This window comes from Lutra lutra, chromosome 14 (assembly GCF_902655055.1).
Source record: "Lutra lutra chromosome 14, mLutLut1.2, whole genome shotgun sequence".
Taxonomy (NCBI): domain Eukaryota; kingdom Metazoa; phylum Chordata; class Mammalia; order Carnivora; family Mustelidae; genus Lutra; species Lutra lutra.
Window position 1 is genome coordinate 50,978,931 of NC_062291.1, and position 60,948 is coordinate 51,039,878.

The window sequence follows — 60,948 nt, forward strand, 5'->3', positions numbered from 1 at the left end:
AGTACAATACGAAACTAGGAAATTGACAGTGCTTATTCAAATTTTACTAGTTTTACCTGCACTCATGTGTATGTGCGCGTGTGTGAGTATGTGAATGTGAATAGTTCTGTGCAGTTTTTATCACAGAGTTGGTTCATGTAACTGGCCCTGTGCTTAAGATCCAGAACAATTATGTCACCTCAAGACTCTCTTGGGCTGTCCTTTACTGACCTCCACCTCCCTCTCTCCCTCTCCTCTACTCCTAACTCTCAGCAGCCACTGATTTAATTTCCATCCTTACCATTTCATCATTTGAAAAATGTTATATAAACGAAATCATACAGTATGTTGCCTTTCGAGATTGGATCAGTGTTACTTTTCTTACTCAACATGATGCACTTGAGATTTACCTGAGCTGTTGAACTTATCAGTACGCTGTTCCATTTTATTGCTACTTCCTGGTGTGGATGTACCACAGTTTGTTTAACCACTCACCCACTGAAGGACATTTCCCCCCACCCAGTTTTTAGCAATTGGGAATAATGCTGCTATAAACATTTGTGATCAGATTTCAGAGTGAACATAAGTTTTCATTTCTCTGTGACAGATGTCCAAGAGTGTGATTGCTGGGTTGTGTGGTGAGTGTATATTTAGTTTTATAGGAAACTACCAAATTATTTCCCAGAATGGTTGTACCAGTTTACATTCCCACCAGCAATGTATTCATGATCTAGTTTCTCTGTATCCTTGCCAGCATTTGGTGTTGTCACTATTTTTTATTTTCATCATTCTGATAGGTGTGTAGTAATATCTGATTGTGGTTTCAATTTGCATTTCCCTAGTGGCTAATGATATTTAACATCATTTCATGAGCTTATTTGCCAACGTGTATCTTCTTGGTGAAATGTACGTTCATGTCTTTTGCTCATTCACTGACTGGATCTTTTAAAAAATTGGGTTGTTTCTCTCCTCATTGAGTTATAAGAGTTCTTTATATATTCCAGATTCAAGTCCTTTGTCAGATATATATTTTTGCAAACATTTTCTCCATGTTTATAGCTTCCCTTTCCATTTTCATAGCAGCGTCTTGTGTCTTCTGAAGAACAAAAGTTTTAATTTTGGTGAACTCTACTGGTTTTTGTTTTGTTATGGATGATGCCATTTGTATTTTATTTAAGCAGTCCTTGCCACACCAAAGGTCACTAAGATTTTCTCTTTTGTTTTCTTCCAGAAGTTTGTGCTAATTACACATAGTTATCTTCAGTGTTCAATTGCTGAGATGACCTACAGGACTCATACAGTTTAGACTCATACTTATTATGGGAATTGCTGTCCCGGCAGAAGGAGGATATGCACGCCAGGGGTCTGAGATCCCAGGGGTAGCCTTCTTTGAACTTCTACCATTCAGTTACTCAGGACACACTTTTATTTTGGGTCTCAAACAATTTGTGTACTGTGTGTGCGAAGCCCCTCAGTATTGGAAGCCTACATCTGCTTGTGGTAGGGTCTTATATTGAGCTGGTCCTAGAGGCACATAACAGCTATGTGACCAGCCTTAACTTCTGACATCCCCCAGGCCTCATTAAGACTGGGTACAATAACAAATTCAGTGATTACTGAACAGTGTTGACAGGTTGGTGGTCCTGCTCTGAAACAACTCTATTATCCATGGGCTTTTTAAAAAAAAGTATTTTATTTGTTTATTCATGAGAGACAGAGAGAGAGAGAAGCAGAGGCAGAGAGAGAAACAGGCTCCCCATGGAGCAGGAATCCTGATGTGGGGCTCGATCCCAGGACCCTGGGATCATGACCTGAGCTGAAGGCAGATGCTTAACCCACTGAAGCTACCCAGGTGCTCCATTACCCGTGGTTTAGAACATCATTTATCTTTAGTTAATATTGTCCACAGTGTTGGCCAAGGGTCAATACCTTGAGATGATTGTGCAGTTAACCCAGATCTGCTGAAGCTGACCTGTGCTATACAAATATTATAGTTTTAGATTGTACATTTGGGTTTATGATCCATTTTGAGTTAATCTAGTTGATTTATATGTGTTGACCTTGTGCCTTCTAACCTGTTAAGCTGGTCAGTGAAGATCTTAGGGGCCTAGTGGTTTGCAGCATGCTTAGATATTCTCTCCAAAGTGAAAAGGCAAATGATTATATCTCATACTTGCCTCCATTAAGAATGAAGCACAATGTTGAGTAGGCTTCTTTGGGTCTGAGGTTGGTGGATTCCATGGGTGGGAATGTTGCTGTGGCCTGTTTACTGAATGACATGGTGGGCTGTTGGTGTAGACTGGATAGGGCTCTGGAGTGAGTCAGGCTGTGCCACGGGCAGCCCTGCCCCATGCACCACATAGTCTGGTGGACTCACTGTATTTGTATTACCTGCATTAGGAAAAGATGCTCTCTGGCACTTATGGCAAGCCCCCGAGAGAATCACAATGTTGATGTTGACCCTTAGGGTTCTGGATCAAGGCCATCTCATCTGTAATTGAGAATGATATATGTAACATCTGAAAAACCCAACCCAACCCAACTGCCCCTAGTGTGCTTTTGGAGCTTGATGAAGACAGAGCCCATCAAGACAGTTCAAATGACTCTACAGCCAGAGGTGCCCATCTTGAGTTGGGGGTCTGCCAGACCCACCAAGGGATCAGGTCAGTGGGCCCACTGCTACCATATTACATAGTAATATGGTGTTCACCCCACGTAGGGCACATGGCTGACAGGCCAGGTGACACAAGTCAGCTGCACAAGCAGGTGGTCCAGACCCCATGTGATCCACGAATGTTGCATTAGGGCCTCTCAGCTTATACCTGGGGCTGTGTGGAGGGTCTCTTGTGAAGAGCTTATGCAGGAGGGGGGAAAGGGGTCAAACGTGAGCCATGAATAGGTAGGTTGAGCTAAGCTAAAAATGCTGCTTATATGACAGCCTCATAGGAGATGGCTGTGAAAAACGGGTGGGGGAACCCTCCTGATGGGCAGGAATTCAGACAGTGCAACTGGTCCTTCACTTTGTGTGGAAAGAAGTGGACTGAGCTTGGAATATATATGAGCTCAGGGCAGTGACTAATGGCTTGGCTAGTTAAGCGTGAATCTAGAAGGAGAAAGATTGCAGGATGTGGTTGACAGAAAATTGCACCCCCATCCTCCAAGGATATGCTCATGTTCTATTCCTAGAACCTTTGGGAAAAGGGTCTTTGCATATGTAATTCATTTAAGTATTTTGAGATAAGAGCAGCTGGGTTATCTGGGTGCATCCTAAATGCCATCACAATTATCCTTATACTAGCAGCAGAGGGAGAGGAGACACACAGAAGAGACCATGTTGGGGCCATCCAGGTGGCTCAGTCATTAAGCGCCTGCCCTCAGCTCAGGTCATGGTCCCAGAGTCCTGGGACTGAGCCCTGCATTGGGCTTCCTGCTCAGCAGGGAGACTGCTTCTCTCCTGCCCACCCTACGCCGCTCATTCTTATGTGTGTGCTCTCTCTCTCTCAAATAAATAAATAAAATCTTTGGAGAAAAAAAGAAGAAGAGAAGTCCATGTGGTGGTGGAAGCAGAGATTGGAGTGATGTAGCCCCAAGCCATGAACACTAGTGCACCGTGAGCTGGACAAGGCAAGGAGCCAGTTCTCTGCTAGAGCCTCTGGAGGGAGCACAGCCTGCTGAGGATACACCGATTGTAGTCTTCTGGCCCCCAGAATTTTGAGAAAATAAGTTTCTGTTTTCTTTTCTTTTCTTTTTTTTTTAAAGATTTTATTTATTTATTTGACAGACAGAAATCACAAGTAGGCAGAGAGGCAGGCAGAGAGAAAGAGGAGGAAGCAGGCTCCCTGCCGAGCAGAGAGCCCGATGTGGGGCTCGATCCCAGGACTCTGGGATCATGACCTGAGCCGAAGGCAGAAGCTTTAACCCACTGAGCCACCCAGGCGCCCCAAGTTTCTGTTTTCTTAAGTCATGAATTCGCTATGGTGGTCCTAGGAAACTGCCAGACAAGGTGAGGACTGGTGGAACTGGGCATGTAAAGGTCCAAGTGTCGCATATGCCCATGGAGGAAGCATTTACTAGGCCTGTATACAGCATGGCTTGCCCACTGGCATCAGCCAGGATGGGCACCATGGGCACATGAACAAGGCAGCCATGGTGGCAGGGGTGAGGTGGGCGTGGATCCCACAGCCCAGTCTCCCCCTCACCAAGGCTGGTCTGAATACCACTGTGGCCCACTGTCCAACCTGACAGCAGTAGGGACCAACATTGAATGAGCAATGTCGCGTTATCCTCCTAGGAGACAAACCAAATACATGGTAGCGAGTTGATTACCCTGGATCCTTCTGCTCTGGGTTGTCTTCCGCTCAGTGGTGACCTTGAGTGGAGCTGACACATATTGTGAGTGTGAGTTTGCCGTGCTTCACTCTCTGAGTTCATGCAGAGTGTTTCATCCCTCAGTGTGGGATTCTGCAGAACATCGCATTGAACCAAGGAAGCTCCTTGGCAGCAAAGTGGGCATGTGACTCTGGGCTGTCCTGGTTCTGGTGTATGATACCTGTCCCCTCTCCCCAGAGCTGCTGTCCTGACAGAGGCCTGGAATGGCCTTTTGATGAGGCAGCCGAGGCACCAGCTAAGAGACTAACCCTGTAAGGATAGGGCACCATCCTCCTTAGTCCTTCCCATTATGTGAGGCTCTGCCCCCTCACATTGCCTCTCAGCAATCCCCTTAGAGAGTTGAAAGTTTCTGTCTCCCCAGCTCTAGGCCTCATAAGCCTAGAGGTCCTGGTTGCAGAGGGATGTGACTTCATCAGCAAACGTGAAGCCATGAAGGTCCCCTACTAACCTGGGATTCTTTGTGTCAAGAGGTCAGCAGGTAAGCAGAGGAGACACTATCCAGGGAGACTGAGTCCCCAGAAGAGATGGAGCCAACCTGAGCCCACAGGCCAGAGCCAGAGCCTATTTCTCTCTTCCTCCGTCTCCCAGCTAACCATTTAGCCCTTTCCTCCTTCTGGGTGTCCACATCCTGTGTGGTTTGATCTCCTCAAAGGAAAGACCACCCCTTTCTTTGCTGGCTTCTTCCTTCTGGTCCAGCCTGTCCTCCTATCCATCTATGAGCATCCCTTCTCTTTGTATTTTATATCAACCTACCCGAGTCCTTCTCATCCTTTCCAGGCCCTCCCCTTCCTAGTGAAAGTGGGAGGGCAAGAGAGACCACTCTGGAGAGAGATTGCCTCGTGGGTTTGAATTCTGCTCCAACAGTATCTGTGTCCTTGGGTAATAAGTGCTTTGGAGTCTGGTTTTCCCCACCTACTCACAATACTACTCATATCACAGGGTTTGCAGGGTTTGAAGGAAGGTTAAGAAAGCTTGGGGTGGTCCATTAGGAGTAATCAGTGTTAGCTGTTTTCATGGGTGCTCTTTGAGGGGATGAACCTTCTTTTTAATCTCTGAGGGGATGACTATTCTCTGGCCATGAATGGGGACAAAGGCACACCTTTGTCCTATGCTGTCTCTCTCCTGGCCCTTCGGTTCATCCTACTGGCAGGCCGTCTGCCCGTGAGCTGAGTTCCCAGGTACCCCTGAGGAGGGGGAACCTGGGACCAGTGCTCTGGGCTCCCACCAGCCTAGCACCAGGGAACACGGAGCCCCAGCTCCAACTCTTGCTGTGAGGGTGAAATCAGAATGAGTTTCTTTTGGTTACCATGGTGGCCTGACCAGCTATCCTGAAGCTCACTGGCTTAAAACAACATCCATGATCTCATGGGTAAGGAGGGCAGGCAGAGCTCAGGCAGCTACTCCTGCTTAGTGAGTGTGCCTGGGGTTGCTTGCTGGTGTTCACTGGTAGCTGGAGTGATTGGGGGCCCCACGATGGCTTCATTCACATGCCTGGTGCTTGTGAGAGATGCACAAAAGCTGGCTCAGCAGGTTCTTCTTCTTTTTTAAAAAAAGATTTTATTTATTTGTCAGAGGGAGAGAGATCACAAGCAGAGGGAGCAGCAGACAGAGGGAGAGGGAGAAGCAGTCTCCCCGCAGAGCAAGTAGCCTGACGTGGGACTTGATCCAGGACCCTGGGATCATGATCTGAGCTGAAGGTAGATGCTTAACCAGCTGAGCCACTCAGGTACTCTCAGCAGATTTTTTATGCAGTTTCAGAATTTCTCAACATGATCTCTTCAGATGGATAGTGGGAATTCTTTTCTTTAATATTTTATTTATTTATTTGACAGAGAGATAGAGAACACAAGTAAGCAGAACCACAGGCAGAGGGAGAGGGAGAAGCAAGCTCTCCACTGAGCAGGGAGCCCAATGCGGGGCTTGATCCCAGGACCCTGGAATCATGACCCAAGCCGAAGGCAGACGCCTAACCAACTGAGCCACCCAGGCGCCCCAGATAGTGGGAATTCTTTTTTTTTTTTTTTTTTTTAAAGATTTTATTTATTTATTTGACAGACAGAAATCACAAGTAGGCAGAGAGGCAGGCAGAGAGAAAGAGGAGGAAGCAGGCTCCCTGCCGAGCAGAGAGCCCGATGTGGGGCTCGATCCCAGGACTCTGGGATCATGACCTGAGCCGAAGGCAGAAGCTTTAACCCACTGAGCCACCCAGGCGCCCCAAGTTTCTGTTTTCTTAAGTCATGAATTCGCTATGGTGGTCCTAGGAAACTGCCAGACAAGGTGAGGACTGGTGGAACTGGGCATGTAAAGGTCCAAGTGTCGCATATGCCCATGGAGGAAGCATTTACTAGGCCTGTATACAGCATGGCTTGCCCACTGGCATCAGCCAGGATGGGCACCATGGGCACATGAACAAGGCAGCCATGGTGGCAGGGGTGAGGTGGGCGTGGATCCCACAGCCCAGTCTCCCCCTCACCAAGGCTGGTCTGAATACCACTGTGGCCCACTGTCCAACCTGACAGCAGTAGGGACCAACATTGAATGAGCAATGTCGCGTTATCCTCCTAGGAGACAAACCAAATACATGGTAGCGAGTTGATTACCCTGGATCCTTCTGCTCTGGGTTGTCTTCCGCTCAGTGGTGACCTTGAGTGGAGCTGACACATATTGTGAGTGTGAGTTTGCCGTGCTTCACTCTCTGAGTTCATGCAGAGTGTTTCATCCCTCAGTGTGGGATTCTGCAGAACATCGCATTGAACCAAGGAAGCTCCTTGGCAGCAAAGTGGGCATGTGACTCTGGGCTGTCCTGGTTCTGGTGTATGATACCTGTCCCCTCTCCCCAGAGCTGCTGTCCTGACAGAGGCCTGGAATGGCCTTTTGATGAGGCAGCCGAGGCACCAGCTAAGAGACTAACCCTGTAAGGATAGGGCACCATCCTCCTTAGTCCTTCCCATTATGTGAGGCTCTGCCCCCTCACATTGCCTCTCAGCAATCCCCTTAGAGAGTTGAAAGTTTCTGTCTCCCCAGCTCTAGGCCTCATAAGCCTAGAGGTCCTGGTTGCAGAGGGATGTGACTTCATCAGCAAACGTGAAGCCATGAAGGTCCCCTACTAACCTGGGATTCTTTGTGTCAAGAGGTCAGCAGGTAAGCAGAGGAGACACTATCCAGGGAGACTGAGTCCCCAGAAGAGATGGAGCCAACCTGAGCCCACAGGCCAGAGCCAGAGCCTATTTCTCTCTTCCTCCGTCTCCCAGCTAACCATTTAGCCCTTTCCTCCTTCTGGGTGTCCACATCCTGTGTGGTTTGATCTCCTCAAAGGAAAGACCACCCCTTTCTTTGCTGGCTTCTTCCTTCTGGTCCAGCCTGTCCTCCTATCCATCTATGAGCATCCCTTCTCTTTGTATTTTATATCAACCTACCCGAGTCCTTCTCATCCTTTCCAGGCCCTCCCCTTCCTAGTGAAAGTGGGAGGGCAAGAGAGACCACTCTGGAGAGAGATTGCCTCGTGGGTTTGAATTCTGCTCCAACAGTATCTGTGTCCTTGGGTAATAAGTGCTTTGGGGTCTGGTTTTCCCCACCTACTCACAATACTACTCATATCACAGGGTTTGCAGGGTTTGAAGGAAGGTTAAGAAAGCTTGGGGTGGTCCATTAGGAGTAATCAGTGTTAGCTGTTTTCATGGGTGCTCTTTGAGGGGATGAACCTTCTTTTTAATCTCTGAGGGGATGACTATTCTCTGGCCATGAATGGGGACAAAGGCACACCTTTGTCCTATGCTGTCTCTCTCCTGGCCCTTCGGTTCATCCTACTGGCAGGCCGTCTGCCCGTGAGCTGAGTTCCCAGGTACCCCTGAGGAGGGGGAACCTGGGACCAGTGCTCTGGGCTCCCACCAGCCTAGCACCAGGGAACACGGAGCCCCAGCTCCAACTCTTGCTGTGAGGGTGAAATCAGAATGAGTTTCTTTTGGTTACCATGGTGGCCTGACCAGCTATCCTGAAGCTCACTGGCTTAAAACAACATCCATGATCTCATGGGTAAGGAGGGCAGGCAGAGCTCAGGCAGCTACTCCTGCTTAGTGAGTGTGCCTGGGGTTGCTTGCTGGTGTTCACTGGTAGCTGGAGTGATTGGGGGCCCCACGATGGCTTCATTCACATGCCTGGTGCTTGTGAGAGATGCACAAAAGCTGGCTCAGCAGGTTCTTCTTCTTTTTTAAAAAAAGATTTTATTTATTTGTCAGAGGGAGAGAGATCACAAGCAGAGGGAGCAGCAGACAGAGGGAGAGGGAGAAGCAGTCTCCCCGCAGAGCAAGTAGCCTGACGTGGGACTTGATCCAGGACCCTGGGATCATGATCTGAGCTGAAGGTAGATGCTTAACCAGCTGAGCCACTCAGGTACTCTCAGCAGATTTTTTATGCAGTTTCAGAATTTCTCAACATGATCTCTTCAGATGGATAGTGGGAATTCTTTTCTTTAATATTTTATTTATTTATTTGACAGAGAGATAGAGAACACAAGTAAGCAGAACCACAGGCAGAGGGAGAGGGAGAAGCAAGCTCTCCACTGAGCAGGGAGCCCAATGCGGGGCTTGATCCCAGGACCCTGGAATCATGACCCAAGCCGAAGGCAGACGCCTAACCAACTGAGCCACCCAGGCGCCCCAGATAGTGGGAATTCTTTTTTTTTTTTTTTTTTTAAAGATTTTATTTATTTATTTGACAGACAGAAATCACAAGTAGGCAGAGAGGCAGGCAGAGAGAAAGAGGAGGAAGCAGGCTCCCTGCCGAGCAGAGAGCCCGATGTGGGGCTCGATCCCAGGACTCTGGGATCATGACCTGAGCCGAAGGCAGAAGCTTTAACCCACTGAGCCACCCAGGCGCCCCAAGTTTCTGTTTTCTTAAGTCATGAATTCGCTATGGTGGTCCTAGGAAACTGCCAGACAAGGTGAGGACTGGTGGAACTGGGCATGTAAAGGTCCAAGTGTCGCATATGCCCATGGAGGAAGCATTTACTAGGCCTGTATACAGCATGGCTTGCCCACTGGCATCAGCCAGGATGGGCACCATGGGCACATGAACAAGGCAGCCATGGTGGCAGGGGTGAGGTGGGCGTGGATCCCACAGCCCAGTCTCCCCCTCACCAAGGCTGGTCTGAATACCACTGTGGCCCACTGTCCAACCTGACAGCAGTAGGGACCAACATTGAATGAGCAATGTCGCGTTATCCTCCTAGGAGACAAACCAAATACATGGTAGCGAGTTGATTACCCTGGATCCTTCTGCTCTGGGTTGTCTTCCGCTCAGTGGTGACCTTGAGTGGAGCTGACACATATTGTGAGTGTGAGTTTGCCGTGCTTCACTCTCTGAGTTCATGCAGAGTGTTTCATCCCTCAGTGTGGGATTCTGCAGAACATCGCATTGAACCAAGGAAGCTCCTTGGCAGCAAAGTGGGCATGTGACTCTGGGCTGTCCTGGTTCTGGTGTATGATACCTGTCCCCTCTCCCCAGAGCTGCTGTCCTGACAGAGGCCTGGAATGGCCTTTTGATGAGGCAGCCGAGGCACCAGCTAAGAGACTAACCCTGTAAGGATAGGGCACCATCCTCCTTAGTCCTTCCCATTATGTGAGGCTCTGCCCCCTCACATTGCCTCTCAGCAATCCCCTTAGAGAGTTGAAAGTTTCTGTCTCCCCAGCTCTAGGCCTCATAAGCCTAGAGGTCCTGGTTGCAGAGGGATGTGACTTCATCAGCAAACGTGAAGCCATGAAGGTCCCCTACTAACCTGGGATTCTTTGTGTCAAGAGGTCAGCAGGTAAGCAGAGGAGACACTATCCAGGGAGACTGAGTCCCCAGAAGAGATGGAGCCAACCTGAGCCCACAGGCCAGAGCCAGAGCCTATTTCTCTCTTCCTCCGTCTCCCAGCTAACCATTTAGCCCTTTCCTCCTTCTGGGTGTCCACATCCTGTGTGGTTTGATCTCCTCAAAGGAAAGACCACCCCTTTCTTTGCTGGCTTCTTCCTTCTGGTCCAGCCTGTCCTCCTATCCATCTATGAGCATCCCTTCTCTTTGTATTTTATATCAACCTACCCGAGTCCTTCTCATCCTTTCCAGGCCCTCCCCTTCCTAGTGAAAGTGGGAGGGCAAGAGAGACCACTCTGGAGAGAGATTGCCTCGTGGGTTTGAATTCTGCTCCAACAGTATCTGTGTCCTTGGGTAATAAGTGCTTTGGGGTCTGGTTTTCCCCACCTACTCACAATACTACTCATATCACAGGGTTTGCAGGGTTTGAAGGAAGGTTAAGAAAGCTTGGGGTGGTCCATTAGGAGTAATCAGTGTTAGCTGTTTTCATGGGTGCTCTTTGAGGGGATGAACCTTCTTTTTAATCTCTGAGGGGATGACTATTCTCTGGCCATGAATGGGGACAAAGGCACACCTTTGTCCTATGCTGTCTCTCTCCTGGCCCTTCGGTTCATCCTACTGGCAGGCCGTCTGCCCGTGAGCTGAGTTCCCAGGTACCCCTGAGGAGGGGGAACCTGGGACCAGTGCTCTGGGCTCCCACCAGCCTAGCACCAGGGAACACGGAGCCCCAGCTCCAACTCTTGCTGTGAGGGTGAAATCAGAATGAGTTTCTTTTGGTTACCATGGTGGCCTGACCAGCTATCCTGAAGCTCACTGGCTTAAAACAACATCCATGATCTCATGGGTAAGGAGGGCAGGCAGAGCTCAGGCAGCTACTCCTGCTTAGTGAGTGTGCCTGGGGTTGCTTGCTGGTGTTCACTGGTAGCTGGAGTGATTGGGGGCCCCACGATGGCTTCATTCACATGCCTGGTGCTTGTGAGAGATGCACAAAAGCTGGCTCAGCAGGTTCTTCTTCTTTTTTAAAAAAAGATTTTATTTATTTGTCAGAGGGAGAGAGATCACAAGCAGAGGGAGCAGCAGACAGAGGGAGAGGGAGAAGCAGTCTCCCCGCAGAGCAAGTAGCCTGACGTGGGACTTGATCCAGGACCCTGGGATCATGATCTGAGCTGAAGGTAGATGCTTAACCAGCTGAGCCACTCAGGTACTCTCAGCAGATTTTTTATGCAGTTTCAGAATTTCTCAACATGATCTCTTCAGATGGATAGTGGGAATTCTTTTCTTTAATATTTTATTTATTTATTTGACAGAGAGATAGAGAACACAAGTAAGCAGAACCACAGGCAGAGGGAGAGGGAGAAGCAAGCTCTCCACTGAGCAGGGAGCCCAATGCGGGGCTTGATCCCAGGACCCTGGAATCATGACCCAAGCCGAAGGCAGACGCCTAACCAACTGAGCCACCCAGGCGCCCCAGATAGTGGGAATTCTTTTTTTTTTTTTTTTTTAAAGATTTTATTTATTTATTTGACAGACAGAAATCACAAGTAGGCAGAGAGGCAGGCAGAGAGAAAGAGGAGGAAGCAGGCTCCCTGCCGAGCAGAGAGCCCGATGTGGGGCTCGATCCCAGGACTCTGGGATCATGACCTGAGCCGAAGGCAGAAGCTTTAACCCACTGAGCCACCCAGGCGCCCCAAGTTTCTGTTTTCTTAAGTCATGAATTCGCTATGGTGGTCCTAGGAAACTGCCAGACAAGGTGAGGACTGGTGGAACTGGGCATGTAAAGGTCCAAGTGTCGCATATGCCCATGGAGGAAGCATTTACTAGGCCTGTATACAGCATGGCTTGCCCACTGGCATCAGCCAGGATGGGCACCATGGGCACATGAACAAGGCAGCCATGGTGGCAGGGGTGAGGTGGGCGTGGATCCCACAGCCCAGTCTCCCCCTCACCAAGGCTGGTCTGAATACCACTGTGGCCCACTGTCCAACCTGACAGCAGTAGGGACCAACATTGAATGAGCAATGTCGCGTTATCCTCCTAGGAGACAAACCAAATACATGGTAGCGAGTTGATTACCCTGGATCCTTCTGCTCTGGGTTGTCTTCCGCTCAGTGGTGACCTTGAGTGGAGCTGACACATATTGTGAGTGTGAGTTTGCCGTGCTTCACTCTCTGAGTTCATGCAGAGTGTTTCATCCCTCAGTGTGGGATTCTGCAGAACATCGCATTGAACCAAGGAAGCTCCTTGGCAGCAAAGTGGGCATGTGACTCTGGGCTGTCCTGGTTCTGGTGTATGATACCTGTCCCCTCTCCCCAGAGCTGCTGTCCTGACAGAGGCCTGGAATGGCCTTTTGATGAGGCAGCCGAGGCACCAGCTAAGAGACTAACCCTGTAAGGATAGGGCACCATCCTCCTTAGTCCTTCCCATTATGTGAGGCTCTGCCCCCTCACATTGCCTCTCAGCAATCCCCTTAGAGAGTTGAAAGTTTCTGTCTCCCCAGCTCTAGGCCTCATAAGCCTAGAGGTCCTGGTTGCAGAGGGATGTGACTTCATCAGCAAACGTGAAGCCATGAAGGTCCCCTACTAACCTGGGATTCTTTGTGTCAAGAGGTCAGCAGGTAAGCAGAGGAGACACTATCCAGGGAGACTGAGTCCCCAGAAGAGATGGAGCCAACCTGAGCCCACAGGCCAGAGCCAGAGCCTATTTCTCTCTTCCTCCGTCTCCCAGCTAACCATTTAGCCCTTTCCTCCTTCTGGGTGTCCACATCCTGTGTGGTTTGATCTCCTCAAAGGAAAGACCACCCCTTTCTTTGCTGGCTTCTTCCTTCTGGTCCAGCCTGTCCTCCTATCCATCTATGAGCATCCCTTCTCTTTGTATTTTATATCAACCTACCCGAGTCCTTCTCATCCTTTCCAGGCCCTCCCCTTCCTAGTGAAAGTGGGAGGGCAAGAGAGACCACTCTGGAGAGAGATTGCCTCGTGGGTTTGAATTCTGCTCCAACAGTATCTGTGTCCTTGGGTAATAAGTGCTTTGGGGTCTGGTTTTCCCCACCTACTCACAATACTACTCATATCACAGGGTTTGCAGGGTTTGAAGGAAGGTTAAGAAAGCTTGGGGTGGTCCATTAGGAGTAATCAGTGTTAGCTGTTTTCATGGGTGCTCTTTGAGGGGATGAACCTTCTTTTTAATCTCTGAGGGGATGACTATTCTCTGGCCATGAATGGGGACAAAGGCACACCTTTGTCCTATGCTGTCTCTCTCCTGGCCCTTCGGTTCATCCTACTGGCAGGCCGTCTGCCCGTGAGCTGAGTTCCCAGGTACCCCTGAGGAGGGGGAACCTGGGACCAGTGCTCTGGGCTCCCACCAGCCTAGCACCAGGGAACACGGAGCCCCAGCTCCAACTCTTGCTGTGAGGGTGAAATCAGAATGAGTTTCTTTTGGTTACCATGGTGGCCTGACCAGCTATCCTGAAGCTCACTGGCTTAAAACAACATCCATGATCTCATGGGTAAGGAGGGCAGGCAGAGCTCAGGCAGCTACTCCTGCTTAGTGAGTGTGCCTGGGGTTGCTTGCTGGTGTTCACTGGTAGCTGGAGTGATTGGGGGCCCCACGATGGCTTCATTCACATGCCTGGTGCTTGTGAGAGATGCACAAAAGCTGGCTCAGCAGGTTCTTCTTCTTTTTTAAAAAAAGATTTTATTTATTTGTCAGAGGGAGAGAGATCACAAGCAGAGGGAGCAGCAGACAGAGGGAGAGGGAGAAGCAGTCTCCCCGCAGAGCAAGTAGCCTGACGTGGGACTTGATCCAGGACCCTGGGATCATGATCTGAGCTGAAGGTAGATGCTTAACCAGCTGAGCCACTCAGGTACTCTCAGCAGATTTTTTATGCAGTTTCAGAATTTCTCAACATGATCTCTTCAGATGGATAGTGGGAATTCTTTTCTTTAATATTTTATTTATTTATTTGACAGAGAGATAGAGAACACAAGTAAGCAGAACCACAGGCAGAGGGAGAGGGAGAAGCAAGCTCTCCACTGAGCAGGGAGCCCAATGCGGGGCTTGATCCCAGGACCCTGGAATCATGACCCAAGCCGAAGGCAGACGCCTAACCAACTGAGCCACCCAGGCGCCCCAGATAGTGGGAATTCTTTTTTTTTTTTTTTTTAAAGATTTTATTTATTTATTTGACAGACAGAAATCACAAGTAGGCAGAGAGGCAGGCAGAGAGAAAGAGGAGGAAGCAGGCTCCCTGCCGAGCAGAGAGCCCGATGTGGGGCTCGATCCCAGGACTCTGGGATCATGACCTGAGCCGAAGGCAGAAGCTTTAACCCACTGAGCCACCCAGGCGCCCCAAGTTTCTGTTTTCTTAAGTCATGAATTCGCTATGGTGGTCCTAGGAAACTGCCAGACAAGGTGAGGACTGGTGGAACTGGGCATGTAAAGGTCCAAGTGTCGCATATGCCCATGGAGGAAGCATTTACTAGGCCTGTATACAGCATGGCTTGCCCACTGGCATCAGCCAGGATGGGCACCATGGGCACATGAACAAGGCAGCCATGGTGGCAGGGGTGAGGTGGGCGTGGATCCCACAGCCCAGTCTCCCCCTCACCAAGGCTGGTCTGAATACCACTGTGGCCCACTGTCCAACCTGACAGCAGTAGGGACCAACATTGAATGAGCAATGTCGCGTTATCCTCCTAGGAGACAAACCAAATACATGGTAGCGAGTTGATTACCCTGGATCCTTCTGCTCTGGGTTGTCTTCCGCTCAGTGGTGACCTTGAGTGGAGCTGACACATATTGTGAGTGTGAGTTTGCCGTGCTTCACTCTCTGAGTTCATGCAGAGTGTTTCATCCCTCAGTGTGGGATTCTGCAGAACATCGCATTGAACCAAGGAAGCTCCTTGGCAGCAAAGTGGGCATGTGACTCTGGGCTGTCCTGGTTCTGGTGTATGATACCTGTCCCCTCTCCCCAGAGCTGCTGTCCTGACAGAGGCCTGGAATGGCCTTTTGATGAGGCAGCCGAGGCACCAGCTAAGAGACTAACCCTGTAAGGATAGGGCACCATCCTCCTTAGTCCTTCCCATTATGTGAGGCTCTGCCCCCTCACATTGCCTCTCAGCAATCCCCTTAGAGAGTTGAAAGTTTCTGTCTCCCCAGCTCTAGGCCTCATAAGCCTAGAGGTCCTGGTTGCAGAGGGATGTGACTTCATCAGCAAACGTGAAGCCATGAAGGTCCCCTACTAACCTGGGATTCTTTGTGTCAAGAGGTCAGCAGGTAAGCAGAGGAGACACTATCCAGGGAGACTGAGTCCCCAGAAGAGATGGAGCCAACCTGAGCCCACAGGCCAGAGCCAGAGCCTATTTCTCTCTTCCTCCGTCTCCCAGCTAACCATTTAGCCCTTTCCTCCTTCTGGGTGTCCACATCCTGTGTGGTTTGATCTCCTCAAAGGAAAGACCACCCCTTTCTTTGCTGGCTTCTTCCTTCTGGTCCAGCCTGTCCTCCTATCCATCTATGAGCATCCCTTCTCTTTGTATTTTATATCAACCTACCCGAGTCCTTCTCATCCTTTCCAGGCCCTCCCCTTCCTAGTGAAAGTGGGAGGGCAAGAGAGACCACTCTGGAGAGAGATTGCCTCGTGGGTTTGAATTCTGCTCCAACAGTATCTGTGTCCTTGGGTAATAAGTGCTTTGGGGTCTGGTTTTCCCCACCTACTCACAATACTACTCATATCACAGGGTTTGCAGGGTTTGAAGGAAGGTTAAGAAAGCTTGGGGTGGTCCATTAGGAGTAATCAGTGTTAGCTGTTTTCATGGGTGCTCTTTGAGGGGATGAACCTTCTTTTTAATCTCTGAGGGGATGACTATTCTCTGGCCATGAATGGGGACAAAGGCACACCTTTGTCCTATGCTGTCTCTCTCCTGGCCCTTCGGTTCATCCTACTGGCAGGCCGTCTGCCCGTGAGCTGAGTTCCCAGGTACCCCTGAGGAGGGGGAACCTGGGACCAGTGCTCTGGGCTCCCACCAGCCTAGCACCAGGGAACACGGAGCCCCAGCTCCAACTCTTGCTGTGAGGGTGAAATCAGAATGAGTTTCTTTTGGTTACCATGGTGGCCTGACCAGCTATCCTGAAGCTCACTGGCTTAAAACAACATCCATGATCTCATGGGTAAGGAGGGCAGGCAGAGCTCAGGCAGCTACTCCTGCTTAGTGAGTGTGCCTGGGGTTGCTTGCTGGTGTTCACTGGTAGCTGGAGTGATTGGGGGCCCCACGATGGCTTCATTCACATGCCTGGTGCTTGTGAGAGATGCACAAAAGCTGGCTCAGCAGGTTCTTCTTCTTTTTTAAAAAAAGATTTTATTTATTTGTCAGAGGGAGAGAGATCACAAGCAGAGGGAGCAGCAGACAGAGGGAGAGGGAGAAGCAGTCTCCCCGCAGAGCAAGTAGCCTGACGTGGGACTTGATCCAGGACCCTGGGATCATGATCTGAGCTGAAGGTAGATGCTTAACCAGCTGAGCCACTCAGGTACTCTCAGCAGATTTTTTATGCAGTTTCAGAATTTCTCAACATGATCTCTTCAGATGGATAGTGGGAATTCTTTTCTTTAATATTTTATTTATTTATTTGACAGAGAGATAGAGAACACAAGTAAGCAGAACCACAGGCAGAGGGAGAGGGAGAAGCAAGCTCTCCACTGAGCAGGGAGCCCAATGCGGGGCTTGATCCCAGGACCCTGGAATCATGACCCAAGCCGAAGGCAGACGCCTAACCAACTGAGCCACCCAGGCGCCCCAGATAGTGGGAATTCTTTTTTTTTTTTTTTTTAAAGATTTTATTTATTTATTTGACAGAGAGAGATCACAAGTAGACGGAGAGGCAGGCAGAGAGAGAGAGAGAGAGGGAAGCAGGCTTCTTGCTGAGCAGAGAGCCCGATGCGGGCCTCGATCCCAGGACCCTGGGATCATGACCTGAGCCGAAGGCAGCGGCGTAACCCGCTGAGCCACCCAGGCGCCCGATAGTGGGAATTCTTAAATGGCAGCTGAGAACCCCAAAGCTGAGTATTCCAAGAGACATAAAATCCTGAGCCCAAAGCTGGCCCAGTACTATTTCCTTTGTTTTCTATTGGTCAAAGCAGTTAAAGAGCCTGCCCAGATTTAAGGGCAGAAGACAAAGACCCTAACTTTCTATAGGGGAAGTTCCAAAGAATTCGTGACTGTCCTTCATATGCCACAACAGACCAGCCAATGACTGATGAGTTGGGAGGGGAGGAGACCACCACACCAAGCAGATGTTACAGGGCAGGTGGAGGTTCTGCCAAGGTGGGGCTTCCTTCAGGATCAAGAGCCTTAGTGTCCAGCTAAGGTTATTTCATGGCAAGTCTCTGTGCTTGTTTTCCTTCTATAAAATAAGAGTTGATGATATCCAGCCTGTCCAGAAATGTCTAGCATCCCACACATTTCACCTTGATTGTGGCTGTGAGTTTTCCTGCCTCATGAGACCATAGTCATGGGAAGCAACATGTCCTGGGGCAGGAACTGCCCCTTGGGGCACCTGGGTGGCTCAGTTGGTTAAGCAACTGCCTTTGGCTCAGGTCATGATCCTTGAGTCCTGGGATTGAGTCCCACATCGGGTTCCCTGCTCGGTGGGGAGTCTGCTTCTTCTCCCTCTGACCTCTCCCCTCTCATGCTTGCTCTCTCTCATTCTTTCTCTCTCTCTCAAATAAATTAATAAAATCTTAAAAAAAAAACTGCCACTCTTCTGAACATTTGCCATCCACCTTTCTAAAGTCAACCTGTGCCCAGACACAGGGATAAGATATGGTGTCATACAAAGCAGCCTCATTAAGCAGTATTCCTCAAGTATAGTATGGTACTATTTATGTAAATTATTTTATAAAACACAGTGTATCTGTATCAGTCAGAGTTCATGTCATCACAGCCAATATATATTTTTTTAAGATTTTATTATCTGACAGAGAGAGAGCATAAGCAGGGGGAGCGGCAGGCAGAGGGAAAGGGAGAAGCAGGCTCCCTGCTGAGCAGAGAGCCCAACTTGGGGCTTGATCCCAGATCCCTGAGATCATGATCTGAGCCAAAGGCAGATGCTGGTATTTATAATGACCTTCTTCATTACCCATTCTGTATTCCCTTTGCCTTTAGCAAGCATCTCAGCTGGTTGTGATTATTTACCTGGTAGGATGACCCAAATCTTCATTCCTTGAGCGGTCTGGGCCATTAGAAGTCGTGCCTGACTTGGCTGGTTAGTTTTCCATAGATTTTAATCACAGGGCATGGCAGTATAAGAGACTCCCTAAGGGATCTTTTCCTTACCTCCTTTGTGTAGGAGCAGCCCAATTTGCCCTTGGTAATCAGGATCGATCACCCTACATAACACAATAACTTCCTTATTCGCTTGTTGGTTCAGAGGCATGAAAAGCCCGAAATAGTCAGGTGGCATCTCAACTTCTAGTCCAGTGGAGTCATTACTGTGCCTCCAGGGGCAAGCTTGCCTCCCTTTGGAGCTCGGGCTTCTAGATCAGTGGAGCCTGAGGCAGTGGGGGTGGGAAGCAAAATTTTTGCTAGTGGATCATGAGGAATAATAGTGAGTGGATCCACTTCCATTTCTGCTTCTTTTTTTTTTTTAAGATTTTATTTATTTATTTGACAGAGATCACAAGTAGGCAGAGAGGCAGGCAGAGAGAGAGAGAGGGAAGCAGGCTCCCTACTGAGCAGAGAGCCCGATGCGGGACTCCATCCCAGGACCCTGAGATCATGACCTGAGCCGAAGGCAGCGGCTTAACCCACTGAGCCACCCAGGCGCCCCATTTCTACTTCTTGATTCCCGGACCCATGAGTCCTGCCTCTGGGGAAAATAGCACCATATATTGGATGCTGGTCTTTGCATCCTGCAGGACATTCTGACAGTCCCTCAAGGTATTTCTACCTAACTGGCACCAAAACCGAGTCTTTGAAAGGCCCTTTCACCATTATGTCAAGACAATTGCCTTAGGATGATGGGAAGCATGGTGAGATCAATGGATTCCATGTACACAGGCCCATTTCTTCACTCTGTTTGCTATGAAGTGAGTTCTTTCACCAGAAGTGGTGCTGTGTAGAACACAAGATGGTAGATAAGGCATTCTGTAAGTCCACAGATGGTAGTTTTGGCAGAAGCATTGTGGGCAGGAAAAGGGAGTCCATATCCAGAGTAAGCTTTTATTTCCATAAGACCAAAGTGCTTGCTGTCACTTCCAGGGTGGAAGCTGTCCAACAGAATCATTTTGGGAATGGCGCCATATTGGGGACTTAGTCTCTGCTGCTGGCAAGTAAGGCAGTGGCTACAGCCAGGTTGGCCTTGGTGAATGATCCCTGTTGCCGAACCCATGCATAAGCTCCATCCCTGTGATCAGAGCCACTTTGTTCTGATGATAAGCCCATCGGGTGATGAGTGGGGTGGCTGGGAAAAGGGGCTGAGTAGTAACCACGGGATGGGTCATTCTATCCACTTGATTATTACAAGCCTCCTCTGCTGAGGCCACCCTTTGGTGAGCATTCACACAGGACACAAATCATGTTTCTTAGCCCAGGGAGGTCTATTCACACACCTCTTCCTCCAAATTCACCATCCCCAATTTTCCAATTATGTTCTTTCCAAATCCTTGATCATCTAACCAAACACTGCCTACAACCCATGAATAGGCAGAGACTCATGCATCTCTCCTTCCAGGAAAAATAAACAACTAGGTGTATTGTTATTCTCTAGGATCAGTCTGTCCTCTGCATAGGTGAGTTGGGCGGGGATGTGGAGGAGGTCACCAGCCCTGCATCCTTCAAGTCCTTGATGGTGGCACTAATCTTTGCAAACCTTCCAAGAATTACTGTTTTCCTAGGCAGAGGCAGTTCTAGTGGCTTCCACTTGGCCTTTCTTGCTGTAATAGCCCTCACTCCACAGGTCGGGGAACTGGTGAGAACTCTGCCAGTTGCTGAGCTTGTCTCTTCCAATTCTGGAACTGGGCAAGTAACCAGAGGGTGGCATCAGGGGTCCACTGTGCCTGCTGTGAGATGAACCAGATGAGATGAAACAGAGCCAAAACTCCATGGATCACCTGTGCTCCATAAGCCTCTGCTCTGAATGGTGGGTTTCCAGCTATCAGTTCAGAGTCAGTGTCCAATAATTTCTGAAGGTATAATTTCTTGTCTTTCTCCAGTGCATAGCAGTGACCCTGGCAAGTAGCTGTTGGTCCCTTTGGGGAAGGCTAAGAGAAAGATTAACAATATAAGTTTTTGGCAGTTTAGCAGGGTCCTTCCTCAAGGGGATATGGCCTCCCCTTTATTTAAGAAGTTCTGGGTCTGTAAAATGACTTAAGACTGGGAATCGCATGAAGTCTGTGACTCCATTTTTATGATTCAAGTTCATATGATTCAGTTCACCTGACCTAGAATTCTTCTACTAATCCAGATCAAATAGGAGTTTAGTATACTGCTCATCTATTTGTCTTCTAGGGATGCCATGATCAATTAGCCAACATCATAGGTCTCTGTGAGTCAGACTATTCTGATTATTGCATTGACCCTGTTTTCAAAACATTAACCAACTTGCCTATTGGTGATTGAAGGCCATCACTTGGATCCTGCCACCTCATGACCCAATTATCCCCATTGCTTTTGGGGATCCCGATTCAGTGGCAACAGTTCTTACTGGACCTTTTGACCTACAGTATAGAGAAGAGTGACCAGATTGTTCAAGGATGCTGGGGGCCCCTCACAAATTTTTCTTACAGTCATGGTGAAAAATGTCTCTTCTGGATCCTTCTGGGATGGGTGAACAGGTCCTGCATCAAAAGTGCACTCTTTTTTTTTTTTTTTAAAGATTTTATTTATTTATTTGACAGAGATCACAAGTAGGCAGAGAGGCAGGCAGAGAGAGAGGGGGAAGCAGGCTCCTGGCTGAGCAGAGAGCCCAATGCGGTGCTCCATCCCAGGACCCTGGGATCATGACCTGAGCCAAAGGCAGATGCTTTAGCCCACTGAGCCACCCAGGTGCCCCCATAAGTGCACTTAAAAAAAAAAATTTTATTTATATATTTGACAGACAGAGATCACAAGCAGGCAGAGAGGCAGGCAGAGAGAGAGGCGGAAGCAGGCTCCCTGCTGAGCAGAGAGCCCGATGCGGGGCTGGATCCCAGGACCCTGAGATCATGACCTAAGCCAAGGCAGATGCTTAATGACTGAGCCACCCAGAAGCCTCAAGAATGGACTTTAGTCTCAACACCATGAATCAACAGAGAAACAGCAAATTATCATAACCTGTAAGGTCTTTAAGTAACTCCGATTTCACTAATTGAGAAATATTGAAAGTTTCTGGCCTGCCAGGGGAACCTGAGGGGTGCCTGCCCCCAGTAACCGTACCTTGCCACTAGTGCAGGGCTGTGGAAATTATCGTAAATAACAGAGGGCACCAGTTTTTGTGCCGAGTGACTCAGTCAGTGAATACATCTCTGGTTCCTATCTTGCATTTGCCTGTTCAGTCAAGAATAACTGTAGAACATGCTGACCCCTCGGAGCTTCCCATCTCCCCAGGAGCCCCTGAGGCTGGGGGCCACCCTTAGCTTCAGCCTACAGGAGCCCGCATCAAAGGGAAAACAGAATCTGAGGCATTCCTTGCCATGGTGGTATAATTTATTTTCTTTCCTGTGATTCTCAGCTTTGCCCTTCATCTCTCAGACAGAAGCAAGGGGACAAGAATAAATTTGTAATCCAGACTGATAACTGGGTTAGCATAAAGAGCTAGAGTCTTGGAGCTCACAGGAATGCTCAGTCCCATGTGGAAAGATCTGAGCCCTGGAGACTGCGTCTAACTCGTTACTGTGCTATTAACTGGCCATGGGGTGTGGAAGTTCCTTTAACTTTTGTGCTTCCCAACTAATGTGATAATCACAGAACCTATCTCACCAGGCTGGAGTTATTCTATGTAGAGAATTCAGGTCAGTCCATGAGAAGCTTAGTGAGGGCTCAGTAAGTGTGGCTTGTCATTATACCTACTAGCTGTTGAAATGCTGAAATCAAATAATTTCTCCATGCTTCGATAATCCCTCTCTAGCCCACAGCACTGTCTTGATGGCCAAATGAAAGTTATTTGCTGTCCCCCCATCACAACCCAGTCTCCTGTAGAAAGAATTCCCTAGAAGAAAATGGCTCCCAAAATTATATGTTCAGAATCCCTCCAGATAACCAGATCCAGGTTTCAGGTGTTCAGGCAGGGGGACCACTAGCACCTCTGTGAAGGAGTAAAAAAAAGCACAGGGCTCTGCTCAGCTCTGAGCCCCTGAGGACACCTCATGGGCAGCCTTGCCATCTTGCCTGAGCCCCTTTGGGCTTCATTCCAAGTATCCTGGGGTGCGTCATGGGCTCCAGTTCCACTGTGGGGCCATGGTCTTCACTTCCTTCATTTGTTGTCTGTCGTCCTAGGTTATCCTTTGGGATCCATTCTTTGGGTTTTATAGAGGAAGTTTCTTTGGGGAGTATGGGGGCTCAGGAGTGGCCAGGGGGAGGCTATTTTTTATGCAATGTGGACATTAGTGGTGTTGCCTGGCAACAATGTTTTTTAGGTTTTTGTCCCTACTCTTTATCTTCTTCATCCCAGTAGTAAGGGACATATGCCTCCTTATTTTTAAAAAATTTTAATTTAATTTTTTTTTGAAGATTTTATTTGAGAGAGAGAGAGAGGATGAGAGAGGGGCAGGTCAGAGGAAGAAACAGACTCCCTGCTCAGCAGGGAGCCTGATGTGGGACTAGATCCAGGGAGTCCAGGATCATGACCTGAGCCAAAGGCAGTGGCTTAACCGACTGAGCCACCCAGGCGCCCTTTAAATTTTACAAAATTTCTACACGCATTGTGGGGGCTCGAACTCACAACCCCAAGATCAGGAGTCACATTCTCTGCTAACCAAGCCAGCCAGGTGCCCTTGCCTCCTTCTGTCTTTGCCAGTCCCCAGCGATGGGGCGTTTACTGAATGTCTGACCAGCTCTCTTAGCAGCCAGACCTCCCAGGAGGCCTCTAAGCTCTGTCCCTTCGCAGTCCCCGCCCACACCACCCCTGATGACCAATCCTGGGCTCCGCTGCCCACGCATCATAATAGCCACCTTGGGACCGCTTTCTGCAGTCCCGCCCACGCTGGAGTGTTGCCATGGGGACCGCAAACAGCCTGGGGCGGTAAGAGAGAGGACTTTCCCAGGAGGAAGCGGCCTCACCTAGGGAGACGCGCACAGGTACCCAAGGAGCAGGTGAGGGGCTGCGACAGCCGAAAACAAGTCTTTCAGAGGTCCCCACGCCCTCCGTGTTGGTTCCTGAAGATTTGGGCTCTCCCTCCTGTCTCCTCACCTTTGTCACCTTTCCAGATTCCTTCTTCTCCTGTGTACCTGGGCCTCACAGGTCCTTGACTCCTTGTCCCGGACACCAAGGTCGTTTCTTCCCCCGTCCTTCCTTTCTTCTCCATCAACGTGATATTCTTTGGGTGTCTTGAGCAAAGTGCGCAGAGCGGAGTCCCCCAAGGACCTTTCAGACATTGGATCCCCAGACGTTGGATTGGAAAGGAGAGTCTGGCCCGATTTCGACGCCTGGCCGCGGAGACCGGGGACTGGGTGTGTGTGGTCTGGGAGTGTTGTCTCCCGGAGATGACTGTGGAGCTGGGGCGCCCTCCCTCACCTCCAGGAAGGAAGAGCATCTTGGGGAAGGGGGACTTGGAGTCCTGCTTGCAGGGACTGAGAAGTCGAACTGACTCCCCTGCAGGTGATACCCATTTCTCACCTCCCACCACACCTCTAGGCTTTCCACTTCACCTCACCTTCCCTCTTCCTTGAAGCCATTTTGCTTGAGGGGACATTCCTTGGTCTTTTCTCAGTGGGCCCCCTGAACCTTGCCTTCTCCTCCTGGGATGGTGGCACTACCACACTTTCCTCTTCTCTCCATCCTGCTAAGTGAGGTTATTGTGGCTATGGATTTAAATCCTGAGGCCTGACTCTCCAAACCACTGTCTCCAGTCCCTTTTTCTGGACACAAGGCCCACATAGCCAACTACCTTATATATCTGCATGTGGGTGTCCAATAACTCTCTCATATTGAGCATGTTAAAAATAAAATTACTGATTATGCTTCAAAAACCATGAACACCCATCGGCATTCCCTATTCCCAGGAGAGGAGCCAGTTTTACCTGGAGGCCCAGGCCTTGACCCTGTTTTCTCTCCCGTCTCTTATCTGGCCCATGTCTAAATCTCACCGCTCCCCACTGCTCCACTGCTCCTCTAAAGTTCTGCAAGAACCCAAGAAGGGATCCCACTGCTGTTTCTCTGGATTCTGATCAGCTCTCCCCACATTTTATTTTTTATTTATTAAAAAAAATTTTTTTTAACTTAAAAATATTTATTTGACAGAGAGAGAGAGGGAACGCAAACAGTTTGGGAAGCTGGAGAGGGAGAAGCAGACTTCCTGCCAAGCAGGGATCCCAATGTGGGGCTCGATTCCAGGACCCTGGGATCATGACCTGAGCCAAAGGTAGACGCTTAGCAACTGAGCCACCCAGATGCCCCTCTCCCTACATTTTAATGATAGCACATCACTGTGACCTGGGCAACTGGCCCCCTCCTACCTCCCCTGCTTCCTTGCTTGGCTCACACTTGCCCCTATGTAGTCTCCTAATGTAACAAGCTCACTGTTGCCTCCAGGACTTTTACCTTCTCTGACCATCATATCTAAATCTGCCCATTGTTCTAAGGCACTCCCAAGAAGCCAATACTCCAAAGAAAGAAATACTGCTAAGAAGCATGTGGAATAGTTTTTAGTTTAACAGTTGTAGTTGCATTAGTGGGTTTGGACATTGAACTTGGCAGGTGGCTTGCTTTGACCAATGAAACTCTTGTGGCTGTGATGTGAGCAGAGGCTTTTTCTCATGTGTTTCTGCCACTGTGAGCAGAGGAATGTGCCCAGGTTGCCCTTTAGTCCCAGGAGAATTAACGACCTAGAGAACAGACCTGAGCCCATCCTGAGGCCAGACTAAGTCAAACCTATTGGCTGAGGCCCAGCTACCCCACACGTGCATGAATATGAAACAAAATCTTATATGCCCCAGAGACTTGGTGGCAGGCTGTTACAGAGCATGATTCTAATAATAGTCAACTGATAAACTCTCATGGGAACTTTGATAATTCACAAAGACATATAATTTTTCATCTAAGAAGCTGGCAGTGATTTATAGAGACATAGAGATAGAGACTATGAAATATGCATTTGGCAAAGGTTCAGGAAACAGGAATGCAGGTTTACTGCTGGTAAGAGTGTAAATTGGTAGCAATTTTTTTTTTTTATATATATATGTATGTATATATGTATGTATTTATTTATTTATTTAAGTAGGCTCCCCACTGGGCATGGGGCTTGAACTCACGACCCTGAAATCAAGATCTGAGCTGAGCTCAAGAGTCAAATGCTTAACCAACTGAGTCACTGGGTACCCCCTTGTTTGGAAGTCTTATTTGTCTGTCTGTGTCAAAATTCTTATACTAACTCAACAATTCTATTACTGAAATTTATTCTAAGAAACAATTAAGGGCATGCACAAGATAATTATTGACAAGAGCATTCACTAAAATGTTATTTCAAAGGCTGGTGAAATGTAAATATTAACAGGGGACATTGTTGCTTTATAATTTCCAAATGATAACACACTAGAGCACTTCTGACAGAAGCATCTGTTAATGTGGAATCCTTGGCAATGTGCCAGGTGAGTAGGTCTCTGAGGGAGGACTGGGAATCTTGTGTCCACATCCCACCTTCTGTCCCATTGCCCAGAGTTCACCCTTGGGTCTGGCAACATGGAGAGAAGCTCGGTCATGGCTGTTTGCTCACCTACCCTGCTTCTGGGGGAGGCAGAAATTCTACCCTGAAGAAGTGGAGGCAAAAGTGGAAACAGGAGGGGTTCTTCAGCAGGGAGGGGCTGTAGACAGGCTTTGGCAGGAGGTTAGAGCTGCAGTGGGAAGGCAACAATACTGTTCTAGGGAAGCTACAGAAGCATACTGGTTTTCCAGGTCTGCTCCTCTGTCATCAATGAGTGCCCTTGATGAAGCACTTACCCATGATCTTAGTTGATTTCCAGGCTGGGGCTGAAACGAACAGTGTTCATCAAAGCTCAAAGGGACAGTCTTCCTCCAGTTCTCCCAAGTGAAAATAAGATACAACATCATGGTCACTCATTCATGATGCTGTACTGTTCTAAGGTCTTTGTACATGTGAATTCATTAAAGATTCATAACAAGCCAAAGTGGTAAGGCCCTCGCCATTATTCTATGGAAAGGGAGAACAGAAATGCAGACAGACCACGGCTAGCTTGTGACAGAGCTGGGACATGAACTCGGGAGTATGTCATTCAGGTTTCACAGGCTCAGCCATTGTGGCTTGGATCCCAGCTGGTTTTCAGCCTGTCTCTCACATAGCTTCCCTGCCTCACTGCCTCTTTCTGGGGAAAGGAGCAAGACTGAGGGCTGGGAGCAGGTGGACTGTCTTGGCTGGGCACATCAGGGACTGCTGCAACGTGTAAGATTACTTCTTAATACTAAGACTCCTCTGGAGTGGGGCTGAAGCAGAAAATGATCCTGGAGAAGGGTGAGCTGCAGATGTCTCCCCAGGTGTGATTCCAGTCATCTGTCATCTCATCCCGGGGGCCAGGGACAGGGGGGAGCAGGAGGTATGCTGGGCTATCACTGAGTCTTCATTTTCTTCTCCACCAGAGCGCAGACCTGCCATTCTCTATTCATGGAGTTTGTAAGTCAGCACGAAGGCCCATTGACTAAGGATGTGTGATTTTGTTCCTCTGGACGCTGAGGTCAGTGCAGTACCAATGCACAATGCAACAACACACCAGTCTCCACGGATTCTTGAAACACAGGTCAGCACCTCTGCCCCAGAGTCATGGTGATTTGCTTGTTTCTGTTCTGAGCTAAGTGTCCCAGGAGTCCTTACTCAGTTCCCTGGGACAGTCTTACAGGTAATGTTAGCTGATGCTAAGAATCCTGTACCCATGAGTCTTTTTTTGTAGCGTCCTTTGGTTAGTATCCAACCAGTCCCTTCCAGGCTGGATCTGAGACAGTCCTTTGTTGGACATGCAATTTCTGTCTTTTAGCTTATAATGTGTCTTCTGGCAAGCATGGTAGGAATGCAGAAACCATCTGCTGAAGATAAGATTGAGTGGTTAAATTATAACCATAACCAGCAATATCAGAATGAAGAGAAATAACCTTTTGTGGGGTTTGATATAGAACTATATCGAAGGATGTTCCCAGGGGGCATGAACACATCCACTTAGCCAGGCTTCTCAAGTCATCCTGTAAAGTGTACAGACTCTAAAATGTTCTTGTTAATATAATATCTTACTAATGCTTTGTACCCTTGACTATAGAAAATTAACCTCTGAATGACTGGAACTTCATTTTTAAAAGACTTTATAGGTTTTTCTACCCTGTGGGCTGGATACATAAGTCAACAGGCCAACTCTTTAATGTGGCACTAATAAAAAAATGTGGAGCTAATGAAATGTGAGGATAGCACTGTGTCTGTTATTTTGCGGGTCTCTTGCACGTGATTGCCATGTCAGGGGGGTAAGGTTGAGGGAGCAAGCCTCGGGAGCTGGTGGCTGCCCAGGAAACACCAAAATGGATTGGGTGTAAAACTGAGTCTTGTTTTTTTTTGAGTTTAGTGTCTGATTATAAGGAAAACAACATCTGAAAGGCTTGTCTGAAGGGACAGGCCTCTTGTTTGAGAGGTACTAGAGATGAAGACCCAAGCACAAGGCCATGGAGAAAGACTGTTCTAGGACATATGAAACTAGACTTTTTTCAGAATACAACACAAGTTAGTAAAACCACAAAGAAAATCAATCAAGGAAATCATGACAACTGAAGATAAAAGCAGACTTGAGGGTGGGTCAGGGGGTTATGTCCATATCCAAGGCCAATGATTTTCACTGTTGAGACGTAGACTCAGGCTCAGGCAGAGGGTGGTTGAGACAATGGTGTGTTCTGTTTCATAGGCTGAGTCTTTACTTAAGAACACACTGGCCCATATCTATTAGTGCTCTTTATATCTTACCTTTTTAACCTCTCATATACAAAATATCACATTTATTCTTTTAAGGTGAGAAACACGATTACACACAAAAGCTTGAATAGCAACAAAATCTGTGCAAGTCTAGGACAGAACACTTGAGTCTCCCTGGCACAAATGTCCTATGCAAATATGGTTCCTCTTCAAGATGCATTAAGGAAAAAGATACAGCAAAGGATCACTTTGAAGATACTGCCCAAAAAGAGAAGTAAAGGGAATACAAATGAATGAGGGAGAAGACTGTTGCTATGAGGTGCTTGGAAAGCTTGACCAAACGTCTTTATCACATGACATAAGCTGGTAAAGAGTCACCCCTGCAAACAAGGGACACGTGTTGTGATACAAGAGCTGAGGGGAAGGTGGCAGGACCTCAGAGGAAGGAAACACAACTTGGCAAAGCTCGGGGATGGAAAAGCCCAAGGGGGAGATGATGTCCTCTGGGAGCTGGCAGTGGGGAAAGGAGAAGGGAATAACTGTTTTCTGTGATGCAGCCTTAACTCTGTGATCTAGAACTATAATTTGAAACATTTACAAAGAGCCTCTTTCTTCACTCCTACCCAGTGTTGGGGTCCTCTGGACAGATTCCCTTGCAGGAATGCTAAGAAGTCTGCTCGCGTGTCTGCAGCGGCTAGAAGGCCCAGTACAGGACTGATCTGCAATGGAGGAGGCCTTCATTAGGACAAGCTGTTCTCTCCCCTTGCCCCTACTAGCTGGTCCTAGATCTCTGCTTTCTGGGGCTCTAGGAATCTTCTAGGCAACCTCTCCTGGGCCTTTTCTTTATTTCCTAATCTAAGCTTCTTTTTTAAAAATTTTTTTTAATTTTTTATTTTTTGACAGAGATCGTAAGTAGGCAGAGCAGCAGGAAGATGGTGGGGGAAGCAGGCTCCCTGCTGAGCAGAGAGCCTGATATGCGGCTTGATCCCAAAACCCTGAGATCATGACTTGAGTCCAAGGCAGAGGCTTAACCCGCTAAGCCACCCAGGCACCCCCCTAATATAAGCTTCTTAAACCCCAAATCCCTGGTCCCTCCCAGGTGTCATAGCCTTGGTCCCTAGCTTCATAGTCCCTGACCTCAAGGCCCTTTTTCTCCTGTCAAAAGTACCCTGTCCATCTTTTCCCCAGGACCCTGGCTCTTCAATCGAGTCTCCCATTTCTTTGTATTCTGGCTCATTGCTTCTGGATATCTGAGCAACGAATTAAAGATGCAGATGTGGGAACCTCGAAATGATGCAGAGACAAGAGTTTCGATTGTATACCATTACCATAGAAACATCGGGTCATGTGCTCTGGGTGCAGCTTCATGGGGTAGGACCTGAGATAGACCAAGAGGAGTGCCAGCCTCCACCCCACATAGTGTTTCTGAGCAGCTATTCTCCTGCTAGGTCTCTTCTCTCCCCTAATCTTCTCAGACCATTGGATCCTTGGGAAGCCTCAGGTTCCTGGGGTTCAGTGAGGAATTGGGAAGCTTTCATGATCGAGGGGCTGCCCCACTTCGATCTCTGTGTGTGAGGGAGACAGAGCAAATATCAGAGAAGGAGCTCATCACAGGACAGACAGAGCAGAATAATCACCAGCTAAAGGAGATCATTGAAGGACCCTCAAAATCAAAGACCAGAGTGAGTGAAGTGAGGAGGTTCACTCCGCATCAGAGAACACTGGAGAGTGGAAAAACAAGTCTTGGAATGGAAGCGCATGAAGAGGGCTGGGTGTACTAGAAGACCCATGGGGCCCCAAGAACTCAGCACCTCTGATTCTGGCTTAGAAGAGGTCCGAGCCATCGAGCTGTGGCGAGGTCAGGGATTTTAATGAAATAGCCTCTGTTAAGGAGGGCCGGTGACTTAAGGGTTACCCTGCCCAAGGATTCCTGGCCTGGGCCAGTTTCTGGGTGTGTTCTGGAAGCCAGTGCTTATTACCACTTTATTCTTGGAGACATTGAGTGAATCAACAATGAACTGAGCCAAAGTTTAAAAATATCTGTGTAGAAATGTAACAAGTGCTGAGAATATGGCCAGATTGTGAATAGAAGGCTACAGCAGCAGAATTACCTTTTGAAAAACCCACAAGGCTGGAATCCAAAAGCCAGTTCCCAGAAGATATATTCATAAGATCTTTCCAGAAAAATAACATCTGAGTCAAGAGGGCTCTTTCGGCCCACCCCCTGGAATTAGTACAGTCCTTTGCAACCTCTCAGCAATGTCCAAAACTGGTTCTCTCGCTTCTGAATGTGCCTGAGAACAGGACGTTGCCTCACCCAGGGAATCACCCAAGAGAATTCAAAGAAGTCAAGCTGGGTGCAGAAGGCTCAAAGCCTCCCCTGCTGATGCTCCAGAGCCAACCCGCAGAGGCTCACAGGACCAGAGTGAACAGCAGTGAAGGCCTTAGATACACAGAAAGGAAGAAAGGCTGTGAGAAAATGCAGAAATACAAAGCAACAAGCAGAACCCATCAAAGCAAGTAAAAACTTAATAAGGAGAGGAGTCAAGAACTGTAGGAAAATTGACAAAACTGTGGACCCACCTGGAACGTAGGTGAGCATCTTTGGTACCAGAGAGCCCCTGCCCTGCCCACCCCTGCTAGCGGCTACACGGCAAGCTCTGGTCAAGGACAAGCTGTCACAGAAATGACAGCACGGAAAGTTTTCATAGCAGCGTATCTCGAACTGAAGTGTTTCAAAGACGAGCAGTCTAAAATCATTTCTAGGAAGACCTGGAGGAGGGCTCTCAAGGCAACACTTTTCTTTTTCATGGAGTAGAATTTGGGCTCAAAGTGGGGCCTCCCCCTGGCCTCCATTTCAGTTAGGGATCGAGAAGCTTAGTGGAAATGTAATTCTTTTCAAGAATGTTTTTCCCTCCCAATTTCTAGAATTTATCATGAAGTGAAAGTTTTATGCATCTGTGCCGAAGGTTTATGTTTAAGGATCTCCATGCTTGTGTATCTGTGGCTTCATGTGAAAAAAAAAATTTCAAAATTAAGAGCAACTAAAAAAAATCCTTTTGTTTTATGTTATTTTTTTTTTCAAGATTTTATTTGTTTGACAGAGAGAGATCGCTCAAGTAGGCAGACAGGCGGGGTGGGGGTGGGGAGCCTGATGCAGGGCTCGATCCCAGGACCCTGAGATCATGACCTGAGCCAAAGACAGAGGCTTAATCCACTGAGCCACCCAGATGCCCTAGTTTTATGTTATTTTAAAGACGCTCCCCCAGAGAGTCTGCTGTGCACTGTGGGATGGGCCCCGTTCATCCTGCCAAAAGGACTGGGATGTGAAGAATTTGGAGTTCATGACTTATGTTCCTGCTGGACCCTTGACAAAGGCACTTTATTGGTCATCCCATTGTCCCTCAAACTGTGAGGGAGGCAGGATCCCTGAGGGTCCCGCCTTCCCTGCAAGGACGGTGTCAGAGAGCCATGCCGGAGGGCTCCTGGTGCTTCACCTCAGTCAGAGTGTACAACCCCAATTTCTTTTTTTTTTTTTTTTAAGATTTTATTTATTTATTTGACAGAGATTACAAGTAGGCAGAGGCAGGGAGAGAGAGAGAGGAGGAAGCAGGCTCCCCGCAGAGCAGGGAGCCCGATACGGGGCTCAATCCCAGGACTCTGGGATCATGACCTGAGCCGAAGGCAGAGGCTTTAACCCACTGAGCCACCCAGGTGCCCCTACAACCCCAGTTTCTGAAGTGAGAGAAAGTCCCGAGACATGGGGTCATTGCTCAAGATCACAGAGTCTCTGGCCTAGAGGTCCTGTCTTCCGGCTCCTAGGACTCCCCTGTGCTCGCCCTTGGGGCACTGCCTCAGGCTCACTCTCAGTCTCAGTCTCCCCGGCGATGGGCAAGGGGGCCCCTGTACAGTCACTTCTCCGCCAGAGTCACTTCCTCCACCAAATGTTTGATCACGGAGGGGGTCGTGAGCTCGGGTGCCGCTCCATGGGTGATGGAATTTCTCATCAGCATTTGCCCTGCTGTGCCCTGTCACCCCTCTCTGTGCTGTCACCCCACCCCAGATGCTACAGCCCCTGAAACTGTGCAGCTTCTTATTGTTTCCATGAATTCTCTTTTCAGTTTTCTTAGGCTCTCTCTGCTTTCCCTGTTTTCTTTTCAGAGCACTTGCCTTAAGGACAGGGAGGTGGGGACAGTGACCTCAGGGCCAGTGGGCTGTAAGGGAAGCCCAACATGTTACATCTAGAGGCCACCTCTGACTCCCTGAGCCCAGAGCCCCCTGCCCCTTTCCCAGTCCCTCATCAGCCTGGTCCTAGAGGCAAGCATTCTTGCTTTCATGTTGTCAAGATGCCCTTGGGAGGCCCTGGCCAAGGCTGATTTTTCTGTCGTCCTTCCAGGGTACTTTTGCGTTGACACAATGGTAGGACATCTTTGCCTCAGAACAAGCCTGCCCGGTGCACTGTTGGTTTAACCCCCAACTGACCACAAAGCTGCCTGGCAGTCAGTTTGGCTGCTACCTAAAAGGACAGGCTCAGAATTTCTAGGATCGACCCCCAGAAGACCCCCTGGGTAAACAGCTGTCTTGGTTGCCTGGTTCTGGGTTATCTGGCTGACCGTGACAGTGAATTAATTCCTTCTGCAAGCTCTTGACAATCTTTCCAATGGATGACCTGGCCAGCAGCTCCCTGGTTAACTGAGTAACTAATGCCTCTTCACAAGCTGCTGGGCACATGTCTGCTGGGTCTGAGCTGGGAAGCCTGGAGAATGCTGATGTCCCCTTCCTTATGCTCTGCCTCTGTTGGGATCTCAGGGGTCCCAAACAGTCCTCAGAAGCAGGTCTACCTTGAGAAACACTCTTAATTGGAGGCCTATGGAGCCGCAGGGTGTCTGGCATCACATTCAGTGTTGTGTGTGGAGATGATGTATTCAGACTTGTGCATGGATGACAACGTGCATTTTCTGAGGAGACGGCCAGTAACATTTGTTGAGTTCTCAAAGGGTCTAGGAGCTATGAGAAGTTACGAACCATTTACCTAAGGAGACCCATCCATCTCAGAAAGACCCAATACTGACTCTCTGGATCCTTTTTCATTCCTGTTCCCAGACACCAAAGGGACAGGGAGGGGACTTGCAGGGAACCTTGTGGCCTGGGCTGAATGAGAATGTGGGAAGCAGTTCAGGACCCCGTGGTCTTCTGGGTCCCATTCAGGATCCTGCAAAAATGACTTAATGATCCCCCATCAAGGGTCATCAAGGTTCAGGGGTCCATGAAGTACACGCTCTGGGTGTGTGTGGGGTTCCCAGAGAGGGTATGGGTCTGCTTGTACTGTGGGTCTGGGATAATCCAGAGTGGACTGAGGCCGACCCCTGGAGTGGCTAAAGCATATAAGCCTGTTGCCTGTTAAGCTTGTACACATTTTACTTTGGGCCTTACCCAGTGTCCCTTGGTTCCAGTCTCTGGTAGTCAGTCAGCTGTTTCCTGGGCAACCGGACTTTTCTATTAGGTAACTTTTTTAGACACAGCAACAGACCAGACAGCCACAACCAGAAACTCCTACCTTACCAATACTGGGGACTTCAGTAGGGGCTGAAATCTTTGTAGGGGGCCTTTCACTGAGCTGGAACCTTGATGGCAGAGGGCCAGGGGGCAAGTGACGCCTATTTGGGGGCTGTCTCACTTTCACAAGTCCTAGAAGACATTTGCTTTTTTTGCTTTCGTATGTTACAAATAACCTTGGCTGACACCTAATTTGTCTTGGCAAGTGGCTCCAAAATGTTACAGTGCTGTTTGGTTATTCCATAGGGGTATTTTGGTGAAAAACAGATCACGCGAGTGGTTCCCAATGACTAATCATTGGATTTGTGACACAAGAGCTTACCTGTTCCTACCGACACACTGGATGGAAACTTGCTACTTTCTTTCTTTCTTTTTTAAAAGACGTATTAGAGAGAGAGAGAGCGTGGACAAGTGGGGGGAGGGGCAGAGAGTGAGAATCTCAAGCAGACTCCCTGCTGAGCATGGAACCCAAATGTGGGGCTCCCATGTCATGCACCTGAGAACATGAGCTGAGCGGAAACTAAGAGCTGGACACTCAACCAAGTGAGCCACCAGGTACCCATAGATGTTTCTTTCTTTCAGGATTGCCCCTGATGTTGCCCAGTGTCCATTCTGGCCCATCAGTTTCTTCTCTAGGGAAAAAGAGATTAGGTAACTTAATTCAAGAAGGAAAAAAAACTGGGCCTTGACTTAAAACAGAAACCCTCACGACTCAAGGGGAATTCTAGATTGCTTTCTTCTTTTCCTCATGCCTCTTCACTTCGCGCTTTACAGGAGGTCCAAAAGATGGGAGATCCCATGTGCTACGGATGAGCAGGTGAGTTAAATCATGACTTTGAGGCTATAGATCTCCTCAGTTAAGAGGTTTGTGAAAAAGGACCAGGAGTTGGGTGAAGCAGGCATGGTACTCCGCTTCGGCACATTTAAGAGGCTGTCAAAAAATCCTGCAATCAAGCCAACATGTTATTCTGGTGGTGGAGCAGTGGATTACCCTGTGCCTGCCAAAGCAGAGCTCGTGAACTCGGCTGTCTTCTGCCATCTGACTGTGGTGCTGGGCCGTTGGCCTGTTCTTTTCCGCCTGGCTCTTCATTTATGAAGTACACTGGGGAGATCTACGGAGCTCCTCATCTCTTTGGTGTCCTCGCTCTTCATTGGCTTTGGAGTCCTCTTCCAGCTGCTTGGGGTTGACATCTACATATGAGCTCCCAAGCATTCCAACCAGGCAGCTTCACTGAATCCCTGCTTTTGTAAATTAATTTTTTTTTTTACTATTGCTGGAAGTGTTCCACCTGCTGTTCACAATAAAGGCAGTTATGTGACCCAAGAAAACACTCCCCAAAACAGCCAAACCCTGTAATAAAGATAATATTTTAATGTAATCTTTTAAAAATTTATTTTATCTTATTTATTTACTTTTTAAAAATTTTATTTATTTATTTGACAGAAAGAGATATAGGGAGAGAGGGGACACAAGCACGGGGAGTGGGAGAGGGAGAAGCAGGCTTCCTGCAGAGCGGGGAGCCTGATGCCGGGATCAATCTCAGGACCCTGGGATCATGACCTGAGGCAAAATCAGATGCTTAACAACTGAGCCACCCAGGCGCCCCTCTCAGTTTCATCTTATAGAAAGAAAAGGTGGGAAGAAAGGAGGTGGGGGAGGAGGGAGGAAAGGAAAAAAAGGAGGAAGACTGGAAAGGAATGAATAAGAAAAGGAAAAGGAAACAATGGGTATATCAGATGAGTTTATTTCTATTCTTGGTCTTCTATTTATTATGTAAACAGTAAAGAGAAGTTCAGAGAAAAACCGTCACCTAAGATAAAATCTTGTGGAGGGATTAACTTTGTTTTTTCTTCTCTTTTCTGGTATCTGTTAAAACCACTAATTTATTTTATTTTTAAAAAGATTTTATTTATTTATTTGACACAGTGAGAGAGATCACAAGTAGGCACAGAGGCAGGCAGAGGGGGAGCGGGAAGCAGGCTCCCCCTGCAGCAGAGAGCCTGACGTGGGGCCTGATCCCAGGGTCCTGGGATCACGACGATTGGAGTTGAAGGCAGAGGCCTCAACCTACTGAGCCACCCAGGCGCCCCTCCCCATATTTTTAAGTGAAATAAGATTGGGAAAACGCTGAAGCCACATCCAGCACAGGGCGGTGGAGTAGAGACGGATGGGATAGCTATGTCTGCACTCGTTTGGGAGTGATCGTGTCAGCCGAGCTAACTCTGAGAACAAAATCAGGATTTCAGTGAAACCTGTCCCTCTGTTCTGAATGTCTCCTTCCCAGTGTTATAGCATGAGGGTTTATTGAAAGAATATTTCCTGACATTAATATCTGAAAGAAGTTTGAGTGGTTGCCTCAGTCTCAAGAATAAGACAAGGAGAAATAACTCTCATGATTTATCATTGAAGAAGCAGAAGTCTAGAGATAAAAATACAAGTATCTGTCCCCACAAGGTTAGTACATACCCCAATATACAGCATCAGTACACTTCAGTGGACTTCGGCAAGTGTCTTTTTTTTTTTTTTTTAAAGATTTTATTTATTTATTTGACAGAGAGAGAGAGAGCACAGGTAGGCAGAGCAGCAGGCAGGGAGAGGGAGAAGCAGGCTCCCCGCTGAGCAGAGAGCCCGATGTGGGGCTCGATCCCAAGACCCCAGGGTCATGACCTGAGCTGAAGGCAAATGCTTAACCACCGAGCCCACCCAGGAGCCCCTCAAGTGTCTTTTTTTTAGGACTCATTTTTATCCTCTGAAAAACTGAGATGAAACTTCTGCAGCATTTCTTCCTGAGTTAAAGCACCCTGATTTGGAGTGGGCAGCCTTGTACTCATTGAAAAGGGTATCTCTTCCAGGTCCCCTAGCAGCTGGATTCCCTGTGTAGTCCCTGTGACTACCTTTCAGGCAATCTGTAGAGATAAGACTGTGTGGTTTCTGAGCAATGTTCTTATTAGGGAGGGTGTGCACCCTTCTCCCTTTCTTTCTCTTTGCGGCTCAGGATGCATATATCATGGCGGGAGCCCCAGCAGCCGTTCTGGGCCCTTCTGCCCTAGGATGGCAGTGCAGAGAGCTAGGAGCCCACATCCCTATGGATAAACAGAGTGCTAACCGTGTTTATGCCATAGCTCCTTGGGATTTGTTTGGGATAGAGTTAATCCTTCCTGATATTGCCTCTCTTTTCCAGTTGCTGTGTGGACATGCAGGGGAAATCTCCATGTCAGTCCATGTGTACATCTGAGAGAAAACCTGAAAGGCCACAAATCTGAATGTCTAAAATGACCAAAGCTCACCACAGGTAGATTTTAGGTGATTACCACTTTTTTTCTACTGCTTGACTTTTTCTGCTTTTATTAATTTTCCATAATCAACAAGTATCACATAACAAAAACTAAAACAGAATATAAAGAAAATGTTAAGGGGCATCAGCTGATAATTCTCAGAACCAGAAGTGTCCTTTTAGCTGCCATGAAAAAAATGTTCAACTTCCTGAGTTATTAAGCGAAAACCCAAGTCCTGAGATTCTCTTTTGCAGTTCTCAAGAAGCAGATTATCTTTACATAATAATACCCAGGTTAATAGAAGACACTGAGAACCCATCTGTCACAAATATATATAAAACCTCCCCAGCGAGGCACAGGACAGATGGGGATGGGAGATGTGGTGTAGGGGTGAGAGAGTTTGCTAAAGTTCCTGTGGCAAGAAAGAAATGAATACTGTTGAGTTTAAAAAACAAATAAATAAGTATCGATCTTAAGGACAACCATCATAAAAAAACAGAGTACATTGCTTTTTAAATTTTTAAAAATTATTATTATTATTATTATTATTATTTTTTTTGAGAGAGAGAGAGTGTGCATGTGCTGTGGGGTTGGGAGGGGCAGAAGGTGAGGGAGAGAGAGAGAGAGACTCTTAAGCAGGCTCCACACTCAGCACAGAGCCTGATGTGGGCTCTGAGATCATGACCTGAACTGAAATCAATAGTCAGAGGCTTAACTGACTGAGCCACCCAGGTGCCCCCAGAGTGCAGTGCTTTTAAAGCACCAGGGAAATACTCCCCCAAATTTGATCTGTACAATGGACACATGAAAGAAAAGTAGAAAAAACCTCTTAGTAAACTAGATCTATAAGGGAACTTCCTTAATCTTGTAAAAGCTATAAACCCAAACCTGTTACATCTATTTAATTTAAAACTTTAGGGGCACCTGGGTGGCTCAGTTGTTTGTTAAGTATCTGCATTCGGCTCAGGTCATGATCCCAGGGTCCTGGGATCAAGCCCTCTCTGAGCAGCGGGAAGCCTGTTCTTCCTCCCCACTCCCCCTGCTTGTGTTCCCTCTTTTGCTGTCTGTCTCTCTGTCAAATAAATAGATAAAATCTTAAAAAAAAATTATATATAAAAAAAAAACTTTAGAAGCATTCTCTTTAAAACCAAACACAAAATATGATGTCCACATTATAATTCCATAGTTAGGGGTGCCTGGGTGGCCCAGTTGGTTAAGCATCTGCCTTCGGCTTAGGTCATGACCCTAGAGTCCTGGGATTGGGCCAGTAAGGGGAAGTCTGCTTCTCCCTCTCCTTCTGCTTCTCCCCCACCCTCATGCTTGCTCTCGCTCTCTCTCTCATTCTGTCTCTCTCAAATAAATATAATCGTGTAGGGACACCTGGGTGGCTCAGTGGGTTAAAGCCTCTGCCTTCGGCTTAGGTCATGATCCCAGGGTCCTGGAATCGAACCCCGCATCGGGCTCTCTGCTCAGCAGGGAGCCTGCTTCCTCCTCTCTCTCTGCCTGCTTCTCTGCCTGCTTGTGATCTCTGTCTGTCAAATAAATGAATAAAATCTTAAAAAATATATATATATATAATCGTGCAAAAAATAACTCCATAGTTAAACATAGCTCCAGAGTCTGGCAAAACTCTAGGATAAGAAAGGGAGGAGAGGGGAGAGGATAGGTAGTAGGTAGTTAGCTATCTAGATAGATAGGAATAAATGTGAGGAAAGAATATAAAGAGGGGGAATAACACTGACATGAACTGCAGGCAACGTGGTCATCTGTTGAGGTGACCATTCACTACATAGAACAGGTCTTTGTTTTGTCCTAGAGCCTCATGAAACTCCTCCATCTGGGTGTCTTCTCCTTATGCCCAGGTTGTCTTTGGGGAAGGAGGTAGGAAATACCCAGACAACGGTAGTTCCAACAGTAAGAGTGTCTTTGTTCCCACTTCCAGCATCCCAGGGGTAGCATGAGAGACAGAAAGATTTGGGATTACCACAGCTTCAAAAGCCAGCTTTTCTGTTTTTACTGTGTTAATACCTTTTGTATCAGTACAAAAATATTATGTATGTGTGTTGCTTGCTCTCTCTCTCTCCCCATACACACCCACACCACCTCCCCAACACACACACACACACACACACACACACACACACACACACACCCTTACCTTGACCAAAGCAGTGCAAATCAGAATCAGAAAAGTATTCACTAAGTGACATTTCATGTTGTGGGCCACTAGCTGTCTTTTAGGTTTTACACGAGAAAGATAGGTAATTGTATAATTGCATGCCCATCCCAGAGGAAGAAAAATCAAGTGTATGTGTTTCACAAGAAAGAAAGCCAAAAGCCAACACCAGCCAAAGGAAATTCTGATTTACCTTCTTTGGCATCAACTCCAGGATATGTTTTGATTGAAAATCCGGGGACCAATACATGATCCCTGTGATTGTTTCCAGGAACAGAGCCCAGAGAAAGTGAAGGCATTTTTTGTTCAACCCTGGTTAAATATTGACCTCCTTAGAAGTGTATTTCCTTTGGTGGGCATTTCTTACTTTTCCAGGATGAATTAGAGATAAGTTGATGGGACATGGCAAGCTAAGCACTTAGCCCTGTGCCTCACAGGCTGAGATTTCAATTCTACAAAATCAGAATGTGTAGATGGCCATATGCTCACAGGGCCAGCCCCTCCAGACTCAAGGATGAGAAACCAGGATGGTGTCAGGACGGTCACATGGGCTGCACTGGTGTGGGTGGAGGGGACTTCAGTATTTCATTCCATCTACATGGTGGGCCAGTAGGACATGTGGATGACTCTCCTGTTATCAGGAAACATATGTAAGAAAGAAGACATGTCCTTATTAACAAGCTAATTTATGATATAAGCCCAATCATTTGAGTAAATAAATAAAAGGTTAATCTGGGGTTACCTGCATGGCTCAGTTGGTTAAGTGTCTCCCTTTGGCTCAGGTCATGATCCTAGGGTCCTTGGATAGAGCCTCGCATCAGGCCTCTTGCTAAGTGGGGAGCCTTCTCCTTCCTCTCCCTCTGCCTGCCACTCCCCCTGCTTGTGCTCTTTCTCTGTCAAATAAAATAAATAAACAAAATTCTTAAAAAAAATCTGTCATACCAAATACAGATTGATATGCACAGTTGCTAGAGAATTATTAAATAAGTGGAAAGTTTCATATAAAAAGGAAAAAGAATTTGGAATATCAGTATTGGAATATCAGAGCTCAATTGAAAAATAATAGAATAAGAGTTAAGTGGAAAGTAAAATTTCACTTTCTTTTCTTTCTTGTTTTCTTTTTTTAAAGATTCCATTTATTGGGGCACCTGGGTGGCTCAGTTGTTAAGCGTCTGCCTTCAGCATAGGGTCCTGGGATTGAGCTCCCTGCTCCACCGGGAGCCTGCTTCTCCCTCTCCGTGTTCTCTCTCTCACTGTGTCTCTCCTTGTCAAAAAATAAATAAAATCTTAAAAAAATAAAGATTCCACTTATTCACTTGGTAGAGAATGAGTGAGTGAGAGAGCATACACAGGGGGAGCAGCAGAGGGAGAGGGAGAAGCAGTCTCCCCACTGAGCAGGGATCCTTATGTGGGGCTTGATCCCAAGACCCTGGGATCATGACCTGAGCTGCAGATAGACGCTTAACCCACTGAGCCACCCACGTGTCCTGAAAGTAGGGTTTCTATGTCAAATCTGTCCAACATGGCCCTATTCAAATCACCTGGAGGTATTATTTTTAAAGTTTTTTTTTTTTTTTTAAAGATTTATTTGCGAGAGAGAGAGCACGCATGCGCATGTGTGCACACCCTTGCTGGGAGAGGCAGAGGGAGAGGGAGAATCTCTAGTAGACTCCTTGCTGAGCTCAGAGTTCTACTGGGGGTTCGATCTCATGACCCTGAGATCATGACCTAAACCAAAATCAAGAGTTAGACCCTTAACCAACTTAGCCACCCAGGTGCCCCTAGAGATTTTATTTTTAAGTAATATCTACATCTATCATGGGGCTTGAACCTACAACCCCAAGATCAAGAGTCATGTGCTCTGCTGACTGAGCCAGCCAGGCGCCCCTAGAGGGATTTTTTTTTAAAAAGATTTATTTATTTACTTATTTGACAGAGAAAGAGATCACAAGCAGGCAGAGAGGAAGGCAGAAAGAGAGGAGGAAGCAGGCTCCCTGCTGAGCAGAGAGCCCAACGCGGGGCTCGATCCCAGGACCCTGAGACCATGACCTGAGCCAAAGGCAGAGGCTTAACCCACTGAGCTACCCAGGTACCCCCCTAGAGGGATTTTTAAACATATAGATGCTTAAGGCCTCATGCGGAATACCAGTGCAGGGGCCCTGGGACTGGGCTGGGAAATGGACAGTTTTAAGAACCTTGAAGTTTTACATTGAATCGACAGTGACACTAAGTCAGCATTTCATTTTCTTTCCAAAATCAGATAAAAACAGTTATGATCTTCAGATAAACTAGACAGAGCTGAAATGTTGAACCACCAAGTGAGAGAGGAACCATCAACAGCCCAAGGAGGGAGGGCTAAGAACAGGCTGCAGGAGGAGCGCACATCCTTTCTCGCAGGATCGGGTTGGGGTGCAGCCCCGCCTTCTTTGCACCTGCAGAGAATAAGGAATCTCACATCTAAGCCATACAGACAGAAAAGAGTCAGTTTGGTGGAGAAAAGGGGGGCTCTCCCCAAGTCTGTTCACTGTTTGTGAGAACTGACAAACCCATGAAAGACATGAAAGGCACAGAATAGTGGGTCATCTCTGGGGGCTGCAGTATCCACATGGTGGCCACTTGGGAAACCAGCTTCCTGCTATCTAGCAGGGCTGACTTTAGGCATGTCCTGAGTCCCAGCCATTCATGCCCAAGGGAGCAGACCCCAGGGGCCTCTGGGGTAGGAGCCCCGGGGACTAGGCAGCTTTGTTGTTCTAGTCTAGATAGATAACATCATAGAGCCTGGGGAGGACATCAAGGTCCTTCCACAGAAGAATAAAGAAATTGTGTACAGTCCTTAAAGTGGAATGCTGCCCAGCAGGGACAATGACTAACAAATGTCACCACTTCCTTCAACTTGGAGCAAGCTCTCAAATAAAATGTTGATTAGGAAAAGCAAATCGCAAAAGAAAATATACAGCATAAAACCACTTCTTTAAAAGTCCAAGTGTATGTGAAACTTAAATTGAATTAGACTTAAATTAAGAAAAGACATTCACTATCTAGGAAGAATACTAGGTGATTAGTAAACACACATTTGGGGACATGGTTGCCCTGCAAGGGAGCACTAAAGGGTCCCAAAGATGGTGATAACACCCAATTCTGTAGCCTGAGTGCCAGGTACATGGGTCTTTGTTCTATTTTCTTCTTTATGTTAGATATTTTATATTTCATATATTCTCTCATGTGTCAGATATTTCATTTTTTAAGATGGAAAAAGATATCACATATTAAAACCTTGACTAGCCCTGGGTCCTCCTTCACATGAAATGAACTTTCTACAAAGAACTGGCTCAGAAAACACCTCCAAGGAGATGAATTACCAAAAAAGAATCACAAAAGGATCTCTGCAGAGACATTATGAGGAAAAGGGAAGGAAAAGGAAAACAAGAATGCTGCAAGGTCAACAAAAATGGAGACTAAAACTTTGGACTGACATGACCGGATTGGGGAGGGGGATGATTTCAAATACTTTGACAAAATGGAGTGTGGAAATGCAATGGACCTCTGGCTAGAGGTCAGGGGGGGAACCAGAATGTTCCCCAGAACTGAAGCTCTGACATGGGAGATTTTCTTAGGGATCTCCCCAGTCTCTCATCTCATCTGTCATTGTAGTTGAACCATTTAAGCCGTTTCAAGTGGTGTCTATTTTTAACTCACTCGTCCCCTGTTGGGAGGTCTTCCTTTGTGCTAGGTGCTGTACCTGCTCTGGAGGGTTTGGAGTCTGGAGGTAGAGGTGATGATTACATGGTGCTGTGGGAGGCGGCATGCAGGTTTCCTCCAGCAGAGGGTCTAACCAGTCCAGGGCTCTGGGAAACTTGTCAGAGGAAATAGCATTCCAGGTGGAGCCTGAAAGATGAATGAGAATCAGCCATGGTAGATGAAGGGTGGAGGTTGGGAAGAATGCTCCGGATGGGAACAAAAATGCAAAGGCCCGGGGCGCCTGGGTGGCTCAGTGGGTTAAGCCTCTGCCTTGGGCTCTGGTCATGATCTCGGGTTCCTGGGATCCAGCCCCACATTGGGCTCTCTGCTCAGTGGGGGGCCTGCTTCCCCCTCTGACTCTCTGCCTGCCTCTCTGCCTGCTTGTGATCTGTCAAATGGACAAATAAAATCTTAAAAAAAAAAATCTATTAAAAAAAATGCAAAGGCCTGAAGGAGACAGAGGGTATGGAATTCTAAAGGCGGGGCTTGAGCTGTAGGCCAAGCCCAAACAGGTATGCCTTGCAGGCCATCTTAGAGAATGTGATGCTATCTTACAGGAATTGGACAACACTGACTGTTTTTTTTTTTTTCTTTTAAAGATTTTATTTATTTGACCGAGAGAGATCTCAAGCAGGCAGAGAGGCAAGCAGAGAGAGAGAGAGAGGAGGAAGCAGGCTCCCCGCGGCCGGGAAAGCCCGATGCAGGACTCGATCCCAGGACCCCGAGATCACGACCTGAGCCGAAGGCAGAGGCTCAACCACTGAGCCACCCAGGTGCCCCAACACTGACTGAAGCAAAGGAGTTACATGATGAGATTGGTTTATTTTAGAAAATTCACTCTTCCCCATTATATCAGTTTTTGCCCTCTTGAGACCTTTAATCTACCTACTATCCTACCTTTAATTATCCATCACCTTCCTCACTTCCTTCCCTACTAGATCATATTCCAAGGGTCATCATCATAAACGCTCCCTCAGATCAACTTTCCCTTCTCTTGCTCTACTCTCATTGCTGGACCACCTGGCTGCACCCCACAGTTCAGCCTCTAACACTCTGGGGTAAGAACAAGGTGTTGGCTGGATTGTATTAATTCAGGAGGCTTTAGGGGAGAATTGGTTCCTTACCTTTTCCAGCTTCTTGGCTCTGCCCACATTCCTTGTCTTGTAACCCTGCATCCCTCCAGCCCCTGCCTCTGTCCTCAGATCTCCTCTGATTCTCCTGTCTTCCTCTTTCCCTTGTGATTACATGGGGGCCACTTAGATAATTCAGGATAATCTCCCCATCTTAAGATCCTTAAACACACCCACAAAGTCCTTTCTTCTATGTAAAGTCCCACTCCCAGTTTCCAGTGATTAGGATGTGGATGAACCATTATTCTGCCCACACACCATCTTCTAGGACAATATATCATATCTTCACTCCTCTCACTTTCCTAGCCCTCTCTCCCCACCCTATTGTGACTTTTCTTTGGAGAAATAGTCTCCATTAGACCAGAACTGCCTTGTCATCCCATCGTCAAAATCACCCCCACCCTGCATCTGGACTCACACTCAGCTGGGCCTCCTGTCATCCAGGATGCTTTGTCCCTGCTCCCATTTACAGTCAAGACATTCACCCTTGCTCTGGCTCTTCTCAGCAGACAGTTCTCCATGGTGTCTCATATTTCTGCACATTTAGCTAGGCACTGACCTTTGTTCTGGATGATCTTCACTTAGCTAACAGCCTTGGAAGATAGATATGCTGTCTACCCCTGAAGCAACGGGCAGGCATGTGTCTTTTACCAGCATTCATGAAACTTGGCAGGCTAACTTTGTTAGCTTGCAAATGGAGTAAAATCTCAGTCCCTTCAGTTCTCAGCAGAATCCATCTCCTCTAGCTTCTCAAGGTCTTCACACCTAACTTGCTTTTCTGGAACATTCATTGTTCCCTTTCTAATGGCTCACTGTCATCAGCGAATACTCGTGCTCTAGCATATCTCAAGACCAAAAAGAAACTAAAAACCACTCTTGTTTGACACCTGCTTGCCTTCCCACTACAAATCCATTTCTCTGTTCTCTTATCAGCAAAAATTCATACAATCATTATCTCTCACAGTGCTGCCCAGTAGAACTTTCTGGGATGGTGGAAATGTTCTGTCTCTGCATTGTCTAATTTGGCAGCCACTAGCCTCATGTAGCTGTTGAGCGATTGAATGTGGCTAGTGTAACTGAGGAGTGGATTTTTAATTTAATTTAATTTCAATTAAATTTAAATAGCCACGTGCGGTTAATGGCCACCATATTGGAGAGACAGATTTCTAGTGACCCCATTTCTGTCCTTTTCCTATCTGAATTCTCAGCCGTACTTGATCTGATTGACTGACCTGTTATTCTGAGGCATTTTGTTTCTGGCTTCCATGATGACTCAGCTCTTTTAATTCTGCTGTTCCACTCTCCAGCTGTCCTTGGTTGGCCTTCTCTGCTTGACCTGTAAGTGCCACAAAGATCCATCCTGTGTCTACACTCCTCTGCACTCCTGTAGTCCTGCATTCCTCTGTCTACACTTCTCTCCAAGTGACCTCACCCAGTTACCTAGTGTTAGATATTATCTACAGGCTGATGAGTCCCAAGTGTGTGTCTCTAGCCCTGTCCTCTTCTCCGGGCACTGAACACTCATATCTAATTGCCTACTTTACATATCCGTGTGGGTGCTCAACAAGCATCTCAAACTTAATACATCCAAAATAGAACATTTCCCTACAACCTGTTCTTTCAGCTTTTCTATCCCAAGAAATGCACCCTCTCTACCCAATTGCTTAAGAGAAAAATGTGGGACCCTTTGCCCAGACTTACCATCGATGTTGTGAGCTCTACTTCCAAAATATATTCATATTCGTGTCTTTAGTGTCTACTGCTAGTTCTTGACTTTAAGCCCCCAACCTTGCTCCTGATTTATGATAATAGCCTCACCACTGCTTTCTCTTGCCCCATTCTACATATAATGTCTGCACAGCAGCCAGAAGGAGCTTCAAAAGTACAAATAACTTTTGGGCACCTGGATGGCTCAGTTGGTTAAGCATCTCTCTCTCTCTCTCTCTTTTTTTTTTTTTTTTAGATTTTAGCTATTTGTTTGACAGAGATCACAAGTAGGCAGAGAAGCAGGCAGAGAGAGAGGAGGAAGCAGGCTCCCTGCAGAGCAGAGAGCCCGATTCGGGGCCCAATCCCAGGACCCTGGGATCATGACCGGCACTGAAGGCAGAGGCTTTAACCCACTGAGCCACTCAGGTGCCCCAGGCATCTGACTCTTGATTTCGGATCAGGTCATGATCTCAGGGATGTGAGATCTAGCCCCTTGTTGAGCTCCACACTCAGAGCAGAGTCTGCTTGTCTCTCTCCCTCTGCTCTACCTCTTGCTTGCATGCTCTTTCTCTCTCTCTCTCAAATAATTTTTTTAAAATTACAAATAGTTTTGAAGGTGTTTTTTTAAAAAAATCCTCTAGTGGCGTTCTCTTGCATGTAAAATATGAGATCAGTGAGACTGTGAGCCCACCTGGAAACCTCCCACCTCTGGGTCTTATGTGAGATTCTGCTCTATCCTCCTTGTTTCAACCACTTTGATTTAGATTTACTGTTACTTGAAGTCAAAAACATCCTAAATGACCCCGATGCTCATTAGAGAATGGCTTATTAGTAATTAAAAGTTAGAAATGAATGAAATAGCCCAAACCAGAGAACTGATTATGAAACTGTTATTATGCAATGGAATAATATACAGGAGAGAAAATATGATGTCAAAGGCATCTGCTTATTGACATTATGCTTATTGTGTAATGTCAAATTTAAAAAGCATATTTCAATGGCATTTATATATGAATACACATAGACACAGACACAGACACACCCATTATAGTGAGTAATTTGTTTCAAGTGGACTTCAACACACCCTATAAATGCATATGCACATTTTACAGTGGTTGTTACTGGGTTGTAGGAGTATAAGTTTTTGTTCTTTATGATTTTTGATATTTTTTTCAAATTTTAACAAAATAATTTTATAGTAAAAGGGCAATAAAAGGTATTTGACATGAAAAATAGTATTTTTAAGGTACAATTGGTTAAGCAGACAGCCTTATTTATTTGTCCCAACTTTACTGAGATATAGTTGACATCCTCATGGTTGTTTAGCTTCTTCTTTTACTCACTTCCTTTACTTTCTCGCTTTGTCAAGGTGCTTTCAGACCAGCTTGAGGTGTCCTGTAGTAGAATTGCCTTTAGAAATGTTCTCAGAGCCTGTGGGAAGAAAGGTGTCTGCAGGGATACCCAGACTGAATGAAGCATGGAGGGGGTGGGTCCTGATTGCCCTTTCCAGGCAGTAGACAGACGGTGACTTCCTAGTCCCACCCTCCCACTCATGGCAAGAGGCCTGCGCCAGCCGCCCATACTCAGCCACCCTGCAGGGGCCCCTCCTGGGGCCCCCAGACAAGTCCCATCTGCCACCATAGTGCCAGATGTAGCCACAAGAGGGCGAGCAGCATCCAGCTGATGTTTTGAATTGCTCTCTTGACACTGGAACAAACATAACCTGGCTTCCGTTTCATAATGCCAGTCTGTTTAGCCGAGTTTCTACACTATTGCAGTATGGTAAATCCCCATTTATTAGCATTTAAAAAAAATTTTCCTCTGTTCTTCAGGGACGTAATATGGGGCATTTCATCCTGATACGGCTTTACGTGTTTGTGGGGAGGCCCAGACCCTGAGGTTGCCTGAGGCAGGACTCCCAGGACACTGGGCCACCGCCGAGGGAAACCTGTGTGCACCTCAACAAACAGAGGGGGTCCATGTTCATGGATTGGATGATGCAACATCATTACGGTGGTAATTCTCTCCAAAGTGTCTATAGATTCCATGCAATCTTTTTCAAAATCCCAGCAGGAATTTTTTGCAGAAATTGGCAAGCTTATCTCTGAGGGCAAAGATAGCCAAAAGAATTCTAAAAAAGAACAGAATTGGAGGACTTACATTTCCTGACTTCAAAATACTGTAAAGCTTCAGTAAAAAAAAACAAACAAACAAAAAATAGTGTGATACTGGCATGTGGACAGACCTATATATCAATGGAACAGACTTGAGAGGCCAGAAATAAACCCTTACGTTTATGGTTAATTGGTTTTTGACAAAAATGTCAAGGCAATTCAATGGAGGGAAAGGATAGTCATCTTAAGTGGTGCTGGGACAAAGTAGGTTAGTGGTTGCCTGGGGATGGGGTAGGAGTGGGGAAGGACTGCATATGGGGTGATAGAAATGTTCTAAACGTGGATTGTGGTGATGGTTGCTTAGCTCTATAAATTAACTAAAAATCATTGAATTCACACTTAAAATGGGTGAATTTTATAGGCGAGGGAGGGGAAGACACCTCAGGCCAGAAGCAGGTGAGGTGAGATGTACCAGCATTGAGGAGAGTGCAGGGGTGGTGGGGGGAGGGTCTGCACTTGCTTTACCATCCCCCTTGCTGAGCCTTTCAAAGCCTCAGCCTCTTGTTTTTTATAGACTGGAATAACATTTGCAGTTGGTGCCCCTGTGAGGCCCCAGGCACAGGAAGGGCAGTGCCCTCCCCCATGGGGTCTCACTAAGCCCTCAGGGCCAAGGAGGGAGCCCTGTTCAGGAGCCTCCCTGTCTGACTTCGGAGTGCCCAGAGTCCAGGAGAATCTGGGGGGCAGTGCTGTCCTGTAGGAGCACAGTGTGGCCCTGTGGACACTTAACTTTTCCAATGGCTGCATTTAAAAAATAAAGCAGGTACTTCTTGGGTACAATTCATTTTAATACTATATTTATTTTTATTTAATTTAAAAAATACTTTATTTTTGGGTGCCTTGGTGGCTCAGTTGGTTAAGCAACTGCCTTCCGCTCAGGTCATAATCCCAGAGTCCTGGGATCGAGTCCTGCATCAGGCTCCCAACTCCACGGGGAGTTTGCTTCTCCCTCTGATCTTCTCCCCTCTCATGCTCTCTCTCACTGTCTCTCTCTCAAGTAAATATATAAAATCTTAAAAAAAAAAAGATTTTATTTTTAAGTAATCTCTACAACCATATGGGGCTTGAATTTACAACCCCAAGATCGAGTTGCATGATCTACCAACTCAGCCAGTCAGGTGCCCCAATACTCTAGTTTATTAACCACCTATACCCCAAATATTATCTGGCATATAATCAACATAATAATTATTCGCAAGATAGCTTATATCCTCTTTTTCTCACAAAGTCTTCCAAACATGCCGTGTACTTCACGCTCAGCGCATTGCCATTTGAACCAGCCATACTGCAAAAGCCCGTCAGCAGCTGGTGGCTCCTGATCACCTTAGTGGAGGGCACAGGCCTGAGGCACCTGACGGACACAGGGCGAGATTCCATGTTATACCGTAAAAAATGCATGTGTGGCCATGTTTGGAAAATACTGCGTGGGGGTATACATATTTGTTTCGTGGGCACCTGGGTGGCTCGGTTGGTTAAGCCTCTGACCCTTGATCTCAGCTCAGGTCTTGATCTCAGGGTCCTGAGCCTACATCTTAAAAAAAAAAATGCTATAAGAGTTCCTAAATTGGGACGCCTGGGTGGCTCAGTTGGTTGGGCAGCTGCCTTCGGCTCAGGTCATGATCCCAGCGTCCTGGGATCGAGTCCCACATCGGGCTCCTTGCTCCTCAGGGAACCTGCTTCTCCCTCTGCCTCTGCCTGCCATTCTGTCTGCCTGTGCTCGCTCTCTCTCCTCTCTCTCTCTGACAAATAAATAAAATCTTTAAAAAAAAAAAAAAAGAGTTCCTAAATTAACTTGCAACCTAAATTACAATCTATTAAAAAAAAAAAAAATGTAGCCCGGGGTGCCTGGGTGGCTCAGTGGGTTAAGCCTCTACCTTCGGCTCAGGTCATGATCTCAGGGTCCTGGATCGAACCCCGAGTCGGGCTCTCTGCTCAGCGGGGAGCCTACCCCCCCACCTTTCTCTCTCTCCCTGCCTCTCTGCCTACTTGTGATCTCTGTCTGTCAAATAAATAAAATCTTTAAAAAAAAAAATGTAGCCCATCCTGTACAGTACTTTCCATATTTTTCCAAAGTGCCTTCACACCACTCCCCTACCTTGAGGAGAGGCTGCACTATCCCCACCCCCACAGGCAGATTGCAGCCTTTTGGGTCCCACTCAGTCCCGCCTCTAAGCTGGGTGGCCTTGGGCAAGTCTTCTAATCTCCTCAGGCTCAGTTATGTTGTTTTAAAAAATGTGGATGATCACGGCATCCCTTTTGTGAAACATTTATTTACTTTTTAAAAAGTTTCATTATTTGGGACGCCTGGGTGGCTCAGTTGGTTGGACGACTGCCTTCGGCTCAGGTCATGATCCGGGAGTCCCGGGATCGAGTCCCGCATTGGGCTCCCAGCTCCATGGGGAGTCTGCTTCTCTCTCTGACCTTCTCCTCGCTCATGCTCTCTCTCACTGTCTCTCTCTCAAATAAATAAAAATTAAAAAAAAAAGTTTCATTATTTATTTTTGAGGGAGAGAACAAGTGAGCAGGGGGGAGGGGCAGAGAGAGAAGCAGGCTCCCCACTGAGCAGGGAGCCTGATGTGGAGCTCAATCCCAGGACCCTGAGATCATGACCTGAGCTGAAGGCAGCCACTTCACCAACTGAGCCACGCAGGCGCCCATGAAACAAGTATTTATTGAGCTCAGCTCTAGGCCAGGCCTTGTTCTAGATGATTGGATGCAATGGTAGAAAGCCCCGCCCTCACGGTGCTCACATTCCAGGCAGCTGCGCTGTCAGCCTTGGGAACTGTTGAGAAGATTTCTGTAAACCAATGCATGCACACAGCTTGGTCAGAAGGACAGCTGGGGAGTAGGGATAGTCATTGCCTTCATCACCATCATCATCATTGCTAACCTCTCTTCAGTGCTCTAGCCCCTACGATAGGCAGAATCTGTTCCCACAGACTATAACACATAAGAAGCCCTAAGACAGGGAACTCGAGCTTCAAATTAAGAGTGAATCTTTTGGGACAAAGAAAGAGAAGAACTGGCTGGAAGAAGAAAAAGAGCATTTCAAGCACATCATCACTCGCACTATAATCACTTAAGAACAGTTAAGTCAACCATGAAATTAACAAGGAGCAGAAATCTGTGTTCCTTCCATTCAGATCTCCATGGCTGGGCTTCACATTTACTGAGATAAATGTCTCCCATGATCACCCTGTGTCGCCAAGGATAGTGTCCCTTCTTGGAGATAATATTCTCATTAATGCTAGACAAACAGCATGCAGGCTTCAGCAGCAATCCCAGGTCCAAGGATATCTGATCATGTGACAGTCTCCCTCCTCTGTAGAGGACAGGGCTGGAGGGAAGGAGACAGATCTTCTCCATGTGGCTCTGCCCTACATCCAGCCCACCCCACTCACCCTGACCAGTGCACCTGTGCTCTGCCTCCAGCCTCTGACCTCCCAGCCCATCCCACCAACCCTCCACCAGAGTGAAGCCAGAGTGACCTGCAGAGTTCCACAGGAAATCCCAGCGGTAACCAAGGTGAGCAGAAGGACATGTGATACTCAGGGAGATGGCACAGACAGGCAGGTAGGGTTCTAGAATCCAGTTAGACTGGTCAGGAAGAGTCATGGTTGTCTTTAGGAGGTGGGCAGGATGGCTCACAGGTAGGAATGGGGTGGCTGACAGGAGGGGAATAGTATAACTCACAGGACAGGAATGGGGTAGCCCACACATGGATCAGCTTTGCTCTGTCGGGAGCAAAACCCTTAGCTCTGCAGAAGCCCATCTACATTTTCCCCTTGAGTCTGTCTTTAGGATCAAGGGAGGACTTGCCCCTCCTGCCTAACAGGGACCCTGTTTCACCATCCCTAGTTTCTCCCTCCATGATCCTGGGCTCTCAGAAAGTGGGCTCAGTGATCCAAGGCAAAAGAAGGCTTTTGCTCAGGGTATTTTCAGGATCCAAAGGACTGTGGGGGCCACTTCCCCTGATGGGGTCCAATTCCATGAAGCTTAGCAACATAGTCTTTTACCACCTACTAAGTCTAGAGTTCGCAGGCAGGATGAAGTCTAGAGTCCTTGGTCCACGTACTACCACCAGGCTCCTTGGGCCCACTGGCAGAGAAATGAGGCTTTACAGTCTCACATGGTTTTCTTTCTGGAAATCACCCAGTTGCAGAGCTCCAGAGTTGGGAGGGCTTTTAGAGACTCTAGAGTCCATAAGTACACTTTCACACCTCAACACTTCAGAAATCAGGATCTGCCTCTCCACCGGCAGCCCTAACTTTCTGTTGCCCAGGTGGCTGCCCCAAAGTTAATATTGCTTCCTGCACCTGTCACCACTCCTCGCTTGACTGGAGGACTTCAGTCCCTCAATGCTTCCATTAACAAACCACTGAAGGACCATCCGACGACGAAGAAATGAGTACTGGATGGTGTCTGAAACATTCTGGTGACACCTTCTGGTAAGATTGAGAAAGTACTAGCATCAAACCTTGCAGAATGGGGATCGGTGGCATGGGAGAGTATCCAGAAAGACATAGGGGGCTGCTGTGTTGAGAAATGCCACATTATCCATTCTCCTGATGGCACAGAGGATGGTATCATGTGGAAAAACGTGGATGTTGATGACTTAGAGTCAAAAAGTGAAACTCTATGCCTGTTCTTTGTGTCAAACGAAATCAAATCCTTTATATTTGCTTTTGATTATCTTCTAATTACACTAATAATACATGAACACATTCTGTTACTTAAAACAATGAAACCTACAGTTGCCACAGAATTCCTCCTGCATGGCCACTCACTCCCTGCTACCAAGCCTGAGGTCTTCCCTGAAGATGACGTTGTAACTAGTGTGTGTATCCCTGCTGGCAGGTTTTTTTTTTTTTTCTTAATTTTCTTTTGCATAATTTGGATTTCATCTGTAAGTTAACGTAAATGGTTAACATAAATGGTATCTTATGTAGTCATGCTTTTGCAATATGCTTTTTCCACTTAATAACAGAATCTTGGGAGAACTTCTCATATTAATGCATATAGGACAACCCCACGTCCAAACTGTTGAATAGGGACAATTTATTTATATATTTCCATGTTGAGAGACATTTGGGTTACTTTATTTTATATATTTACTTTGCTGTTATAAATGATGAAACATTCTCGTATAGCCTGTTTATGCGTATGTGAGGGAACTGGAGTTATTTGGTCTAAGGGATTGTACCTTTCCTTTTTAGAAGCTATGGCCCAATTGGCCTCCAAAGTCGCTGTACCTCTTTGCACTCCCATCAGCCTTAAGTAGCATCAGTATTGACAGTTTTTTCCCAAGTTGATGAGTGAAAAATATATCTCGATTCTTGAGGTTGCACATTTTTTTTTTTCATGTCACTTGGCTATTTCTAGTTGTTCTTCTTTGACCTACTTGTTCACTCCTCACACCCTTGCATCGCTGAATTTTCCTTACTGATGTCACAGGGGCGGTCCTGCCTATTTAATACTCTTGCCTGTGATGGATGTGGTGTGTGTTGCTTCATGCTGTAACTTGTCTTTTACATTTGCATCTAGTGTCTTTTATGGTAAAGAAAGATTTTGTTTTAAATTTGATATAGCCAACATTTATTTATCATTTATATTACAGATTTTGTAATCTGTGTCTTAAGAATGACTTTCCAACCAATCTCTCCCTCCCTCCCGCTCTCTCTCTCTCTCTCTCTCTCTATATATATATATATATACATATATATATATATATTCTATAATATTTTCTTTACTTACAAATGTATCTAAAAATATTTCCTTCAGGGGCATCTGGGTAGCTCCGTCAGTTGGGCGTCTGACCCTTGATTTTATTTTATTTATTTATTTTTTTTTTAAAAGACTTTATTTATTTATTTGACAGAGAGAAATCACAAGTAGGCAGAGAGGCAGGCAGAGAGAGAAGAGGAAGCAGACTCCCTGCTGAGCAGAAAGCCCGATGTGGGGCTTGAACCCAGGATCTGGGATCATGACCTGAGCCGAAGGCAGCGGCTTAACCCACTGAGCCACCCAGGCGCCCTTGACCCTTGATTTTAAAGCTCCAGTCATGGGCTTGAGTTTTGCATCTGGCTTGTGCTGTGTGTAGGGCCTGCTTGAGATTCTCTCTCTGCATAGCTCCCCCAATATCACTCTATATATTTCCTTTAAATGACTCATAATTTTGTTGGGATGAATCATCTGGGTTTGTTTGAGTATGGGGAGGAAGCTACCCAACATCATTGTGTTATGAATGGATAGTCATTCCAGTAACATTTTTTGAATCTATATTTTTACATTCTTAGTTTATATAGTAAATTCCTAAATGCATGAGTCAGTTTTAGGACACTGTCCTCTTCCAAAGTGAATATCTATTCTATATGTTTATTCTTACATATTATTTCAATTATAGCAGTTTATTACATATTTATATATAACATGGAGAATTTTTACCTCATTGCTTTCCTTTTTCATAACCAATTTTACTATCCTTGCACATTTTCTCCTTCAAATATAAAAATCTGCTCATCAATTTCATTGGGAAAATCTTGTATGGTTGTAATTAATGCCAAATTTAAATTCTACACTAATCTGGGGAAAAACTGACATTTGTATCATATTTAATCCTCCATCAAGAACACAGTGTATCTATTTATTCATGCAAATTTTAATTAAAATACATTTATAGACACTACATTTTATCATTTTCTCCATGGTTCTGCACATTTTTGTTTCATTTACTCCTAGCAGTGTTGCAACAGTGTTGCTATTATGAGTGACATTTTTCCTTATATGTTATAATTCATCCCTGCTGATAGATTGGAGGGCATGGACCAGCAGGTCTCTCCACCTAATGGAAGTTGTCTTACTTGTTCTTGAAGTTTGTTAGTTCAATTTTCTGGGTTTAAAAAATCATATTGTCTGAAAATTGACATTGCATTTTAGGGTAAACCTTGTACTCTCTTGTCCATTTCCTCCCTTGCAGTTTTTAATTTATTGGAGTTTTTTCAATTATTTTGATATTTCATGTTTTCCCATAGATTTCTCCATGATGTCTATGCTTTCAAACATTTTATTGTACATACTTGTCTACTATGATTTATTTGACTTCTTGTATCTTCTTTCATCTTCCTGGTATGGTCTGCCTCTTTTTTTTTTTTTTCTTTCTCACTTTCTCCTGGTCGGAGCAGGCTGCAGTGCCCAGGTTTCAAGCGAGTGTGTGGCAGAGCCACCCAGCATCTGTCCAAACTCATCATTGCTACATTCTGGAGCCTGCTTTGGGTTTCACCCATTACCCATGTGTGTTTTTTCCCATTATATGTTTCACTTCTACTTCGTTACTTTCTTTCTTTCTCAATCACTTTACTTAACTTTTCTTGGGTTTATTTTGGTGTTGGCATTCCTACTTTTGAACTAAGATAATGGTTCATTTATTTCTAATCTTTTTTTTTTCTCTAATAAATGCATTTAAGGCTTTAAATTTTCTTTGGATACTGTTTTGAAAATATTTTGCAAGTTTAGAAAGTGGGATACTTTGTCATCTTTTCCTCGGTGGTTGGTGGTTTCTGTTGAGATGTTCTTCAAAATCCAAGTTATTCGAAAGTGTTTGGTGATTTGGGAATTACTCATTTGAAGCCAGTGAATATGGGCTACCCAAATTACATTTTTGGATTTAAGAAATACTTAGAAGTTTTTTTTTTTTTTTTAAAGATTTTATTTGTTTATTTGACAGAGAGAGATCACAAGTAGACAGAGAGGCAGGCAGAGAAAGAGAGAGAGAGAGAGGGAAGCAGGCTCCCTGCTGAGCAGACAGCCCGATGTGGGACTCAATCCCAGGACCCTGAGATCATGACCTGAGCTGAAGGCAGCGGCTTAACCCACTGAGCCACCCAGGTGCCCCAAGAAATAGTTAGAAGTTTATAGCTCAGGAAATTTTTGTGATTTTTAAAGATTAATTCTATTGTTGATAGAAAGATTTTAATGAAATCATTCAAATTATCTATGGATCTACCTATCATCCATCATTTTAAAATTTTCTCTGTTGATTTCTCAGTGAAGTGCATAAAAAATTCCCACTCTAAGGGGAGATATTTTTATATTTCCTGATGTTTCCATCAGTTTTTAAAAATAGCTTTTCCCCCAGTCTTACTGAGATATAATTAACACACTACACTGTATAAGATTAAGGTGTGCAATATGACTTGACATACATACATATTGCAAAATGATTACCACAGTAAGTTTAGTTAGCATCCATCACCTATAGTTACAAAAATTTTTTTCCTCTTGTGATGAGAACTTTTAAGATTTACTCTTAGCAACTTTCATATATATCATACAGCCCTGTTAACTATTGTCAACATGTTGTGTATTACATCCCCGGTGCTAATTTGTCTTACAAGTAGAGGTTTGTAACTTTTGACTGTCTTCACTTAGTTCCCCACCCATACCACAACCCTGATTCTAGAAACCATTAATTATGATCTTTTTCGATAAGTTTGTTTTGTTAAGATTCTACATATAAGTGAGATCATACAGTATTTATCTCTGCTGACTCAAATGTCAGGATTTCCTTCTTTTTTTTTTTAAGATTTATTTATTTATTTATTTGACAGATCACAGGCAGGCAGAGAGGCAGGCAGAGAGAGAGGAAGGGAAGCAGGCTCCCTGCTGAGCAGCGAGCCCGACGCGGGACTCGATCCCAGGACCCTGGGATCATGACCTGAGCCGAAGGCAGCGGCTTAACCCACTGAGCCACCCAGGCGCCCCTCTGGTAATCTTTATATCTGTTTTTAGTCTCTGGATTTGCCTATTCTGGGTGACTTGTATAGGGGAATCACACAATATTTGTACTTTTGTGCCTGGTTTATTTCACTTAGTGTATTGTTTTCAAAATTCATCCATGCTGTAGTACTTTATTAGGCTTCATTCCTTTGTATGGCTCAATAGTATTTCATTGTATTAATAACACATTTTGTTTATCCATATTTGTTGGTGGTACTTAAGTTGTCTTCACCTTTTGGCTGCTCTGAATAATGATGCTGTGAACACTGGGATACAAGTATTTATTTCAGTTCTTGTTTCTCTTCCATGGTTTCTATTTCTAGGTATCAATACCTAGGAGTAGAAGTGCTAAGTCATACAGAAAATCCATGTTTAGCTTTTTGAGGAGCTGCCAAACTGTTTCCCATAGCAGCGGCACCATTTTAACATTCCCATCAGCGATCTATGAAGCTTCCAAAGCTGTGTCTAATCCAAGAAATCATTGCTACATCCAATATCATGAAAATCTCATCTATGTTTTCTTCTAAGAGTTTTATAGTTTTAGCTCTTATTTTTAGGTCTTTGATCCATTTTGAGTTAATGTTTATATATGATGTTAGGTAAGGGTACAACTTGGTTCTTTTGCATGTGGATATCCAGTTTTTCCAGCACTGTTTGTTGAAAAGACTGTCCTTTCCCATTGAATGGTCTTGGTATCTTTGTCAAAAATCATTTGATCATATATAGAAGGATGTATTTCTGGGCTCTGTATTCTATTTCCTTGGACTATATGTCTATCTTTATGCCAACACCATACTGTTTTCATTACTGTTGATTTGTAGTAAATTTTGAAATCAGAAATGGAGACCTCAAGCTTTGTTCTTTTTTCAAGATGTTTTGTCAATTTGAGGTCCCTTGATAGTCCACACAAATTTTAGGATGGATTTTAAAAGTTTCTGTAAGAAACACCATTGGGATTTTGATAGGGATTGCACTGATTCTGTAGATCATTTTAAACAGTATTGTCATCTTAATAATATTAAGTCTTCCAGTCAATGAACATGGGATGTCTTCTCATTTATTTGTGTCTTCTTTAATTTCTTTCAACAACATTTTGTGGTTTTCAGTATATAAATCTTTAAGTTTCTTTCTTTCTTTTTTTTTTTAAAGAATTTATTTATTTATTTGACAGAGAGAGAGATCACAAGCAGGCAGAGAGGCAGGCAGAGAGAGAGAGGAGGAAGCAGGCTCCCCGCCGAGCAGAGAGTCTGACGTGGGACTCGATCCCAGGACCCTGGGATCATGACTGGAGCCGAAAGCAGAGGCTTTAACCCACTGAGCCACCCAGGTGCCCCTCATCATAACTTCCTGTATTGTTATTCTTCCTCTGTATCTACTTTGCTAGAATAAATCTTTTCATAATTCTTTCTTCCTCAATTTTATAGGTATTAAAGTTTATATATAAGTGCTGTATGTCTGAAGACAAAAATATTCTTTAAATGAACACTTCTCTATAAATAAAATCTATATTTAAAATATTTATGTTGTTGTTTATATTATATTTGTATATTATTTATTTAATTTCTTGTATCTTCTTTCATCTTCCCAGTGTGGCTTGCCTTTTAATTTTCTTAATCATGTCTTTTAAAATATAGTTTTAAATTTTGATAAAGTCTAACTTATCTATTTTATCTTTGGTTGCTTGTGTTTTAGGTCTCATATCTAAGAAACCATTGTTTAACCCAAAGTCAGAATGATTTACACACCTGTTTTCTTCTAAAAGCTTTATAGTTTCAGCTCTTATATTTAAGTTTTAAATATGTTTTTAGCTAATTTTTTAAAATTTATTTATTTGACAGAGAGAGAGAGAGAGATCACAAGTAGGTAGAGAGGCAGGCAGAGAGAGGGGGGAAGCAGGCTCCCCACTAAGCAGAGAGCCTGATGCAGGGCCCAATCCCAGGACTCTGAGATCATGACCTGAGACGAAGGCAGAGGCTTAACCCACTGAGCCACCAAGGCACCCCTGTTTTCAGTTAATTTTTATATATGGTTTGAGGTAGGGGTCCAAATCTATTCTCTTGCATGTGAATGTTCAGTTGTTTCAGAACCATTTGTTGAAAAGTCTATTCTTTTTTTTTTTTAAAGATTTTATTTATTTATTTGACAGATAGAGATCACAAGTAGGCAGAGAGGCAGGCAGAGAGAGAGATTGGAAGGAAGCACACTCCCCACTGAGCAGAGAGCCCGATGTGGGGCTCGATTCCAGGACCCTTGGGTCATGACCTGAGCTTAAGGCAGAGGCCTAACCCACCGAGCCACCCAGGCACCCCTATTCTTTTTTTTCATTAACATGTATTATTTGCCTCAGGGGTAGAGGTCTGTGAATCATCACGCTTACACAATTCACAGCACTCACCATACACATCCCCTCCCCAATGTCCATAACCCAGCCACCCTACCCCCTCCCCACCCCCTCACCCCCAGCAATCCTCAGTTTGTTTCCTGAGATTGAGAGTCTCTTATGGGGCACCTGGGTGGCTCAGTGGGTTAAGCCTCTGCCTTCAGCTCAGGTCAAGATCTCAGGGTCCTGGGATCGAGTCCCGCATTGGGCTCTCTGCTTGGCAGGGAGCCTGCTTCCCCCTCTCTGCCTGTGTCTCTGTCTACTTGTGATTGCTTTCTCTCTCTGTCAAATAAATAAATAAAATCTTAAAAAAAAAAAAGAGTCTCTTATGGTTTGTCTCCCTCCCTGGCTCCATCTTATTTCATTTTTTCCTCTCCCTAACCCCCCCATGACCCCCTGCTTTGCCTCTCAAATTCCTCATATCAGAGAGATCATATGATAATTGTCTTTCTCTGATTGACTTATTTCACTCAGCGTAATACACTCTAGTTCCATCCATGTTGTTGCAAATGGCAAGACTTCATTTTTGATGGCTGCATAGTATTCCATTGTTTGTGTATCTCTCTATCTATCTATCTGTCTGTCTATCTCACATCTTCTTTTTTTTTTAAAGATTTTATTTATTTATTTGACAGAGAGAAATCACAAGTAGGCAGAGAGGCAGGCAGAGAGAGAGGAGGAAGCAGGCTCCCTGCTGAGCAGAAAGCCCGATGCGGGGCTCAAACCAGGACCTGGGATCATGATCTGAGCCGAAGGCAGTGGCTTAACCCACTGAGCCACCCAGGCGCCCCTATCTCACATCTTCTTTATCCATTCATGAAAAGTCCATTCTTTGAATTTATTCTTTGAATTGAATTATTGAATTCTTTGAATAAATCCATTGAATTTCTTGGCAACCTTTCCAAAATCAATTGCTCATAAATATGAGGGTTTATTTTCAGACTTTGAATTCTATTTTTTAAAAGATTTTTAAAATTCATTCATTTGAGAGACAGAGACAGACAGAGCACACACAGGGGGAGAGGCAGAAGAAGACTACCGGCTGAGCTGAGAGCCCGATGTGGGATTCTATCCCAGAACCTGCAGATAATGACCTGAGCCAAAGGCAAATGCTTAGCCAACTGAGCAAGCCAGGCACCCTTCAATTCTATTCCATTGATCTATGTATCTATCTTTATACTAATACCACACAATCTTGATTACTGTAGCTTTGTAGTAAGTTTTGAAATTAGGAAGTGTAAGTCCTCCAATTTCACCCCCCCCCCAAGATTGTTTTAGTTATTTTGGGCTCCTTGAATTTTCGTATAAATTTTAGGATCAGTTTGTCAGTTTCTTCAAAGAGAATTCATCTGGGGTTTTGGTAGAGATTGCTTTAATCTGTAGATCACTGTGGGAAGTATTGCCATCTTAACAATATTTAGTCTTCCAATCATAAACACAGAATATATTTCCATTTATTTAAGTTTTTTAAAATTTCTTCCAATTATGTTTACAGTTTTCAGTGTACAAGTCTTACACTTCTTCTGTTAAATTTATTTATAAATATTTTATTATTTTTGATACTATTATAAGTGGAATTTGTTATGGGTTAAACTGTATCTCCCCAAAATCCACATGGTGAAGTCCTGACCTTCAGTATCCTAGAGTGTGACCTGATTTGGAGTTAGTCTCTATGGAGGTAATCAAGTTAAAATGAGAATATTAGAGTGGGCCCTAATTCAATATGACTGGTGTCTTTA

The 60,948-nt window shown here is 46.0% G+C and overlaps 2 long non-coding RNA genes across 2 annotated transcripts; one reads left to right on the top strand and one right to left on the bottom strand.

The window, feature by feature from the left end:
• Window positions 1–23,288: 23,288 nt before the first annotated feature.
• LOC125084949 (uncharacterized) lies at window positions 23,289–53,210 on the top strand. The gene is made up of 6 exons (XR_007122744.1): window positions 23,289–23,498; window positions 26,995–27,152; window positions 34,631–34,673; window positions 37,039–37,160; window positions 51,487–51,579; window positions 52,337–53,210. It is a non-coding gene; the product is annotated as an uncharacterized LOC125084949 (long non-coding RNA).
• Window positions 41,493–45,581, bottom strand: LOC125084950 (uncharacterized). Its single transcript, XR_007122745.1, has 3 exons — window positions 45,409–45,581; window positions 43,048–43,193; window positions 41,493–41,740 (listed from the first exon to the last, which is right to left on the bottom strand). It is a non-coding gene; the product is annotated as an uncharacterized LOC125084950 (long non-coding RNA).
• Window positions 53,211–60,948: the final 7,738 nt, after the last annotated feature.